Here is a 72089-nt window from a genome sequence, read left to right as displayed (position 1 = left end):
CAGGCAATACGCTTGACCTCATCTTTACTAGATGCTGTTCTTCTACTAGAACTCTGACCACTACTTTGTATCCTTTTCTCTCTCGCTCTCCTCCAACACTACTCACTCTGCCTCTACTCAGATGGTAATATGCCATCGCAACCTTCGCTCTCTCTCTCTCTCGCTACCCTCTCCTCTTCCATCCTATCATCTCTTCCCTCTGCTAAATCCTTCTCCCTCCAATCTCCTGATTCTGCCCCCTCAACCCTCCTCTCCTCCCTTTCTGCATCTTTTAACTCTCTATGTCCCCTATCCTCCCGCCTATCCTCCTCATTGCGAGCTCACAGAAGAGGGCTCCGGGCAGCCGAGCAGAAATGGAGGAAAACTAGACTCCCTGCGGACCTGTCATCTTTTCACTCCCTCCTCTCTACATTCTCTTCCTCTGTTTCCACTGCTAAAGCCACTTTCTACCACTCAAAATGTCAAGCCTCTGCGTCTAACCCTAGGAAGTTCTTTGCCACCTTCTCCTCCCTGCTGAATCCTCCTCCTCCTCCCCCTCCCTCCTCCCTCTCTGTGGATGACTTTGTCAACCATTTTGAAAAGAAGGTTGACGACATCCGATCCTCATTTATTAAGTCAAATGACACCGATGGTCCTGCTCACACTGCCCTACCCTATGCTTTGACTTCTTCCTCCCCTCTCTCTCCAGATGAAATCTTGCGACTTGTGACGGCCGGCCTCCCAACAACCTGCCCACTTGACCCTATCCCCTCCTCTCTTCTCCAGCCCATTTCCAGAGACCTTGTCCCTTACCTCACCTCGCTCATCAACTCATCCTTGACCGCTGGCCATGTCCCTTCCATCTTCAAGAGAGCGAGAGTTGCACCCCTCCTACACTCGATCCCTCTGATGTCAACAACTACAGACCAGTATCCCTTCTTTCTTTTCTCTTCAAAATTCTTGAGCGTGCCGTCTCTAGCCAACTCTCCTGCTATCTCTCTCAGAATGACCTTCTTGATCCAAACCAGTCAGGTTTCAAGACTGGTCATTCAACTGAGACTGCTCTTCTCTGTGTCACGGAGGCTCTCTGCACTGCTAAAGCTAACTCTCTCGCCTCTGCTCTTATCCTTCTAGACCTATCCGCTGCCTTTGATACTGTGAACCATCAGATCCTCCTCGCCACCCTCTCCGAGTTGGGCATCTCCGGTGCTGCTCACTCTTGGATTGCGTCCTACCTGACAGGTCGTTCCTACCAGGTGGCGTGGCGAGAATCTGTCTCCGCACCACGTGCTCTCACTAGTGGTGTCCCCCAGGGCTCAGTTCTAGGCCCTCTACTATTCTCTCTATACACGAAGTCACTTGGCTCTGTCATATCCTCACATGGTCTCTCCTATCATTGCTACGCAGACGACACATAATTAATTTTCTCCTTTCCCCCTTCTGATAACCAGGTGGCGAATCGCATCTCTGCATGTCTGGCAGACATATCAGTGTGGATGTCGGATCACCACCTCAAGCTGAACCTCGGCAAGACGGAGCTGCTCTTCCTCCCGGGGAAGGACTGCCCGCTCCATGTTCTCGCCATCACGGTTGACAACTCCATTGTGTCCTCCTCCCAGAGTGCAAAGAACCTTGGCGTGACCCTGGACAACACCCTGTCGTTCTCCGCTAACATGAAAGCGGTGATCCGATCCTGCAGGTTCATGCTATACAACATTCGCAGAGTACGACCCTACCTTACACAGAAAGCGGCACAGGTCCTAATCCAGGCTCTTGTCATCTCCCGTCTGGATTACTGCAACTCGCTGTTGGCTGGGCTCCCTGCCTGCGCCATTAAACCCCTACAACTTATCCAGAACGCTGCAGCCCGTCTGGTGTTCAACCTTTCCAAGTTCTCTCATGTCACCCCGATCCTCCGCACACTCCACTGGCTTCCAGTTGAGGCTCGCATCTACTACAAGACCATGGGGCTTGCCTACGGAGCTGTGAGGGGAACGGCACCTCCTTACCTTCAGGCTCTGAACCCAAATGAGGGCACTACGTTCATTCACCTCTGGCCTGCTAGCTCCCCTACCTCTACGGAAGCACAGTTCCCGCTCAGCCCAGTCAAAGCTATTCGCTGCTCTGGCACCCCAATGGTGGAACAAGCTCCCCCATGACGCCAGGACAGTGAAGTCACTGACCACCTTCCGGAGACACTTGAAACCCTACCTTTTTAAGGAATACCTGGAATAGTATAAAGTAATCCTTCTTCCACAACCACCCATAAAAAAAAGAAGAAAAAAAGGTGGTTGTCCCACTGGTACCAATTTGTAAGTCGCTCTGGATAAGAGCGTCTGCTAAATGATGTAAATGTAAATGTAAATGTAAATGAAGCATGAGACTAACATTTACGTTACAGTATGGACAGCCCAAAATAGTTGTAGATTATCTACAACACAGGGTCTGTTGCTAGTAGCTACCAAGTAACAAAATGGCCCACACATATAGCGTTAACATAGTATACCACGATAAGTTTATAAATCAAAAAAGGTATCAAAGATCAGAAATGAACAGGCTTCGTGAAGAAAAAGAGATACCATTGAATATGTGCCACGTTACCCAAAGGCCCTTTGCACGTGATGTCATGCTTGCAAGTGGGTATCAATCATTTTAGTCCAAGTATGATCGAAACTTAAGTCTTCATATAAAATATTCCCGATGCTGCTCGGTGGTGCAGGATGAATGAATAAGGTCCCGCTATGTTATGGCTGGCTCACTGGCTAAATAAGTGAGGTAACGTTAGCCATTTCGAGTCCGTTGACATGGAGCTAAACATCTTCGCCGGCATTTTACAGTGATTTATGTAATCCAATGGAAGAAAATTATCAACATAACAAAAATAAACTTAAACATGACGTCCAACATTCAATGGAGAGCTATCTCACCTGTCATATAGAATAAACTGAGCTAACTGATGAGCACGTACAGGCTACAAATAATATAAGGAAACTTTGAGCGGGCTAGCTCGCCATGTTATTCACTTAACTGTTATGCTAGCGACAGTACTACAGTAGCAGCTAATAAATTAGCTAATGTTAGTTAGCTTGCCTACAGTCACATAATCCAAGGTGGTTTAATTCTCCGTAGTCCAGAGTGGTGGTAAACTTCACAGTGGCAACATGACAAGGAAGAAGATTCACGTTGTATGCCACGGATGAATGCCTTGTTTTGAGAGGGAGATTCAAACTTGTGTTCCTGTCCATTGTAAGTCAGACGTAGTTTAGCAGGGAAGGCTATTCCATAGGCAATGTTGAGGGACCTGAGCTGGCGTTTGACCCTGTCATAGCCTTTTATTTTTCGGTCCCCGTACATCACCTTGCCCTTGGCCCTGGCTTTCCGCATGACTCTGACTTTGTCTTGAAAGTTGAGAAACTTCAGGATAAGGACTCGAGGAGAGGGGTGCTTTCTCGGGCCTGTGGGCTCTTTCAATGTGCAGGGGGTCCGGAATGTTTTCCGGCCCCAATGACTCCGGAAGCCATCTCTCGAGAAATGCAACTGAGTCACCATTTTCCACTTTTTCGGGTAAATTAACGTGTCTCAAATTAGACCTCCTGTGGTGGTTCTCGAGCGAGCTTAGTTTAGAAGTATGGTCCGCCACCTGTTTTTCCAACTATGACGACAGTACCTTCCACCATGCTAATGCAGTCCTCTGTTTCGTCCAAGCGCGTGGAGTAGGCTGAAGGTCACGTTTAACCTCACTAATCCCTGTTAGAACGTCTTCGAGTTTGGTGGAAAAGTCAGCCCTCATGGCAGAGATTGCTTCCAAAACACCTTGGTTCTGGTTCTGATTTAGGTCATCGACATCGTTGGTTGCTATGTTGGACACGTGGTGTGAGGAGTTAGTAGAACTGGATGAATTAGAAAATATCCTTTCTATATTATTCAGCTATATTCAATTGTTTTTGTCATATTATAAAATAATATAAAATAATGCCACGGAATTCTAAACAAATCTTGTCTGCTAAATGAACTAGTGTAGCCCACAGCCATATGGCATAGCCAGATCAGGGCCTAACAAAAGAACAACTCAGAGTATGCTGTTCTGTTCTTCTGAAATAGACTACATTTTCTGACCTGTCTAAAATAAATAATGGATTTAATGTGATTGTGTAGGCTATATTACATGGATTTATTATACTTTTTAAATGTAGATGTTCCAAAGGTCTGCATCAGTGGCTTGTAGGCTATGCGTGGAGGCCAGGAGATGCTAAATGTGTTTATGTTAATTTCGGTCAATTACCGTGAAACCCACAGTTATTTGCTGGACAATCACCGGCTGACAACATTTCATGACCGCCATAGCCCTAGGTAAGGCCCAGCGATAATTACCGTCCTGTCCAGGGGTCTACTTGTACATCAAGCTGCCTCATGCTACAGAAACAGGAGATAGGCTATTGCTTGTATGAGCTATTCCAGCTCGCCCAAGGCTGCTTACTTACTTTTTAAGCATTGTCTTTGGGAGGGAACTGTCTCTTTAGAACACACTCTCTCTATCTTTCTCTCTCTCTCTGCATGGCCAGAACACACCGCCTACATGATAATAAATCCATTTGACAAAAATAAATAATTGCTACAAGTATCCAGACAACAGCATGTTTCGACTATGTGATATACAGCTGCTGCAGAAAAAGTGTACCTTTTCGGCTGCAGGGTTCCAGTGCAAACACAGCCAAGCCTTGGTGTGTGAAGAGTGCATAATGACACCCAACTCCTGTCACACTTTGTGCAATGATACAAACATCTTGAAGGGCAGGACAATAAATTCTCATCGCTAATTTTCACATTTTCTTTCGAGGTGTATACAGAGGATGGTTAAACCACGGTAAATTGGGCCAAAATTGGGCAATGAGTTTTGACGCACTTGTAACGTGGCTTAAATTGCATGCCCTTTAAGCAAAGGGGGACGAACCTCCTCAATGTCAGTGCACTCCCCTACATGTTGAGTGCTTACTTTGCCTTTACATTTACATTTTAGTCATTTAGCAGACGCGCTTATCCAGAGCGACTTACAGTTAGTGAGTGCATACATTTTTCAAGATCAGTTCAAGATCTCCCCATCTGCTTAGTATTCATCCACTTCAGTTTCCTAAAGGTTACCAAACCAAATTAGACATTTATGCAGGATCTTCAAAGGTCCCTCTGTTATTAATCATGTGCTAATTCTGAGGACTACATGACGGCTTGCTTCTGCCTTTGAGAGTACCCCCCCCCCCCCCCCCCCCACACACACAATATTGTGCATATACACTACATGACCAAAAGTATGTGGACACTTGCTCGTCGAACATCTCATTCCAAAATCACCGGCATTAATATGGAGTTGGTCCCTCCTTTGCTGCTATTACAGCCTCCACTCTTCGGGGGAAGGCTTTCCACTAGATGTTGGTAAATTGCTGCAGGGGCTTGCTTCCATTCAGCCACAAGAGCATTAGTGAGGTCGGGCACTGATGTGGACGATTAGGCTTGGCTCGCAGTCAGCGTTCCAATTCATCCCAAAGGTGTTTGATCGGGTTGAGGTCAGGGCTCTGTGCTGGCCAGTCAAGTTCTTCCACACCAATCTCGACAAACCATTTCTGTATGGACCTCGCTTTGTGCGAGGGGGCATTGTCATACAGGAAAGGGCCTTCCCCAAACTATTGCCACAAAGTTGGAAGCACAAAATCGTGTAGAATGTCATTGTATGCCGTAGCGTTCAGATTTCCATTCACTGGAACTAAGGGGCCTAGCCCGAACCATGAAAAACTGCCCCAGACCATTATTCCTCCTCCACCAAACTTTACAGTTGGCACTATGCATTGGGGCAGGTAGCATTCTCCTGGCATCTGCCAAACCCAGATTCGTTCGTAGGACTTCCAGATGGTGAAGCGTGATTCATCACTCCAGAGAACGCGTTTCCACTGCTCCAGAGTCCAATGGCGGTGAGCTTTACACCTCTCCAGCCGGCGCTCAGCATTGAGCATGGTGGTTTTAGGCTTGTGTGCGGCTGCTTGGCCATTTAAACCCATTTCTTGAAGATCCCAACAAACATTTATTGTGCTGACGTTACTTCCAGAGGCAGTTTGGAACTCAGTAGTGAGTGTTGCAATCGAGGACAGACAGTTTTTACACGCTTCAGCACTCGGCGGTCCTGTTCTGTGAGCTTGTGTGGCCTACCACTTCGCGGCTGAGCCATTGTTGCTCCTAGATGTTTCCAATTCACAATTACAGCACTTACAGTTGACCGGGGCAGCTCTAGCAGGGCAGAAATTTGACGAACTGACTTGTTGGAATGGTGGCATCCTATGACGGTGCCATGTTGAAAGTCACTGAGCTATTCAGTAAGGCCATTCTACTGCCAATGTTTGTCTTTTACTTCTAAGTGTGGGTCCTGCTGTTGTGAAAGGAAAATTCACTTGCTTTGAAAGCAGACTAGTGGAGAGTTAGAAAAGGGGAGGACTGAAGTTAGAGAAGGGAGCAATAACTCTTGTTAACACATTCACTTTGGCTCTCATGCCCTTTGCCGTGATTAACTAAATGTGATTAGCAAATTACTCTGCAATTACAGAGGCATGTTTGCATCAAGCCGGACAAATGACAAAACATCCTAAATAAAATAAGATTCCATGTATTATTTATATTCCGACTTTGATAAATTATGAATGGCAGCTAATTAGTGGTATGACAGAATTATTTTTCCTCTCAATGTCAAAGCTGGAATTGCAGCTGTTTATAATGTCTAACACATTATGACAAAATCCCTTTAACCACTTTACAAAGATGTAGGTGTCTTTTTAGTTCTGGGACTGATCAAATGTGATCTAGTTTGTAAACAAAGACACTGCATAAACATTGCAATTGCAGGTTTGATTGAATTCCAATGCGTCTGTACGACCCATACATGCATGCATGCGTGTGTGTGTGTGTGTGTGTGTGTGTTAATAATAAGGCAAGTGAAAATAAAGAGGAGCTAAAATGTGTGAGAGTAATTTCTCATTTCCCTGCTTCACTGCACATCAGTGGAAAGCTCTGCATTTTGAGTGATGGCCAAACAAGAAAAAGTGAACAACAAACCCTGTGGCTCTCTGAAAGAAAGAGAGAGAGGGGAGGGTGATACAGAAGGAGACGGAGAGAGAAACAATGTGTGAAAGATGGAGGGAGAAACTAGAGTGAAAGGAGAAAATGAGAGAGAGAGAGAGAGAGAGAGAGAGAGAGAGAGAGAGAGAGAGAGAGAGAGAGGAGAGAGAGAGAGAGTCCAACATGTCCAACATCAATACCTTTGTATGGCCATGGCATACCATACCCAGAAAGTAGAAGAAAAAAAACAAGACTGAAAAGTAACAGGTAGTTCTGTAAGGATCTTTCTGGCTTTGATTGAATAAGAAATTATCAATCTTTAGCAGATAGAGAATGTCCTGACAGCAACCTATTAATGGGACTTTTCACATTGGACTCTGTAGAGCCTGTAGTATTCCATAATGGTATTCTCATAAGAAAAGGAAAAGGAGCTGTGGTATGAATTATGAGTGGACTGTATTTCTTTCTTAATTCAAGGGCTTAATGAATGAATCTCTGATCATGGTTGAAAATAAGCTTGTGTGTGTCACTGATTCGAATCCATCTCAAAGGACCATGAAATATAGAGGGCAAGGCGAGAGCTGAAGGTGCCTGTGGCGACTCAACTGTCCATTAGCACAGTATAGCTCTCGCTAGTGTATGCCCAGTGTTTTAGTAATTTGTGAAAAGCCAATGTTTTATTAGAAAACATTTCTAAACAGTCAAATATTAAACTCTGGGACCTAAGTATGTAACTGGCTAGTGGTAAGACTCTACCAAATGTGTTGCAGAATGCAGTTATGAGCCAAAAAAGGGAAACAGAGATCTGCCTTTCAATTATTAATTATTCATCAAATCTTATGGAAATTGACTAGTACAAACAAACCAGATTTTAAACAATAAACAGATAATTACACATTATGCCACTCTTCTTGGTTTTCAATTATGTGACAGTGAGAACCCAAACCAAAAAGGGATAAACTCATTACGGGCATTGTGAATGCTATGACCATAAAGAACTACCTCCAAGGTATTAGCTCTTGCATAGACTAAAATATTAATGTTTGCATAATGTTGTACTGCATTTTCTGTCATATATTACTCCATCTCACATATAGCTGGGATCGCAGTAGTGGTACAGTAAAAGGGTTCTCTGATAGGAACATATTGCTCTGGGTGCCAGTTTAGCTAAGTGTATGACAAGTCTAGTTAAATATTGATTTAGGAATACATATATACAGTCATGGCCAAAATTGTTGGCACCCCTGAAATTTTTCCAGAAAATGAAGTATTTCTCACAGAAAAGTATTGAAATTACACATGTTTTGCTATGCACATGTTTATTTCCTTTGTGTGTATTGGAATAACACAAAAAAAACAGGAAAAAAGCAAATTTGACATAATTTCACACAAAACTAAAAAAATGGGCCGGACAAAATGATTGGCACCCTTAACTTAATATTTAGTTGCACACCCTTTGGAAAAAATAACTGAAATCAGTCGCTTCCTATAACCATCAATAAGCTTCTTACACCTCTCACCCGGAATTTTGGACCACTCTTCTTTTGCAAACTGCTCCAGGTCTCTCATATTGGATGGGTGCCTTTTCCCAACAGCAATTTTAAGATCTCTCCACAGGTGTTCAATGGGATTAAGATCTGGACTCATTGCTGGCCACTTCAGAACTCTCCAGCGCTTTGTTGCCATCCATTTCTGGGTGCTTTTTGAAGTATGTTTGGGGTCATTGTCCTGCTGGAAGACCCATGATCTCGGACGCAAACCCAGCTTTCTGACACTGGGCCCTACATTGCGACCCAAAATCCTTTGGTAATCCTCAGATTTCATGATGCCTTGCACACAGTCAAGGCACCCAGTGCCAGAGGCAGCAAAACAACCCCAAAACATCTTTGAACCTCCACCATATTTGACTGTAGGTACTGTGTTCTTTTCTTTGAAGGCTTCATTACATTTTCGGTAAACAGTAGAACGATGTGCTTTACCAAAAAGCTCTATCTTGGTCTCATCTGTCCATAAGACATTCTCCCAGAAGGAATTTGGCTTACTCATGTACATTTTGGCAAACTGTAGTCTTGCTTTTTTATGTCTCTGTGTCAGCAGTGGGGTCCTCCTGGGTCTCCTGCCATAGCGTTTCATTTCATTCAAATTTCGACGTATAGTTCGCGCTGACACTGATGCACCCTGAGCCTGCAGGACAGCTTGAATTTCTTTGGAACTTGTTTGGGGCTGCTTATCCACCATCCGGACTATCCTGCGTTGCAACCTTTCATCAATTTTTCTCTTCCGTCCACGTCCAGGGAGATTAGCTACAGTGCCATGGGTTGCAAACTTCTTGATCATGTTGCGCACTGTGGACAAAGGAACATCTAGATCTCTGGAGATGGACTTGTAACCTTGAGATTGTTGATATTTTTCCACAATTTTGGTTCTCAAGTCCTCAGACAGTTCTCTTTTCCTCTTTCTGTTCTCCATGCTTAGTGTGGCACACACAGAAACACAATGCAAAGACTGAGTCAACTTCTCTCCTTTTTATCTGCTTTCAGGTGTGATTTTTAGATTGCCCACACCTGTTACTTGCCCCAGGTGAGTTTAAAGGAGCATCACATGCTTGGAACAAACTTATTTATCCACAATTTTGAAAGGGTGCCAATAACTTTGTCCGGCCCATTTTTTTAGTTTTGTGTGAAATTATGTCAAATTTGCTTTTTTCCTGTTTTTTTTTGTGTTATTCCAATACACACAAAGGAAATAAACATGTGCATAGCAAAACATGTGTAATTTCAATACTTTTCTGTGAGAAATACTTCATTTTCTGGAAAAATTTCAGGGGTGCCAACAATTTTGGCCATGACTGTATGCTTCTGCTGAATATTGAAGAGTTGCCATTGACATTTAGCTTCAGAACTTTTTAAGTCTCTGATCAAGGCCATTCAATTGAATGATCAACTGGAATCTTCTGATACCAAAAGCAGGAGTATACTTTTTCTTACTGTCACGCCCTGGCCTTGAGTGGCCGGTTGTCTTTAGTTGGTTTCCTCAGGGCGTGAGGATCTATGTTAGAATTTGTATGTTTAGATTCTAGATGTGTTTTTCTAGGTTTGGCCGGGTGTGATTCCCAATCAGAGGCAGCTGTCGCTCGTTGTCTCTGATTGGGGATCATACTTAAGTAGCCTGTTTGCCTACCTTAGTTGTGGGATCTTGTTCCGTGTTTAGGCTTGTATGTGTATAGCCTGAGGACTTCACGTTACGTTGTTTATTGTTTTGTTTATTGATTTTAATAAACATGTTCGCATACCACGCTGCACCTTGGTCTGACCCGTCTCTCAACGACCGTGACACTTACACTTATGTATCATTATTCAATGCAGAAATTCTCTTAATTAGTTAACATGGCGGACAACGAGTTGTGTCAAACATTCACTAGAATCAATCAAATCCAAAGCAGTCAGACACATTTATTCTCACCTTGGTTCCTTTTAGAAGATGAATTCCAACTCCATACACTGTGCTTCATGGTGTTAAATTGTTCACATCTAAAATCGAATTGATAAAGGCTCACTTTTTTCATTTCCATCCATCTTCAATCTCATCCATATGTAGATGGTATCTCTGGTCATTACAACTCATTTCATGCTACATGTCTGAGAACTGCATTTCACCTTTATGTCTCAGAGAGAAATTTGAGTAATGGGGCTAATAGCTCTTCATCCAGATCTCATTACACCTATGAACATACAGAAGTGGATATACCACGTTATTATGAGCAGGTGATGATGAATCTCAAACCATGATTGAGAAAATCCTACATGAAAGTTTTCCCATTTGAAGACCTTTAATATTTTTCCTCTAAAGAGAAAACCATGGACTGGCACTGCTTTTTCTCAATCAAACAGCTGTCTCTGGACTCTCCTACGAAAGCTATAAAATAAAAAGCCTTTCGACTTTGGCACAGTGCTAATATGATAAGATTGGCAGTTCCTTTTGAAAGAAGAGCTGAATTGATATTCTGGATGAATGGCAGCAACAGACCTATACCGTTAACAGTGTGAAACCTTTCACATGGTTGTTAAGTGGACAGAATTACATAAAGAAAGGGAGCGTTGGGTTAAATTAGCCGTGATATGCAGCATGGGTAATGACAAAACACAACTGGAAGGTTAAATGTCCTCATGGGCTGAAAGACTTTAGAGGCTAAGGCCAATATGTGCCACATATTGAATGGTAGTGAGGTGTTTGACTTGAAAAGATGAAAATGACATATTGCGTCACCTGCCCGGTCTGCTGAATACCATTGTGAGACATGACTTTAATTTAATTGGATTTTTCTGAGAGATTGTCCAACAGTGTTCATAGGCTCCTGTGAAAGGTGTATTTCCAGGCTCCATATGAACAGTAAGACAGTCAAATGAGCCTACTAATCAGTTTGAGGCCCTCTTCTGTACCAAAACTATTCTGAGATGAAAATAAACAATCTAAACTTTTACAGAGGGCCCTTCTCTCCGCATCATAAGCTGTCTTTCTTGGACTTATCCCTACCACTTGCTACAACAAAGGTTTGATTGCAGCTCAGCTGAGTCCACATTGACCTTCTTATACAGCAAACAGTCCAATTAGTCGATGATGAGGAAGAGGTAGGTACCCTTATCACCTGGATATTGCCTAGAACCAACCAAAACTGCAGCATTCAGCACCCACACAACAGTTCCAAGCAGCCATTTCCTACTCCGAACTAAAGAGAGGAGAAACTGTCTCAGTATTTCATGCGATTTCTCCTTGAGACATTTTGTCCATCTTTTCATTTCTGTTTTGCTCCCACTACTCTACCACTTATGGTATATACATGTTGTCTGAAGGGTGAAGTGAGGAGTGCTGTCTGTCTGCCCCAACCCTGTCCTCTGGGCTGATGACAGGCCAGTGATGAGGTGTTGGATGACTCATCAGAAAGCACAGAGCACTATGACACGCAGTATGTGCATGTCTCACATTTCTGATGGGGACTGCCTTGACCTCACGCTTCTCAGAGGAGGAATTTAGATCTGAGGCCTCTAAATAGAAGTGAATACACCTATTTCTGAAAAGATAGTTCAGAAAGATACACATTTAAAGGCTGTATTGAAGTTTGTAAAGTAAAACTACCACTTATTTGACAAGGCTGTTTTATAGTTATAAATTCCTAAAAGACTACAAATAAACAGCTTGCATTTTGTATATATACAAAGCAATATTTAAAGGTCATTACAGGTACTGTTTACCTGTACACTATAATACTACAGGTCCTATTTAATTATTCTGCAAAGAATGCAAAGTTCTGGCATGTGTAAAGGCACTTATGATCTTCTTATGACACTGTCATGAATATTCAAATACTGTCATGAGAATGTGAAACCCATACAGTGGCTTCCGTAAAGCCCAGCTCTGTGGAGTGTACGGCTTAAAGTGGTCCTATGGACAGATACTCCAATCTCCACTGTGGAGCTCTGCAGCTCCTTCAGGGTTATCTTTGGTCTCTTTGTTGCCTCTCTGATTAATGCCCTCCTTGCCTGGTCTGTGAGTTTTGGTGGGCGGCCCTCTCTTGGCAGGTTTGTTGTGGTGCCATATTCTTTCCATTTTTTTTATAATGGATTTAATGGTGCTCCGTGGGATGTTCAAAGTTTCTGATATTTCTTTATAACCCAACCCTGATCTGTACTTCTCCACAACTTTGTCCCTGGCCGGTTTGGAGAGCTCCTTGGTCTTCATGGTTCCGCTTGCTTGGTGGTGCCCCTTGCTTAGTGGTGTTGCAGACTCTGGGGCCTTTCAGAACAGGTGTATATATACTGAGATCATGTGACAGATGATGTGGCACTTAGGTTGCACACAGGTGGACTTTATTTAACTAATTATGTGACTTCTGAAGGTAATTGGTTGCACCAGATCTTATTTAGGGGCTTCATAGCAAAGGGGGTGAATACATATGCACGCACCACTTTTCCATTATTTATTTTTCAGAATTCTTTGAAACAAGTTATTTTGTTGCGGTCCCTACGGGTGAACAACCTCCGCCGTGCCAGGATGCTAGCACTGTTGTCTGTGGTGGATAGGGAGATGCTAGTTGAGGAGCAAACCTGATTTGATAGCTTAAAGATTTGTATAGTATCCATATTAGGACAGCATCACACGTCTATGAAAGTTGATTCAGGCGTTTCATGCTGTCTTTTTTTTTTAGGGGGTAGATCAGCTTTAATATTGCAGATAGATTGTAATTTCCATCAATGTAATTGTCTGCATCACTTCCAATGTTTTTTTTCTCACCAATATATATATATATATATATATATATATATATATATAAGCAGTTGAAGTCGTAAGTTTACATACACTTAGGTTGGAGTCATTAAAACTCGTTTTTCAACCACTTTGTGCATGACACAAGTAATTTTTCCAACAATTGTTTACAGACAGATTATTTCACTTATAATTCACTGTATCACAATTCCATTCGGTGAGATGTTGACATACTCTAAGTTGACTGTGCCTTTAAACAGCTTGAAAAATTCCAGAAAATGATGTCATGGCTTTAGAAGCTTCTGATAGGACAATTGACATAATTTGAGTCAATTGGAGGTGTACCCGTGGATGTATTTCAAGGCCTACTTTCAAACTCAGTGCCTCTTTGCTTGACATCAAGGGAAAATCCAAAGAAATCAGCCAAGACCTCAGAAAAAAAATTGTAGAGCAATTTCCAAATGCCTGAAGGTACCACGTTCATCTGTACAAACAATAGTACGCAAGTATAAACACCATGGGACCACGCAGCCATCAGGAAGGAGACGCGTTCTGTCTCCTAGAGATGAACGTACTTTGGTGCAAAAAGTGCAAATCAATCCCAGAACAACAGCAAAGGACCTTGTGAAGATGCTGGAGGAAACATGTACAAAAGTATCTATATCCACAGTAAAACGAGTCCTATATCGACATAACCTGAAAGGCCGCTCAGCAAGGTAGAAGCCACTGCTCCAAAATCGCCATAAAAAAGCCAGACTACGGTTTGCAACTGCACATGGGGACAAAGATCGTACTTTTTGGAGAAATGTCCTCTGGTCTGATGAAACAAAAATAGAACTGTTTGGCCATTATGACCATCGTTATGTTTGGCGGAACAAGGGGGTGGCATGCAAGCAGAAGAACACCATCCCAACCGTGAAGGATGGGGGAGGCAGCATCATGCTGTGGGGGTGCTTTGCTGCAGGAGGGACTGGTGCACTTCACAAAATAGATGGCATCATGAGGAAGGAAAATTATGTGGATATATTGAAGCAACAACTCAAGATATCAGTCAGGAAGTTAAAGCTTGGCAAATGGGTCTTCCAAATGGACAATGACCCAAAGCATACTTCCAAAGTCATAGCAAAATGGCTTAAGGACAACAAAGTCAAGGTATTGGAGTGGCCATCACAAAGCCCTGACCTCAATCCTATAGAACATTTGTGGGCAGAACTGAAAAAGCGTGTGCGAGCAAGGAGGCCTACAAACCTGACTCAGTTACACCAGCTCTGTCAGGAGGAATGGGCCAAAATTCACCCAACTTATTGTGGGAAGCTTGTGGGAGGCTACCCGAAATGTTTGACCCAAGTTAAACAATTTAAAGGCAATGTTACCAAATACTAATTGAGTGTATGTAAACTTCTGACCCGCTGGGAATGTGATGAAAGAAATAAAAGCTGAAATAAATCATTCTCTCTATAATTATTCTGACATTTCACATTCTTAAAATAAAGACAGGGAATTTTTACTAGTATTGAATGTCAGGAATTGTGAAAAACTGAGTTTAAATGTATTTGGCTAAGGTGTATGTAAACTTCCGACTTCAACTGTATATATACATATACATACATACACATACATATACACATACAGTGGCTTGCGAAAGTATTCACCCCCATTGGCATTTTTCCTATTTTGTTGCCTTACAACCTGGAATTAAAATGGATTTTTTTGGGGTTTGTATCATTTGATTTACACAACATGCCTACCACTTCGAAGATGCAAAATATTATTTATTGTGAAACAAACAAGAAATAACACAAAAAAAGAGAAAACTTGAGCATAACTATTCACCCCCCCCCCAAAGTCAATACTTTGTAGAGACACCTTTTTCAGCAATTACAGCTGCAAGTCTCTTGGGGTATGTCTCTATAAGCTTGGCACATCTAGCCACTTTGATTTTTGCCCATTCTTCAAGGCAAAACTGCTCCAGCTCCTTCAAGTTGGATGGGTTCCGCTGGTGTACAGCAATCTTTAAGTCATACCACAGATTCTCAATTGGATTGAGGTCTGGGCTTTGACTAGGCCATTCCAAGACATTTAAATGTTTCCCCTTAATCCACTGCAGTGTTGCTTTAGCAGTATGCTTAGGGTCAATGTCCTGCTGGAAGATGAACCTCCGTCACAGTCTCAAATCTCTGAAGGACTGAAACAGGTATCATTCAAGAATTTCCCTGTATTTAGCGCCATCCATCATTCTTTCAATTTTGACCAGTTTGCCAGTCCCTGCCGATGGAAAAACATCCCCATAGCATGATGCTGCCACCACCATGCTTCACTGTGGGGTGATGAGAGGTGTTGGGTTTTCCTTGATAGCCAAAAAGCTCAATTTTGGTCTCATCTGACCAGAGTACCTTCTTTCCATTTTTTTATCATGGATTTAATGGTGCTCCGTGGGATGTTAAAATGTTCTGATATTTTTTTTATAACCTAATCCTAATCTGTACTTCTCCACAACTTTGTCCCTGACTTGTTTGGAGAGCTCCTTGGTCTTCATGGTGCCGCTTATTTGGTGGTGCCCCTTGCTTAGTGGTGTTGCAGACTCTGGGGCCTTTCAGAACAAGTATGTATATACACTGACAGCATGTGACATATTGTGTGACACTTAGATTGCACACAGGTGGACTTTCTTTAACAAATTATGTGACTTCTGAAGGTAATTGGTTGCACCATATCTTATTTAGGGGCTTCATAGCAAAGGGGGTGAATACATATGCACGCACCACTTTTCCGTTATTTATTTTTCAGAATTCTTTGAAACAAGTTATTTTTTTTCATTTCACTTCACCAATTTGGACTATTTTGTGTATGTCCATTACATGAAATCCAAATAAAAATCAATTTCAATTACAGGTTGTAATGCAACAAAATAGGAAAAACGCCAAGGGGGAATGAATACTTTTGCAAGGCACTGTACCTACATATAAATACATATACATACACATATACACATATATTTCCCTTTTTTTACTTTCCAACCCCACCACCCCTTCCCTAGTTGGAGTAAAGTAGTGAACAACAATGCCTCTACTTCCATTTTATACATACTATATACATTTTATTGACACATCAATTTTACAATAATTATATTTTGTTTTTACTCCTGAACCTTCTCTACCCTCAACCTCTCCGATCATTTTCATGATGTCCATCCGGTTTGCTTCTATATGCCATATCTTTCTAACTGTGCTCTTTCAAAATCTCTCAACCTATAACCCATATACTTATTATGGACACAGTATGCTTTACATAAGTTATCCTGTTGTTATTAGTTGTTGTTAATTGTTATTAGTCCCATCCTTCAGCTCCATTCAACACCTCCCATCTATCTCTTAACACCATCCATATTGGATTTCACAAAAGTTCTGAACCCTTCTATTCTCATTGTTTCTACAGATTGCTAAAAGTATTATTATATTATTGATCGATTGACTATGACTTTTCAGATCACCCAGTAGTGCTATCTGCACGGTTAGCTCCAGGTAAATATTGCAATCCTTCAGGCATTCCTGGACCTGTGACCAAAACAAGCTACAAATGGACTGTACCAAAACAAATGATCTAATGATTCTGTCTCTTCACAGCAAAATCTGCAGAGCTGGGAAGATTGTATCCCTCATGTAAATAACAAGTTTTGAATCTGGCGTCGTTTTGCGTATAAGTTCATAAACACTATGCCATGAAATCGGTACGTCAAAAATCTCTTCCCAACGATTTTGCAATCTATATGGGATGACTGTGAATCCTTTGGTCCTTAAATGAACCTGGTATACTTTTTTATTCATCACAATTTTCTTTAACCAATTATGTTCTTTAATGCAGGGCCGACAGACAAGTTCCTTACTTTTTCCCCATTCCACTTTCCTCTTCCATTTTTGCGGTAATGAAGAAATTATTTGGTTATAATTTTGGGTAGAGCAGACATTTCCATGTTTTTGTTAGCTGCATGTGCGACATAACTCCACCAGTCCTACCTATGATATCATTTACGAAGATTATACTTTTTTTTTTCTTTTCTTTTATAATGTTTTTTTATCAATTAGTATATTTGAGTTCAACCACAATATTTGTTGCATTTTTTGTTCTGTCGTTTCTGGAGGATTACATTGAAATTGCAACCAACTTTCTATGGCTTGTTTTAGAAATAGTGATATTTGGGAGATGATTTTCTTTTCAAATAATTTTTCTATCTTTTGTTTCTGTGCATTGCTACACAGATGCCTGAATCATCTTAGATTTTATTCATGAATACATAGGCCAGTTTGAATGACAGTCAGATGATCTACAGTGGGGAGAACAAGTATTTGATACACTGCCGATTTTGCAGGTTTTCCTACTTACAAAGCATGTAGAGGTCTGTAATTTTATCATAGGTACACTTCAACTGTGAGAGACGGAATCTAAAACAAAAATCCAGAAAATCACATTGTATTGCATAATGTATTGCATTTTATTGCATGACATAAGTATTTGATACATCAGAAAAGCAGAACTTAATATTTGGTACAGAAACCTTTGTTTGCAATTACAGAGATCATACGTTTCCTGTAGGTCTTTACCAGTTTTGCACACACTGCAGCAGGGATTTTGGCCCACTCCTCCATACAGACCTTCTCCAGATCCTTCAGGTTTCGGGGCTGTCGCTGGGCAATACGGACTTTCAGCTCCCTCCAAAGATTTTCTATTGGGTTCAGGTCTGGAGACTGGCTAGGCCACTCCAGGACCTTGAGATGCTTCTTACTGTGTGTTTCGGGTCGTTGTCATGCTGGAAGACCCAGCCACGACCCATCTTCAATGCTCTTACCGAGGGAAGGAGGTTGTTGGCCAAGATCTCGTGATACATGTCCCCATCCATCCTCCCCTCAATACGGTGCAGTCGTCCTGTCCCCTTTGCAGAAAAGAATCCCCAAATAATGATGTTTCCACCTCCATGCTTCACGGTTGGGATGGTTTTCTTGGGGTTGTACTCATCCTTCTTCTTCCTCCAAACACGGCGAGTGGAGTTTAGACCAAAAAGCTCTATTTTTGTCTCATCAGACCACATGACCTTCTCCCATTCCTCCTCTGGATCATCCAGATGGTCATTGGCAAACTTCAGACGGGCCTGGACATGCTCTGGCTTGATTAGGGGGACCTTGCGTGCGCTGCAGGATTTTAATCCATGACGGCGTAGTGTGTTACTAATGGTTTTCTTTGAGACTGTGGTCCCAGCTCTCTTCAGGTCATTGACCAGGTCATGCTGTGTAGTTCTGGGCTGATCCCTCACCTTCCTAATGATAATTGATGCCCCACGAGGTGAGATCTTGCATGGAGCCCCAGACCGAGGGTGATTGACCGTCATCTTGAACTTCTTCCATTTTCTAATAATTGCGCCAACAGTTGTTGCCTTCTCACCAAGCTGCTTGCCTATTGTCCTGTAGCCCATCCCAGCCTTGTGCAGGTCTACAATTTTATCCCTGATGTCCTTACACAGCTCTCTGGTCTTGGCCATTGATGTGCTTCTCAGAGACCATGGAGAAATAGAAGTGGTGTCCCTCCACAGGGTCGTCCAGATCCACAGCATTGATTAGCTGGATGAGCTACAAGACACATAGATATACTGTAGCTGTCAGACGATGGTTCTCACTGACAATGATTGTCACTGAGCATCGGAAAAGAAAAAAAGCATAGAAAGTCCTCACTAGGACATATCCCCACATTTACAGTGCCTTCAGAAAGTATTCACACCCTTTAACTTTTTCCAAATGTTGTTGTGTTATAAAGCAGGATACAATGCATTTAATTGTAATTTCTTGTGAACGTTCTACACAAAATACACTGTAATGTCAAAGTGGAAGAAAATTCGAACATTTGTAATAAATTAATGAAAAATAAAACACTAATATATCTTGACTGGATAAGTATTCAACCCCCTGAGTCACCTTTGACAGTGATTACAGCTGTGAGTCCTTCTGGGTAAGTCTCAAAGAGCTTTCTACACCTGGATTGTGCAACATTTAACCATTATTATTTTCAAAATTCTTCAAGCTCTGTCAAATTGGTTGTTGATCATTGCTAGACAACCATTTTCAGGTCTTGCCATACATTTTCAAGCAGATTTATGTCAAAACTGTAACGCGGCCATTCAGGAACATTCACTGTCTTGTTGGTAAGCAATTCCAGTGTATATTTGGCTCTGTGTTTTAGGTTATTCTCCTGCTGAAAGGTGAATTCATCTCCCAGTGTCTGTTGGAAAGCAGACTGAACCAGGTTTTCCTCTAGGATTTTGGATTCTGCTTAACTCTATTCCGTTTCTTTTTTATCCTGAAAAACTCCCCAGTCCTTAACAATTACCAGCATACCCATAACACGGTGCAGCCACCACTAAGCTTGAAAATAAGGAGAGTGGTACTCAGTAATGTGTTGTATTGGATTTGCCCCAAACATAACACTTTGTATTCAGGACAAAAGTTAATTGCTTTGCCACATTTTTTGCAGTATTACTTTAGTGCCTTGTTGTAAATAGGATGCATCTTTTAGAATATTTGTGGATCAACAACATTACTAACTCTGTCAATTAGGTTAGTAATGTTGTTGATCCATTCTCAGTTTCCTCCTTTCACAGCCATTAAACTATTTAACTGTTTTATAGTCACCATTGGCCTCATGGTGAAATCCCTGAGCGGTTTCCTTCCTCCTTCCTTAGGAAGGATGCCTGTATCTTTGTAGTGACTGGGTGTATTGATACACCATCCAAAGTGTAAATAATAACTTCACCATGCTCAAAGGGATATTCAATGTCTGCTTTTTTTATTGTTACCAATCTACCAATAGGTGCCCTTCTTTGCGAGGCATTGGAAAACCTCCCTGGTCTTGTGGTAGAATATGTGTTTGAAATTCACTGCTTGACTGAGGGACCTTACAGATAATTGTATGTGTGGGGTACAGAGATGAGGTAGTCATTCCAAAATCATGTTAAACATTATTATTGGGGCCTCCCGAGTGCCGCAGCGGTCTAAGGCACTGCATCGCAGTGCTTGAGGTGTCACTACAGACCCGGGTTCGATCCCAGGCTGTGTCATAACCGGCCGTGATTGGGAGTCCCATAGGGCGGCGCACAATTGGCCCAGCATCGTCTGGGTTAGGGGAGGGTTTTGCTGGGGGCGCTTTACTAGGCTTATCGCGCTCTAGCAACTCCTTGTGGCGGGCCTGGCGCCTGCAGGCTGACTTTGTTCATCAATTGAACAGTGTTTCCTCCGACACATTGGTGCGGCAGGCTTCCGGGTTAAGCAGGCGGGTGTTAAGAAGCGTGGTTTGGCGGGTCATGTTTCGGATGACTCGACCTTCGCCTCTCCTGAGCCCGTTGGGGAGTTGCAGCAATGAGACAAGATTGTAATTGGATCGCAATTGGATATCACGAAATTCGGGTAAAATACAAAATAATAATAATATTATTATTATTATTATTATTATTGCACACAAAGAGAGTCAATGCAACTTATTATGTGACCTTTTAAGCAAATGTTTACTCCTGAATTTATTTAGGCTTGCCATAACAGAGGGGTTGAATACTTATTGACTCAAGACATTTCAGCTTTTCATTTTTTATTAATTTGTTAAAAAAAATAAAAAGATATATACATACGTCAACTTTGACATTATGGGGTATTGTGTGTAGGCCAGTGACAAAAAAATCTCAACTTAATTCATTTTAAATTCAGGCTTTTCATTTTTTATTATTTTGTAAAAAATAAAAATGAAAAACATAATCCAAATTTGACATTATGGGTTATTGTGTGTAGACCAGTGACAAAACATCTGAATTTAAATCATTTAAAATTCAGGCTGTAACACAACAAAATGTGGAACTAAACAAACAACAAAATTGTTCAAGGGGTGTGAATACTTTCTGAAGGCACTGTAGTTGAGACAAGACAAGGTAACTGACAAGGTACAGTAACAGTGATTGTGACATAACATCTGCATTGTCCCCTCAGGGATACGAAGCTCAAACCTTGTGACTCAGCCCATAGCCCACATACCTGTACAGAAGGCCAATGTTACATTATTCTCAGTGAAAATAGTGAGGGATGCATCGTACCTCTCCTGACTGTGTGCCTTCACAGATATATGGCTGGTAGTCTCTGGCAGGCCTTGGCGCATTGTCGTTTATGTCCAGCACTTTGATGAACAACACCACAGACGAGGATAGATGGTTCTGCTCTGCAGTTGTGAAGATAGACATTTGTTGTCCATTGGATACATGCATCATAAATGCTTTGGAAAAGCTCTGTCACAAAGGCAGTTTAACGTGATGAATGTTACTGTAACAGTCACATCTCTTTGAATTACAACGGTGGCACAAATGGGTGTTTCATTGCTCAATCCCAAAGCAAACATGATATTGGACAAAATGAAAGCCAAAAAACAGTTTAGACCCTTTCAGTAGAGTTGAACATTGTGCTTTGTTTGAGGCTAGATGAAGATGGTTCAGTATATCAGTAAGTTATTGCCAGTCATAGCGCATTCACAGCAAATTGGCCAGTGTTGATTTTTCAGTGTAACATTTATAGTGTTGATTAAGGAGTTAAATTCACTCTGTAAGAGTGAAATTCAAACTCAGTAGTGTAAAAGAACGCCCAGTGTTGGTCTTAATAAACAGTGTTATTGTTTTACACTGTTTACAGTAAAACAGTCCTATCAAAACCACACCCATCATTATCATATTTACCAGCATGCTCTACTGCAGGTTGATTTTTTAGGATTGTTTTTAATATCTGTGTTTTTGCATGTACATTGATTGATTGATTAATCTTATTCTACACAAAAATAAATAACATACATTTTTCTAAACTAATCCAATTAGTTACTTACATCTGTTGAATTGGTTGTTCCGATTTAAATGGTTTAGGTAGTGTTTAAATATTGTCATATTTCCTAACCTTGACAGTCACTCTGAATGCAGGTTGCGGATGAATAAAAATTCAAACTGTTGAATATCATAACTCTGGCTGGATTACAATAGGAATTACACATCACTTTGCAAGCCAGCATAATGTGACTTGCAGGCCTGATGTGGCCTCTAAACTGGAAGTTTCCTAACACCACTGTGTTACGGTAAAACTAGGCCATCAACCAGGCTATCAAAGTAAGGCCTTATGATATATGTAATGTATTGTCATAGAGTTTAATTTTAATGATAACATTTGCCCAGGAACTCACTTAGTGAAAGCCACAGGCCTTTAAAAGGAAATAATTCAACAACCATGTCTCTGTCACTAACACATACAGTCATGGGTGTTCACTCTACAATTTACTCAAACAGAAAAGGCACCCTGGGAAATCTGCAAATTAGGTTTTACAACATACAGTGTTAAAACAACACTTTTTTTTACTGTAACAGTACAGGTGCTAATGTCTTATAGTGAGGAAGTGTAACAGTGTCAGCACTAAGCAAAGGGAGTCCAGTTGGCTCTAAATCATGTGTTATGTTTTACACTGTAGGTGTTGCGTATTACTCTACAGTAGAGCTATGCAAACACCAAAATTGAGTTCAACGAGTGCAATGAGGCCCTTTATCACTTCCCCAAAATCAGATGAACTCGTGGATACCATCTTTATGTTTCTGTGTCTATTATGAAGGAAGTTAGAGGTAGTTTCACGAGCCAATGCTAACTAGCATTAGCACAATCATCAGTCATTGCGCTAACGCTAGTTAGGAATTGCGCTAGAGCTCGTTAGCAACTTCCTTTATGAAGAGTCATAAAAATGTATCAACGAGTTCTTCTGACTCTGGGGAAGTAGATAAAGGGCCTCATTGCCAAAATCCCAAAGTATCCCTTTAGGATTACAATGGGGAACACTGCAACGTAGTTAAATCTTTAACAAAAGTGTTATTTTAACACCAGTACAGTGGGACTCATATGTTCTCTGAAAATAGTGTACATTTTATCCTTTCAGAGTTAAATGTACATGATTGATTTTACTGTGTTTGCCATCATAGTTGATATTGATGTGCTTTTCTCTGTATTATCAATACTTTGTTGTATTGTATATGTATGAGATAGATACTCCTTACTTGTTTCTTTGGCTGTTATGGTTAGATTGTGCCAGGCTGCTTCCTCACGGTCCAAAGGTTTCGCAAAAAATACGGTCCCATTGTTTGGGTCTATTTTGAAAGCTTTTCTGATATCGCTGCTTTCGTGAATGGAATATCTGGAAGAGAAATCACCAGGACACACAGTTAGCGAGCAATGCAAAGCGCTGGTTTCTCATAGTTGACCAAACGCTTCAGTTTGGTTTTAGACCCCATCATAGCACTGATACTGCACTCGTGAAGGTGGTAAATGACCTTTTAATGGCGTCAGACCAAGGCTCTGCATCTGTCCTCGTGCTCCTAGACCTTAGTGCTGATTTTGACACCATTGATCACCACATTCTTTTGGAGAGATTGGAAACCCTAATTGGTCTACACGGACAAGTTCTTGCCTGGTTTAGATCTTATCTGTTGGAAAGATATCAGTTCGTCTCTGTGGATGGTTTGTCCTCTGACAAATCAATTGTACGTTTTGGTGTTCCTCAAGGTTCCGTTTTAGGACCACTATTGTTTTCACTATATATTCTACCTCTTGGTGATGCCATTCGGAAACACACTATCAACTTTCACTGCTATGCGGACGACACAGCAGTACATTTCGATGAAACATGGTGAAGCCCCAAAATTGCCTACCCTGGAAGCCTGTGTTTCAGACATAAGGAAGTGGATGGCAGCAAATTGTTTACTTTTAAACTCAGACAAAACAGAGATGCTAGTTCTAGGTCCCAAGAAACAAAGAGATCTGCTGTTGGATCTGACAATTAATCTTGATGGTTGTACAGTCGTCTCAAATAAAACTGTGAAGGACCTCTGCGTTACTCTGGACCCTGATCTCTCTTTTGATGAACATATGAAGAATATTTCAAGGCTTGTTTCCATCTTCGTAACATTGCAAAAATCAGAAACGTTTTGTCCAAATATGATGCAGAAAAGCTAATCCATGCTTTTGTCACTTCTAGATTAGACTACTGCAATGCTCTACTCTCTGGCTACCCGGATAAAGCACTAAATAAAGTTCAGTTAGTGCTAAACACGGCTGCTAGAATCTTGACTAGAACCAAAAAAATTGATAATATTACTCCAGTGCTAGCCTCTTTCAACACTTGCTTCCTGTTAAGGCTAGGGCTGAGTTCAAGGTTTTACTGCTAACCTACAAAGCATTACATGGGCTTGCTCCTACCAATCTCTCCAATTTGGTCCTGCCATACCTACATACACATACGCTATGATCACAAGACGCAGGCCTCTTTATTATCCCTAGAAGTTCTAAGCCAACAGCTGGTGGCAGCTCTTTCTCCTATACAGCTCCATTTTTATGTAATGGTTTGCCTACCCATGTGAGAGACGCAGACTCGGTCTCAACCTTTAAGGCTGAAGACTCATCTCTTCAGTAGGTCCTATGATTGAGTGTAGTCTGGTGGTGCGAAGGTGAACGGCAAGGCACTGGAGCGACGAACCGCCCTTGCTGTCTTTGCCTGGCCGGCTCCCCTCTCTCCACTGGGATTCTCTGCCTCTGACCCTATTACGGGGGCTGAGTTACTGGCTTACTAGTGCTCTTCCATGCCTGGTTGGCCCTGTAAGGGGTATCGTCGGACAGTGCCACAGTGTCCCTCGACTCCCCCTATCTATGTGCCGGGGGGCTAGGGTCAGTCTGTTATATCTGGTGTAATTCTCCTGTCTTATCTGGTGTCCTGTGTAAATTTAAGTATGCTCCCTCTAATTCTCTCTCTCTCCCTTTCTCCCTCCCCTCTCGGACGACCTGAGCCCTAGGACCATGCATCAGGACTACCTGGCCTGATGACTCTTGGCTGTCCCCAGTCCACCTGGTTGTGCTGCTGGTCCAGTTTCAACTAATGGAACCCTGACCTGATCACCGGGTATGCTACCTTGTCCCAGACCTGCTGTTTTCGACTCTCTCTCTCTCTCTCTCTCTCTCTCTCTCTCTCTCTCTCTCTCTCTCTCTCTCTCTCTCTACCGCACCTACTGTCTCGACCTCTGAATGCTCGGCTATGAAAAGCCAACTGACATTTACTCCTGAGGTACTGACCTGTTGCACCCTCTACAACCACTGTGATTATTATTTGACCCTGCTGGTCATCTATGAACATTTGAACATCTTGAAGTACAATCTGGCCTTAATGGCCATGTACTCTTATAATCTACACCCGTCACAGCCAGAAGCCAGAAGAGGACTGGCCACCCCTCAGAGCCTGGTTCCTCTCTAGGTTTCTTCCTAAGTTCCTGCCTTTCTAGGGAGTTTTTTGTAGCCACTGTGCTTCTACATCTGCATTGCTTGCTGTTTGGGGTTTTAGGCTTGGTTTCTGTATAGTACTTTGTGACATCTGCTGATGTAAAAAGGGCTTTATAAATCAATTTGACTTGATTTGATGACAAAGTACAGAAAAGTTATAGACAAGAACAACATAAGATATTACATTCAATTCAAAATAAATCAAAAATAGTTATGTATTGGAAAGAAAACAAGAGACAACAAAAATACTATTTACACATTATTCATATATACATATTCATATTCTTACATACAGTGAAGTTAAATTAGATCTTTATAAAGAGGAGAGGTGCTGTGATACGATATGTTTTTTATGTATTTAAACTAGATTTTTGCCTTAGTAACCTCTGGTGGCAGAGCATTCCACGATCACATTGCTCTATACATAATTAAGCAACACATTAAATCTGTTTTTGGTTTGGGTACCGTGAAGAAACCCATAGTGGCATATATGGTGGGGTATGTACAGTATGTACTGTATTTACAGTACCAGTGAAACGTTTGGATACACCTACTCATTCCAGGGTTTTTCTATAATTTGACTAATTTCTACGTTGTAGAATAATAGTGAAGACATCAAAACAATGAAATAACACATATGGAATCATGTAGTAACCAAAAAAGTGTTAAGAAAATCAAATCAAACAAATCAAAATATATATTTATAGCCACCCTTTGCCTTGATGACAGCTTTGTACCCTCTTGGCATTCTCTCAACCAGCTTCATGAGGTAGTCACCTGGAATGCTTTTCAATTAACAGGTGTGCCTTCTTAAAAGTTAATTTCTGGAATTTCTTTCCTTCTTAATGCGTTTGAGCCAATCAGTTGTGTTGTGACAAGGTAGGGGGGGTATACAGAAGATACCCCTATTTGGTAAAAGACCAAGTCCATATTATGGCAAGAACTGCTCAATTAAGCAAAGAGAAACGACAGTCCATTATTACTTTAAACATGAAGGTCAGTCAATACGGATATTTCAAGAACTTTGAAAGTTTCTTCAAGTGCAGTTGCAAAAACCATATTTTTATTTTATTTTATTTTATTTCACCTTTATTTAACCAGGTAAACCAGTTGAGAACAAGTTCTCATTTACAACTGCGACCTGGCCAAGATAAAGCAAAGCAGTGCGATAAAAACAACAACACAGAGTTACATATGGGGTAAAACAAAACAAAGTCAAAAATACAACAGAATAAATATGTATACAGTGTGTGCAAATGTAGCAAGTTATGGAGGTAAGGCAATAAATAGGCTATAGTGCAAAATAATTACAATTAGTATTAACACTGGAATGATAGATGTGCAAGAGATGATGTGCAAATAGGGGTACAAATGAGCAAAATAAATAACAATATAGGGATGAGGTAGTTGGGCGGGCTAATTTCAGATGGGCTGTGTACAGGTGCAGTGATCGGTAAGGTGCTCTGACAACTGATGCTTAAAGTTAGTGAGGGAGATAAGTGTCTCCAGCTTCAGAGATTTTTGCAATTTGTTCCAGTCATTGGCAGCAGAGAACTGGAAGGAATGGCGGCCAAAGGAGGTGTTGGCTTTGGGGATGACCAGTGAGATATACCTGCTGGTGTTGCTATGGTGACCAATGAGCTAAGATAAGGCGGGGATTTGCCTAGCAGTGATTTATAGATGGCCTGGAGCCAGTGGGTTTGGCGACGAATATGTAGTGAGGACCAGCCAACAAGAGCGTACAGGTCACAGTGGTGGGTAGTATATGGGGCTTTGGAGACAAAACGGATGGCACTGTGATAGACTACATCCAATTTGCTGAGTAGAGTGTTGGAGGCTATTTTGTAAATGACATCACCGAAGTCAAGGATCGGTAGGATAGTCAGTTTTACGAGGGCATGTTTGGCAGCATGAGTGAAGGAGGCTTTGTTGCGAAATAGGAAACCGATTCTAGATTTAACTTTGGATTGGAGATTCTTAATGTGAGTCTGGAAGGTGAGTTTACAGTCTAACCAGACACCTAGATATTTGTAGTTGTCCACATACTCTAGGTCAGACCCGTCGAGAGTAGTGATTCTAGTCGGGTGGGCGGGTGCAAGCAGCGTTCGGTTGAAGAGCATGCATTTTGTTTTACTAGTGTTTAAGAGCAGTTGGAGGTTACTGAAGGAGTGTTGTATGGCATTGAAGCTCGTTTGGAGGTTTGTTAACACAGTGTCCAATGAAGGGCCAGATGTATACAAAATGGTGTCGTCTGCGTAGAGGTGGATCTGAGAGTCACCAGCAGCAAGAGCGACGTCATTGATATACACAGAGAAAAGAGTCGGCCCAAGAATTGAACCCTGTGGCACCCCCATAGAGACTGCCAGAGGTCCAGACAACAGGCCCTCCGATTTGACACATTGAACTCTATCTGAGAAGTAGTTGGTGAACCAGGCGAGGCAGTCATTTGAGAAACCAAGGCTATTTAGTCTGCCAATAAGAATGCGGTGGTTGACAGAGTCGAAAGCCTTGGCCAGGTCAATGAAAACGGCTGCACAGTACTGTCTATTATCGATCGCGGTTATAATATCGTTTAGGACCTTGAGCGTGGCTGAAGTGCACCCATGACCAGCTCGGAAACCGGATTGCATAGCGGAGAAGGTACGGTGGGATTCGAAGTGGTCGGTGATCTGTTTGTTAACTTGGCTTTCAAAAACTTTTGAAAGGCAGGGCAGGATGGATATGGGTCTGTAACAGTTTGGATCTAGAGTGTCACCCCCTTTGAAGAGGGGGATGACCGCGGCAGCGTTCCAATCTCTGGGGATCTCAGACGTTACGAAAGAGAGGTTGAACAGGCTAGTAATAGGGGTTGAGACAATTTCAGCGGCTAGTTTTAGAAAGAAAGGGTCCAGATTGTCTAGCCCAGATGATTTGTAGGGGTCCAGATTTTGCAGCTCTTTCAGAACATCAGCTGTCTGGATTTGTGTGAAGGAGAAGCGGGGGGGGCATGGGCAAGTTGCAGCGGCGTGTGCAGAGCTGGTGGCCGGGGTAGTGGTAGCCAGGTGGAAAGCATGGCCAGCCGTAGCAAAATGCTTGTTGAAATTCTCGATTATTGTAGATTTATCGGTGGTGATAGTGTTTCCTAGCCTCAGTGCAGTGGGCAGCTGGGAGGAAGTGCTCTTATTTTCCATGGACTTTACAGTGTCCCAAAACTTTTTGGAGTTAGTGCTACAGGATGCAAATTTCTGTTTGAAAAAGTTAGCCTTTGCTTTCCTAACTGCTTGTGTATATTGGTTCCTAACTTCCCTGAAAAGTTGCATATCGCGGGGGCTATTTGATGCTAATGCAGTACGCCACAGGATGTTTTTGTGCTGGTCAAGGGCAGTCAAGTCTGAGGAGAACCAGGGGCTATATCTGTTCTTAGTTCTGTATTTTTTGAATGGGGCATGTTTATTTAAGATTGAGAGGAAATTACTTTTAAAGAACAACCAGGCATCCTCTACTGACGGAATGAGATCTATATCCATCCAGGATACCTGGGCCAGGTCAATTAGGAAGGCCTGCTCGCTGAAGTGTTTTTGGGAGCGTTTGACAGTGATGAGGGGTGGTCGTTTGACCGCGGACCCGTTACGGACGCAGGCAATAAGGCAGTGATCGCTGAGATCCTGGTTGAAGACAGCGGAGGTGTATTTAGAGGGTAAGTTAGTCAGGATGATATCTATGAGGGTACCCATGTTTACAGATTTAGGGTTGTACCTGGTAGGTTCGTTGATAATTTGTGTGAGATTGAGGGCATCTAGTTTAGATTGTAGGATGGCCGGGGTGTTAAGCATATCCCAATTTAGGTCACCAAGCAGTACGAACTCTGAGGATAGATGGGGGGCAATCAATTCACATATGGTGTCCAGAGCACAGCTGGGGGCTGAGGGGGGTCTGTAGCAAGCGGCAACATTGAGAGATTTATTTCTGGAAAGGTGGATTTTTAGAAGTAGAAGCTCAAACTGTTTGGGCACAGACCTGGATAGTATGATAGAGCTCTGCAGGCTATCTCTACAGTAGATTGCAACTCCACCCCCTTTGGCAGTTCTATCTAGACGGAAAATGTTATAGTTGGGGATGGAAATTTCAGAATTTTTGGTGGCCTTCCTAAGCCAGGATTCAGACACTGCTAGAACATCAGGGTTGGCGGAGTGTGCTAACGCAGTGAATAACTCAAACTTAGGAAGGAGGCTTCTGATATTTACGTGCAGAAAACCAAGACTTTTACGGTTACAGAAGTCAACAAATGATAGCTCCTGGGGAGTAGGAGTGATACTGGGGGCTGCAGGGCCTGGGTTAGCCTCTACATCACCAGAGGAACAGAGGAGGACTAGAATAAGGATACGACTAAAGGCTTTAAGAACTGGTCTTCTAGTGCGTTGGGTACATAGAATAAAGGGGGCAGTTCTCCGGGCGTTGTAGAAAAGATTCAGGGCATTATGTACAGAAAAGGATATGGAAGGATATGAGTACAGTTCAGGTAACCCTAAGCGTTGGGTAACAATGAAAGAGATAGCATCACTGGAGGCACCGATTGTATGGGGGGTGGAACAAAGGAACTATTTGAGGCAGTTTGAGAGGGACTAGGGGTTCTACAGTGAAATTGTATAATAAGAACTAACCCAAACAGCAATAGGCAAGGCATAATTGACATGGGAGAGAGGCATAAAGCAATCACAGGTGTTATTAGAGAGAGCTAAGACAACAACTGGTAATAGCGATAACGTTTGGGCTGAGGCTAAACAGAATAAACAGGACAGCATGGCTACCACAGCATTCTTCAGCGATACGCCATACCATCTGGTTTGGGCTTAGTGGGACTATCATTTGTTTTTCAACAAGATAATGACCCAATCTCTCATGAGGACAGCCACAGACATGGAAGACCCAGAGTTACCTCTGCTGCAGAGGATACGTTCATTAGAGTTACCTGCCTCAGAAATTGCAGCCCAAATAAATGCTTCACAGAGTTCAAGTAAAGACACATCTCAAAATCAACTGTTCAGAGGGGACTGTGTGAATCAGGCCTTCATGGTCGAATTGCTGCAAAGAAACCACTACTAAAGGACACCAATAAGAAGAAGAGACCTGCTTGGGCCAAGAAACACGAGCAATGAATATTAGACTTGTGGAAATGTGTCCTTTGGTATGGAGTCCAAATTGGAGATTTTTGATTCCAACCGCCGTGTCTTTGTGAGACGCGATGTCAGTGAATGGCTGATCTCCGCATGTGTAGTTCCCACCGTAAAGCATGGAGGAAGAGGTGTTATGGTGTGGGGGTGCTTTGCTGGTGACACTATCTGTGATTAATTTAGAATTCCAGGCATGCTTAACCAGCATGGCTACCACAGCATTCTTCAGCGATACGCCATACCATCTGGTTTGGGCTTAGTGGGACTATCATTTGTTTTTCAACAAGATAATGACCCAACACACCTCCAGGCTGTGTAAGGGCTATTTTACCAAGAAGGAGAGTGATGGAGTGTTGCATCAGATGACCTGGCCTCCACAATCCCCCAACCTCAACCCAATTGAGATGGTTTGGTATGAGTAGGATGGCAGAGTGAAGGATAAGCAGCCAACAAGTGCTCAGCATATGTGGGAACTCCTTCAAGACTGTTGGAAAAGCATTCCAGGTGAAGCTGGTTGAGAGAATGCCAAGAGTTTGCAAAGCTGTCATCAAGGCAAAGGGTGGCTATTTGAAGAATCTCAAATATAAAATATATTTAGATTTGTTTAACACTTTTTCGGTTACTACATGATTCCATATGTGTTATTTCATAGATTTGATGTCTTTACTATTATTCTACAATGTAAAAAATAGTACAAATTAAGATAAACCCTTGAATGAGTAGGTGTGTCCAAACTTTTGACTGGTAGTGTATGTCTGTTTGAAGTCTACACAAATAGATTATACAAGTGGTTAACCATTTTCAACACACATACGTTTCTAAAAAAGGCTAGAAGTAGTCAATTTCTGGTGAAATTAGGTGGTTAGGAGGCAGGACATCTGTTCAGGTTGTCTCCTATTGGACAGTTATGGAGGGTCATTTTACCTGATTGGGTTGTCCACTGCATCAGTGTCCCTGGCACTAACGGTGCCAACCACGGCCCCTACCACCGCATTTTCCGGAAACTTCAACTCATAATCATGCGCCAGGAAGATAGGGGCCTCATCCACGTCCTCCACGACGATCTTTAGGGTCGTCCTGTCCCAAAACAATTTGTAGCTCAGTAAGCGTGCGTCTACGTGTTCGTTGACAGCCTCCGCAGCCATGACGAACCGCCGCTTGCTCTCATAGTCTAGAGGCTAAAAAAGTTAAGCAATCAATAACAACTCTTCGTAGCTAACCTCTTACTTGAAGACAATTTTTGACATGGAACAACAAAAAACCTATTTCTATTGATTTTCCAACGTAATACAGTCTGCCACTTTAGATTAATTGGCCTAAATGCTTATTATGAAGACATAACAGTTGCACAGAACCAGCACACAGCTTCCTCCATTCAAGTCCCCTTTCCTTACCTCAGCAGGGCGGTAGGTAGCCTAGTGGTTAAGAGCATTGGGCCAATGACCAAAAGGTTGCTGGCTCCAATCCCTGAGCCATTAAGTGAAAAATCTGCCGATGTGCCCTTGAGCAAGGCACTTAACCCTAATTGCTCCTGTAAGTCGCTCTGGATGACTAAAATGTCAATGTAATTCTATCAAATAAGATGAGAAAAAATGCTTTATTCAAAGTAAACTTTACTAGTAAAAAACAGCATCCAAACCATCAATTCCTTCCCAGCGTATCGGGAAGCATAAAGCCAAGTCTGTGAAGGGCATTGTCAAGTCTACTATAAATGAATAATGCAAGAGAGGATAGGCCCATAGCCGCTGGAAGTATGGGTGCTGCAGCAACCCCTGAAAAATCATTTATTATAAAAATTATATAGACAGTATCAGTCAAAAGTTTAGACACACCTACTCATTCAAGGGTTTTTCTTAATATTTTACAATTTTTTATATTGTAGAATAATAGTGAAGACATCAAAACTATAAAATAACACATCATGTAGTAACCAAAAAAGTGTTAAACAAATCAACATATATTTTATATTTGAGGATCTTCAAATAGCCATCCTTTGCCTTGATGAAAGCTTTGCAGACCCTTGGCATCCTCTCAACCAGCTTCACCTGGAATGCTTTTCCAACAGTGTTATGAGGTTTTCATAATGTTGTGTGAACCAGGTTAAAGTTAGTAGATAAGTGACTGGGCGCCGCACAGTCTGAATACCAAGGAGTCCATTATGTCAAGGGAGCTTATTGGTGGTTTATCTTAGAATGATTGATGGACATGATATACTGACTTGGGTACAGAGTACGAACATCAGAGAAGGGTGTGCCCACTGATGGTTAACAGATGTGGTTGAAGAAACGTGTTATCGAAGCTATATAAGCTGAGATATGTTCTTTGTTCAGTAGTTCGAAATGGCAAGAGGCAAAGCACTGTCTGTTTGTTATAACAAACCATGATACCTATTAAATATTTATATGAACTCCCCAGCTAAGTGTTAAATATCTTCATGCATCATGAATTACTTGATACCCGAGAAACTCATCATAACAAACAGTCTTGAAGGAGTTCCCACATATGCTGAGCACGTGTTGGCTGCTTTTCCTTCACTCTGCGGTCCGACTCATCCCAAACCGTCTCAATTTGGTTGAGGTCGGGGGATTGTGGAGGCCAGGTCATCTGATGCAGCACTCCATCACTCTCCTTCTTGGTCAAATAGCCCTTACACAGCCTGGAGGTGTGTTGGGTCATTGTCCTGTTGAAAAACAAATGATAAGCCCACTAAGCCCAAACCAGATGGGATGGCATATCGCTGCAGAATGCTGTGGTAGCCATGCTGGTTAAGTGTGCCTTGAATTCTAAATAAATCACAGACAGTGTCACCAGCAAAGCACCCCCACACCATAACACCTCCTCCTCCATGCTTTACGGTGGGAAATACACATGCAGAGATCATCCATTCACCCACACCGCGTCTCACAAAGACACTGCGGTTGGAACAAAAAATCTCCAATTTGGACTGTAGACCAAAGGACACATTTCCACCGGTCTAATGTCCATTGCTCATGTTTCTTTGCCCAAGCAAGTCTCTTCTTATTATTATTGGTCTCCTTTAGTAGTGGTTTCTTTGCAGCAATTCGACCATGAAGGCCTGATTCACGCAGTCCCCTCTGAACAGTTGATATTAAGATGTGTCTGTTACTTGAACTCTGTGAAGCATTTATTTGGTATGCAATTTCTGAGGCTGGTAACTCTAATGAACTTATCCTCTGCAGCAGAGGTAACTCTGGGTCTTCCATTCCTGTGGCCGTCCTCATGAGAGCCAGTTTCATCATCGCACTTGATGGTTTTTGCAACTGCACTTGAGGTGTCTGTATACCACCCCTACCTTGTCACAACACAACTGATTAGCTCAAAAGCATTGAGAAGGAAAGAAATTCCACAAATTAACTTTTAAGGCGGCACACCTGTTAATTGAAATGTATTCCTGGTGACTACCTCATGAAGCTGGTTGAGAGAATGCCAAGAGTGTGCAAAGCTGTCGTCAAGGCAAAGGGTGTGTTATGACTTACCCTCATGGGCTGAGGATCAAAGATGCCGGCTAGGCAAATGTTTGAACACCCCCTCTCCTGGGGGACAGTTTTATAACCGGTTGAAAATTCCTTGCAGAAACTTTCTGTTCCGTGCCATACAGTAATGGGAGAGGGAAATTCCCTGTGAGACAAAGGAAGTCTTCCCGCCAAGACTCCAACATCCAAAAGTGGATAATGAAACGTTATTCCTACTTAAAATAATGTGGGAAATGGTCGGTGGGGAACAATCATGACAAATGTGTTACTATGTTGTGATGTCATTAAAGACGGTGGAACAACATAACTGTATCTCTGGGGGTGTACACTTCCCAGTTATGAGGTTTGCATCTAATTGTTGTATAAAATGAATGATTAAGTATAATACTACTTTTTTGAAGATAACAATGTGATTTTAGTATTCTAGATGAGATGATTGTTTTCCATATTGATTTGTTCTCAGTCAGTGGCCGCGCCCAGATGAGCACAAACATGATGGAATGCCCCTTTTATGCAGAGTGCATAAAAAGCCTTGAAAAACATTAACATTAGACCAGCAGACGTGAAGTATGAGCTAAACGTTACAAAATGGTTTAAAACTACAACTCCATTACCAAAGGAAGACCAAGCAGATTACGGAATAAGCCGGATGTTGCAAATGGTTGAATTTCTACCAGACCAGGAAGCGTGAAGCTGAAGCTACACGTTACAAAATTGTTAGACCAGAAAGACCAGAAACTCTGAAACTCTCAACCTCTACACGAGGTGGAGAAGAAGACAATGCACTATACCTTATCATCTCAGTCTGCAGCTGGTATGTATATTAGTCTAGAGAACTTTCACTAAAGACACGAGTTGGGAAGGACAATCCCTCTCCGACAACCGCTGGTACATCTGAAGTATCCATTCTAACCACCACTATGACCAGAAACTCTACCAAGGACATTGGGATCTCTGTTGGGCAAACCAGAGTCTTACTTCATCAACTCAACTATCGAGGACAGCTACACGTAAATACATGTTGCATTTCTAATACGAATTAGCGTTTAGTGGGGTTTTAAGCATTTGTATTTCCGTGAGTGTAGTTTCCAAAGTAACCACGATAGTTTGAATCTCTGTCTCTCCATTCCACTCTGACCCTCCTTCTACCCAATCATTTATGCTATTGTTAGTCCAGTCCTCTAGGGACCTGTTTTCATTGTATTACGTTAGTAATCAATAACCTATGTGTGTGTGTGTGTGTGTGTTTGAATTGTGTTATTATTTAGTTGTGTATTGCTGATTCATCAATAAGGTAAGGGTTCTTGCAGGTTCAAGGATTATGTGACGTTTAGAATGAGACTGATAAGAGGTAATTATTTAATAAGTGACTGTTATCGATATATAGAACATATATATATTCTAAGAGTTTAATTCGGGAGATGGTAACTCGTTAAACAACTTCTTCCGTGGTGCCCCAAATTCCTAATGAGTTAATTGTAACATGAGTAATTTAATTGAGTGACAATTAAACATAGTTAGGTGATTCGATAAATAACAGTCATATATTAAAGTAAGTCACGTCATACAGGTGGCTACTTTGAAGAATCTCAAATATAAAATATATTTTGATTTGTTTAACACTTTTTCGGTTATTACATGATTCCATATGTGTTATTTCATAGTTTTGATGTCTTCACTATTATTCTACAATGTAGAAAATAGTAAAAATAAAGAAAAACCCTTGAATGAGTAGGTGTGTCCATACCTTTGACTGGTACTGTATATATATATATATATATATATATATATATAAAATAATAATAATAATAATAATAATAATAATAATTTCGTAAAAGTAGTGCTCCGGGCTCTTTAACTGTCCTGTATTAGCAGACCGATATATCCGTCTGCAGGGCCAGCGGTGCCCCCCCCCCACCACCAGACTACTACTTCCTGCAGCTATGAAAGGGCCCTTCAAAGAAAGGACTAACTATTGATAAAAATATATGAAAACACATGAAAAACATAAAGCATAAAGAAGTCAATAGATGTACGGATGTACAGTGTACATATTAGGACAGCCTCAGCCTCACAGGAATGTAACACATTGTATTGATGGCTAAAGTACAGTACAGTGTTTTATATGTGTTCACCTTGGCCAACAGGACCACCCCTTCCTGTGTGACTGGATCCGTTTGGACCTTGAAGGTTGCGCTCTCCTCCAGGTCCTTTAGACTGTAGTTCATCCTGGCGTTGATGCCCACGTCGCCATCGTCTGCCATGATCCTGCCCACCGTGTTGCCCACCGCAGCAGACTCAAGAACAGCAAAGGTATACATGTCTTGGGGGAAAAGAGTCCAAGGAGAGACCAATGAAATAGGTTTATAGATACATCTGTTAAATGTATTCTGCTTCACAGATACAGTGTTTTGGATAAGGAACCTTTGTGAAGACATATTCTATGTAATGTGACTTTTCAAATTTTCACATGCCTGAAAGAAATGAACAAGGACTATCCTTGTACTTGACTGTACTTGTACTTATTGTATACTAAGTTTATAGTAGTTTCCTGTGTGGCTGAAAAAGTGTGGCGATTGAGTTGTGAATAGCCAGTCAAGGGTGTCTGCAGTAGTGTGGAAGAATAACAACAGAAATAATTTGTGGTCCATGGGAATCATTTGTGGTAAAGCAATGATAAGTCATGGCAGGTCTATTTAATCCTGGCGCAACTCCAATAAGAAGATGAGAACATGTGAACGTGTCTTCAAGTGAGTCCATCTGGATCACTGGTGGACGCTCAACAGAAAGCAGACTGCCCAAAACATAAAGAACAGACTCTGATAATAACTTTAACATTTTTAAAACCATCTCACACATAACAGGGTATTGGTCAGTGGGTGAGATATTAGTGATGGGGGGAAAAATCGATACAGTAACATATCGCAATATTATTTTTAGACAATATTACATCGATATTTGACTCAAAGTATTGATAAAAAAATTAAGATTTTGAAAGTATGAAAGGCATACTTTGTTAAAACTGCTGTCCCTGTTTTCCCATTTGAGAGGAATTTATTTATTCATTTAGAGAGGTTTATCTCAGAGAAGGCCAGATTTGTTTCTAAAGGTCATGACAAATGTCCTTTCATATGTGAAAGATTAAATTCATCTCACAAACAGATATACACACACTCGTGCACAAACACACGCACACACACACACAGACACACACGCGTGCGCACACACACACACACACACACACACACACACACACACACACACACACATACACAGAAACATTCTTTGTCTCTCTCTCTCTCTCTCTCTCTCTCTCTCTCTCTCTCTCTCTCTCTCTCTCTCTCTCTCTCTCTCTCTCTCTCTCTCTCTCTCTCTCTCTCTCTCTCTCTCTCTGTCTCTCACTCTCTCTCTCTCAGAATGTACATCTACTTGTGTGTTTAAACTGCAGTCTACAACAAGGAGTAAGAGCAGAATACAAAGGTGTCATACAGACCGAAGAGGCTCTAAATACTCATGCCATGTATAACAAGTCACCATTGCACACTCCGATTTTCATCCTTTGTGATGTGAATCAGCATGTGTGAGAGGTTTGGCAGTAGCACAGAGTGTGCGGCAGTGACTGATGTGACTCACTGTGCTGGAAAGTGGGTCCGTTATCATTGACATCCGTCAGGCTGATGGTGACAGTGGTGGAGGCAGAGTAACCACTGCTGAGTCCCAGCATATCCTTCACCTGCACCACCACTAGATACTGCTCCCTAGCCTCCCTGTCCATGTTGGCCATTGAGGTCATGATGACGCCTGGGGGGGTTAAAGATCGTTGACACTAAACATGACTTATTTTGATGCATTCATGGACCCATGTGAATGTCTCTACAGTATATCTCTCAACTATACCTGTCTTGGGTTCCACAGAGAAGTAGGCTCCCCCAGTAGAATAGAGTAGATGAGCTTGGCGTTGTTTCCGAACAGGGGATCGTCAGCATCTGCGGCTGTCACCTGGGCCACAGTTGTCCCTGTGGGGGAGGAGAGGATCACACAGGCAGGCTTGGCTAAGGTTGCAGCCACTCAGCCCCCCTCCAGCAGCCGACAGGGAAATAAAGTGATTATGCCACGGTCCCACTGGGTATGTCTGTCTGGATCAGTGGGGCAGACAATGGGGGGGGGGGGGGGGGGGCTGGGTGCCCGATGCTCACTGTGGCCTCTCACTAGGCACCGAGGCTGAGCAGGTGTGCTTGACAACCTCTCCATCCCCCGGCATGACATCACTCCCTATCATTCTCTCTTCTTGTTTCTCTCTCTCCACCACTCTATCACTATCTTTCCATGTCCCTCTCTTTCAGTCTACATGTCTATCTCTGTTACTTCTAGCGACCTCTCTCTCTCTCTCTCTCTCTCTCTCTCTCTCTCTCTCTCTCTCTCTCTCTCTCTCTCTCTCTCTCTCTCTCTCTCTCTCTCTCTCTCTCTCTCTCTCTCTCATTACTTTCTGTATCTCTCATTCTCTGTGTCTCCACATCTTCTCTTTTCCTCTCTTTCTCACTCTTTTCCTCAAAGTCAAATGCATTATGATTTATTACAAGAAATATATTATTCTGCAGGGCAGATTACATATAAATTGAAATGGTAATGCTTGCGCTATGAAATGGCACTGGTAATGATAACATTATTTAAGTGAAAATAAATCATATGAGGGATTTATAGGTATGATACCTAAACCAATACTTTCATCTTCCTGAAATGGTGACGGAGGACAGCCATCCCTTTACAGCCTTTCAGAATGTTGAATGAGATGTGATGAAACAATTTCAAATGCTCTTCAAGGTACATTTCAAACCTGTATGAAATCCCCTGTACCATGTGAGGGACTTCAACAACTCACAAACTTCAGGTGCTCAGTAAAATACAATACATTTGATTCCTCAACTAAGATTTCACATGATCCAAATGCATAATTTAAATGTATTCATTTCAAATGCTCTTCAAGGTACAGGTGCAGGTGACTTCAAATTGTAACTTCAGGTGCTCAGGAAAATACATCAGATCCCTTAACTAAGATTTCTTATCATCCATATATGTAATTTAAATGTAACTACTGGCGTCCATATTAGTACAGCCTCAGTCTCAGCAGGAGTTGTTTCAAACTTCTGCTGAGACTGAGGCTGTCCTATTATGGACACTGTATTATTTGCGTATTGATGCTGTCGAACATACCCATGGGACACATCTCTTGGATGCTGGAGACATAGGGCTCATTCTGGAACTGGGGTATGTTGTCATTGATGTCCTGGACCTTAATGATAAACTCTGACTGAGGCTCCACAGGTTCATTGGACCTCCTAGCGAGGGCCTGAGCCTGGAGAACATAGAAGGCCTTCTCCTCGCGGTCCAGCTTCTGCAACGCACGTATCTCTCCTGAATACTCATCGATTTCAAACATCTCCCCAGCACCTTCCCCCGACAGAATATACTTGATAGCGAAATCCCCTCTGTCGTAGTCTGATTTCAGCTGAGGGAAAGGAGAAAAGGAAACAAAGAGCCATTAACGTATTTGCTTCGTAATGTATTTGATTCATAATGCATTTGCTTCATAATATATTTGCTTTGTGTTTTCTTGTTCCATTTTTTTGTCCTGTCTACTAACCATCTAGGAAAAGGCATTACTAAAATGTAGGAAATGTTTATTCTGTGGAGAACTGGTACCTGGCCAATCACACGTGGAGTGGGGTCCTCCTCTGGGAGAAACAGCTGTTTCCAGATCCAGCCTCGTCTGAGTCTGCGGTGTAGAGCGGTAGTGGGAGACCCCTGGCCCAGCTGGTGGTTGGGCTCCAGGCTGTGTGGAGCTCCCTCCTCACACAATACACAGTATGGTGTCATGGACAGGATAATAACTAACGCCAGTAGACCAGGACACTGCATTGTGTTAGTCCCCTGATCCGTTTTCCAACCCGTCTCTTCCCGTGGTTAGCGCACAGAGGTGCATGTGTTACTGGTCCATTAAAAAGGTTAATCTGAGCGTCAGAGAGACACAGTGATACGGTGATGACCTCAGAGAGGTGCTTAGCCACCCTGCCAATGGCCTGTTGCTGGGAACTGCCATTCCGCTGTTGAAGGGACAAAGGTGGTTGGAATGGATGACTTGTTACACTTGTTTCACAGGATGAATATTCAAAAAAATCCAACATATATATTTTGTAACATTAATAAAAGTGGAGATGATGGGTGAATTAATTCTGGTCAATTCAACCACAATGAGAGATGTAATTCCTCATCTGGACATTACAAAACCGAGATCAATATACTTAAGAGGCACTGGCGTAGCACACACTCCCGCAGCCCCCGCAAGGCGTGGGGCCCAAACCCCCTTGCTCGGACTTTGCAGGTGTCCCCGCGAAACCACGCTACGCCACTGATAAGAGGAGAGGCAAGTCATCTTTCATATTTGATTGTTGTTTTATCTAGCTGACAAGATGAGAGAGTATTTTTACCAGACTTTGACACCAATCTAAATACCAGCCATGCCCTCTAACAACCCCTGGTCAAACACTGTATTTCGAGACATGAAAATACATTTGAATTAAACAGCTATTACTGACAAACGCAGCTTCCACTGAGATATCCAAGAAAATATATGAACTAGAAGCAATTTTGCTTGGGAAAAGATCATTACGATTTTGTGTTTCTGTTTCTTGTAAGTATGCTCTAATGCTGGGGTCTTGACTTTAAATCCTGTGAGGATGAAAAGCCTTCTCTGTTTTGTAAGGAAACAAGGCAATGTATTGTATTCCATGGACGAGCAGTAGGACCCAAACATCATTCCTTCAGTATGATACAGCACTCTGCAGCTGACTAATCAAGACGTGTAATTAAATCAATGCCTGGTTAGATATGGATAATAGAGACACATGCGCCTGAAAAAAATAAATTAGAATGGATGTTGCAATGACCAAGTCCAAGACTATTGAATGTGTCTTCCTCTGAAATGTCGACCTTCGGTCATGTCTAGGACATTGTAGGATGACTTCATATCTAATGGTAGTTCCGAAAGGGGGAGTTTAGGGAATGTGGAAACCCAGCTACAGGAGTGGTCAATATTAACAATGCAAACAAAGAGATATGATTTGTAGAACATATTTTACTAATCTTATATTAATAAAATCTAAAAAAGGTTGTGTTGTCCGCATTTTTTAAAATGAAAGTGAAATGGCAATTCTAGTGCATTTTAGTTGTTTAAAGACAATGTTTGAAAGTGCCACCATGACAACTGTGCAATGTATCATCTTGTCGCTTCTGCCATTGACAGAGAAACCAATATGAAACCATAGTCATTGCATTGGAATGGAATGGTAACCAATAGCGATACACCTCCAACAGCTGGTGTCTCTGTCAGTGGCTTGTTTCTATTTTAGCATTTTGCTAATCTACCATTTCCCTCAGATTGTCTTCATGCTACTTCCATTTTAATTGTGTCTCATAGAGAGCATTTGTGTAATTGAGTCAAATAGTTGCTGTCTGACTGTTCTCTCCAGATTGTCCCACAATTGACCCACGATTCCTTTTGAGTCTCCTGTTCAGAGAAACTCTCCAAATTACTTTGGGGTGAGAATGACTTAAGATGTGAAATAGTAGTTTCATCAAAATACCATCACAACAAGCATTTTCTATCGGTGAAATGTTTCTAGTAGTTTAACGTTTTGTATGTTTCTGAACGTCACCAGAGACAATGCTATGTGCAATAATATTAAATAATACAATAATATTGCGTGCATTGAGCAGTTAGTATAGTTGTCATTGTAGTAGCCATGGAGGTCTGACTGCCTAATGGTCATATTTAATCTTGTGAAAGTATATTTACTGTCAAGCCCCATAAAAATAAACTACCAATGCCCAATTTTATTTTAGAAATTCAATTTGGTCACACAATGTGAGTGAAAGTGTGTATGTTTGTGTGTATTTGTGTCTTAACTGGGCATATTCATATCAGCGTGAGACTCATGGAGTGGCATTCCAATTAGTGGCCAGTGAATCGTAAGGTAATGATGGGCCTTCATCTGGCTGCCAAGCAGCCTAACTGAACGCTGCGGGCCAAAACTAGACAACAGCCCCTGACGCTACTGAAAGGCATCTCCCAGTGTTTAACATTTCCCAATTTAGTACGCCGATACAGATCAGTGCCAGATAAGTCACACAACAGTGGCTGGCTGACACACTGCCCAACAGATCTGGAGATGGTTGGTTGGCTAACAAGATGCACTACAGGCAGCCAAAATGGCGGAGCATAAACTACGTGGAAAAAGAGCACATCTGCTCTTATACAAATGCTCATTAGGCTTATTAGGCAGGCCTTTTCACTGAAATCTGTCCTGACCATGGAATAAGTGCTGTGGTGTTTATCTAATCCGAGATATTAGAAATACCTAATGCAAAAACAATAGACTATATGAATACGACAGCTTTAGCTGCCAAACCATCTTCTATATTTCTATGCATGTCCATTAGAAATTCATTTTTGCAATAGCTTATTTACATGACAATAAGACTGAAATGGCATCTGGCTCAATGGTATCAAGTAACACAATGAAAAATGGTGTGGATGGTGTTTGGACTACTTATTCTGGAATCTATCAAAAATGCTGGGGTGTTGATCTGAGCAACCCCAGAAAGAGGTATATTTTCCATTAGCTAAACCATTTGAATGTATTTTTGATGACTAGGATCAGTGCGTGTAGAGCCCTGTGGTTGGCAGCCATTTTTTTATGTAGTAATAGGCCTTCTTCCTCCCATTCCAGCAGACCTCCTGGAGCACCAACATGTACACTTCTCCACTACTCCACCACATGACAGAGTGAGAATGAGCTGGGGTCTTGCAATGTTAAGCACTAGATGCAGTGAGACCATCACATTACTTTCCTATATGTGCTCTCATGGAGATATTTACATTCTCCACATCTCACTTCACATACTGTTAAACTACTTACCTAACATTTCTTAGACCAGGCTGTGTTAGGCATGTGTGCAAGTGTAACACAAGGTAGTCTATGTAGACAATCAAATATGTTATAACAGAGTAACTACAGTATAATACCACATGTAATACCATTATAACATTATGTCCATCATAGACTACCATTTTTTTGTGTGTACCTCCCCCTTTCTTCTTATTTTCTCCGCTTTTTCTCTCTTTCTCAAACACTGGCACTATTGTCTGGGAGCACATCTGAACAGTGCTGAACACTCACAGCCTCCATTGCCATGCAAATAGCCCCAGCAATGAGATACAAATGGATTACTATCTTTCTACCCAGCTCTCTCTTTCTTTTGCTCTCCCTCTCTCTATCTCTTTGCGAACAATCCGGCACTTATTGCTGATGTGGCAATTCATCTAAGGTGACTATTTCTGCGAGTGACAAAGAGGGGTTCAGTCTGTTTTTGACATTTAAACCCGATGAAAAAGACGGAGAAAGCCCTCGATATAGGCTTCGTCTTGATATTGACACGTTTTTCTAAACGACGGGCCTGTCGTGACCTCAAGTTGTGAATTCATGTATGTTTGGTGGTGAATCATCTGTGGACACTGTCGGACTATTGTGGAGAGTTCTCGCTACTTCAGCTGTTGTAGAGGAACAATTATCCCTAATGATAATGCTTCTCACTCCAATAACTAAAAGCTACTTTTCCCTTTAGGGCCACCGTAAATAATACTTAAAAAAAAAAAAAATACACAATAAATGTTTTGCTCCTGACCAATAAATTAGCACACAGGACTAGGTTTAACATCAGCTGGTTGAAAACTAGACACACAGCAGATATCTGTAGACTTGCTTTGAGGCAGGACTTTCTTTCTTGGCATGTACACTATTTTGACATGCTAACCTTGCAGATTAATAACATTCCAAAATGTTAATGGATGCGTCATTAGCCAGCAGCGTTTACTGCATTCTCCCCTCTGAGGCAGTAACATGAGGATTTTGTTATTTTGTAACCACAGATTGGTTCAGTTGCTGTGAACTCCATGACTCACATTTTGTTTCCATGTCAAATGCAGAAATATCAGGACTTGTACTGTGACATTTCAAACCTCCATCCATTATAGACTGAGTCTAATGGAGCCTTCTTTATTAGAATCACCAACAACTGGGAAAGAACAGCACCATTGAATGCTACTCCAATATCTCTGTTTCTACTCTTGCTCTTTAATATAGAAATACAAGTGTAGGCTCAGAACTGAGGTTTTGTCGACCCTAAGCTTTCCTTGACTATTAACTAGAATCAACAGGTTTAATATTGGTATTACATTTTGCAATATAAAAATAAAACATTTAATGAAAAGACATGCTGTATTGAGAGTAGCAACGGGGTAGATTTGGACCCAGAGCTGTTCTTTGTGTAGGACGAAATCAGCTTGCCAAGGCTGGATCTTGGGACAAACACTCCAAAGCAGAAGTCAATCATCACAAAATAAAACAGTTTTTCTTAAATCATTAAATCATGAACTATTGACCAATAGTTCATGATTTAATGATTTAAGAAAAAAATGTTTTATTTTGTGATGATTGACTTCTGCTTTGGGCTCACACAATGAATGCTCTAAATAACTCTTGTAACCCAGATAATCTGTTTACATTATCTTCACATGTCGGCCATAACCATAAAATACATAAGGGAGTCATTTATATTGTGAATTAACAACTGAGCGCACAAGTTCTGCATGTTCGGATCTGTGGAAAAAGGCCCTTTTGTCACGACTGTCGGTGAGATGCGGTTGAAGAAGTCAGGCGCAGGACACAGAACTCTCGGACACGTACTTTAATCCGATACTGAACATATGAACACAGAAATAACTCCATGCAGGGAGGAAATAACCCGCTCACTAATGACATACGTGAAGGGAAAACAATCACACACAATATCCCGATGAGAGACAGGGGTAATATAAGGGCAACAATCAAACATAATGACGAACAGGTGTAAACAATACAGACAAAACTAAACAGACACCGATGACATCGAACGGCAGCAGCTAGTACTCCGGGGACGACGAACGCCGAAGCCTGCCCGAGCAAGGAGGGGGAGCAGCCTCGGCAGAATCCGTGACAGTACCCCCCCCTTGACGCGCGGCTCCAGCCATGCGCCGGCCTCGGGGACGGCCAGGAGGACGCGGAGCAGGGCGAGTCGGATGACTCCGGTGGAACTCTGTCAACAGGGAGGGATCTAGGATGTCCCTCCAAGGGACCCAGCACCGTTCCTCCGGACCGTACCCCTCCCACTCCACGAGATACTGCAGACCCCCCATCCGACGCCTCGAATCCACGATGGAACGGACTGAGTACGCCGGAGCCCCTTCGATGTCTAGTGGGGGCGGAGGGGCCTCTCGTACCTCATTCTCCTGGAGTGGACCAGCTACCACCGGCCTGAGGAGAGACACATGGAACGAGGGGTTAATGCGATAATTAATAGGCAGCTTTAACCTATAACATACCTCGTTCAATCTCCTCAGGACTTTAAATGGCCCCACAAACCGCCGGCCCAGCTTCCGGCAGGGCAGGTGAAGGGGCAGGTTTCTGGTCGAGAGCTAGACCCGATCTCCCGATGCATAAACCGGACCCTCACTGCGGTGGCGATCGGCGCTCGCCTTTTGCCGTCTGATGGCCCGCTGCAGATGGACATGCGCAGCGTTCCATGTCTCCTCCGAGCGCCGAAACCATTCATCCACCACAGGAGCCTCGATCTGGCTCTGATGCCAGGGTGCCAGAACCGGCTGATAGCCCAACACACACTGGAAAGGAGTAAGATTAGTGGAGGAGTGGCGGAGTGAGTTTTGGGCTATCTCTGCCCAGGGAATATACCCCGACCACTCCTCCTGCCGGTCCTGGCAGTAGGACCTCAGAAACCTACCCACATCTTGGTTTACTCTCTCCACCTGCCCATTACTCTCAGGGTGAAACCCCGAGGTAAGGCTGATCGAGACCCCCAAACGTTCCATAAACGCCCTCCACACTCTAGAGGTGAACTGGGGACCCCGATCAGACACTATATCCTCAGGCACCCCGTAGTGCCGGAAAACGTGAGTAAACAGGGCTTCGGCCGTTTGTAGGGCTGTAGGAAGACCTGGCATAGGGATGAGACGGCAGGCCTTAGAAAACCAATCCACAACGACCAAGATCGTGGTATTCCCCTGGGAGGGGGGAAGGTCCGTGACAAAATCCACCGACAGGTGAGACCACGGCCGTTGTGGAATGGGGAGAGGTTGTAACTTCCCTCTGGGCAGGTGTCTAGGCGCCTTACACTGGGCGCACACCGAGCAGGAAGAAACATAAACCCTCACGTCCCTGGCTAATGTGGGCCACCAGTACTTCCCGCTAAGACAGTGCACCGTCCGACCAATACCAGGATGACCAGAGGAGGGTGACGTGTGAGCCCAATGAATCAGTTGGTCATGGACCTCGAGCGGCACGTACCTCCGTCCCTCTGGACACTCTGGGGGAGTAGGGTCGGTATGTAACGCCCGCTCGATTTCCGTGTCGACCTCCCACACCACCGGTGCCACTAGACAAGACTCTGGTAGTATGGGAGTGGGCTCAATGGACCTCTCCTCTGTGTCATATCGTCGGGACAGGGCGTCTGCCTTAACGTTCTGTGACCCTGGGACATACGTGATCTTAAATACAAACCGGGCAAGAAACATGGCCCACCTAGCCTGACGTGGGTTCAGTCTATTCGCTGCCCGGATGTACTCCAGGTTACGATGGTCAGTCAGAATGAGAAAAGGGTGGTTAGCCCCCTCAAGCCAATGTCTCCACACCTTCAGGGCTTGGACCACAGCTAGCAGCTCCCTGTCCCCCACGTCATAATTGCGTTCCGCCTGACTGAGCTTCTTGGAATAGAAAGCACAGGGGCGGAGTTTTGGAGGCGTGCCCGAGCGCTGTGACAGTATAGCACCGATCCCCGCCTCGGACGCATCCACCTCGACTTGGAACGCCAAAGAGGGATCTGGATGTGCCAGCACCGGAGCCGAGGTGAACAGGTCCTTCAAATGACTAAACGCCCTGTCCGCCTCAGCCGACCACTGCAAACGCACCGGGCCCCCCTTTAGCAGGGAGGTAATGGGAGCTGCTACCTGTCCAAAACCCCGGATAAACCTCCGGTAGTAATTGGCAAAACCCAAAAAACGCTGCACCTCCTTTACTGTAGTTGGAGTCTGCCAATTACGCACGGCTGAAACGCGGTCAATCTCCATCTCCACCCCTGACGCAGACAACCGGTGTCCCAGGAAGGAGATGGACTCCTGGAAAAACAGACATTTCTATGCCTTCACATACAGATCATGCTCCAACAGTCTACCCAGCACCCGACGTACCAGGGACACATGCTCGGTACTTGTAGCAGAGTATATCAGAATGTCATCAATATACACCACTACCCCCTGTCCATGCAAATCCCGGAAAATCTCGTCCACAAATGATTGGAAGACTGAAGGAGCATTCATTAGACCGTATGGCATGACGAGGTACTCATAGTGACCCGAGGTGGTACTGAATGCTGTCTTCCACTCATCTCCTTCCCGAATGCGCACCAGGTTGTAAGCGCTCCTGAGATCCAATTTTGTGAAGAAGCGCGCCCCGTGTAATGACTCCGTCATACTAGCAATCAGAGGGAGAGGATAGCTGTATTTAATAGTGATCTGATTGAGACCACGGTAATCAATACACGGGCGTAAACCCCCATCCTTCTTCTTCACAAAAAAGAAACTTGAGGACGCAGGAGAAGTGGACGGCCGTATGTATCCCTGTCTCAAGGTTTCGGTGACGTATGTCTCCATAGCAGCCGTCTCCTCCTGAGACAGAGGATACACATGGCTGCGAGGGAGCGCAGCGCCAACCTGGAGGTCTATCGCACAATCTCCCTGTCGATGAGGTGGTAATTGAGTCGCCTTCTTCTTACAGAAGGCGCGTGCCAAATCGGCATACTCAGGAGGAAAGTGCATTGTGGGCATTTGGTTCGGACTCTCCACCGTCGTTGCCCCTACGGAAACACCTACACACCGCCCCACACACTGATCAGACCATCCCTTGAGAGCCCTCTGTTGCCATGAAATGTTGGGGTCATGAGATGTTAACCAGGGAAGCCCCAACACCACTGGAAATGCAGGAGAGTCAATTAAATACAACTGTATAGTCTCCTCATGACCCTTCTGCGTTTTCATCTTCAGTGGCGCTGTGACCTCCCTAATCAATCCCGACCCCAAAGGCCGGCTATCTAGGGCATGGATAGGGAAGGGCACATCGACTGGTAATATAGGGATTCCTAACTTATATGAGAAATGGCGATCGATAAAATTCCCAGCTGCGCCTGAATCGAATAGCGCCTTATGCTGGGAGTAGGAAGAAACCTCTGGAAACACAACTTGAATACACATATGAACAACAGAGAGCTCTGGGTGAGTTGGGGCCTTACTCACCGGGAATGACTTATCCGTGCGTTGCCTGCTGCCTCGAATCCGAGGAGACCCTCCCTAGCACCGAACCGCCGTGTGTCCTCGGCGGCCACAGTTGGTGCAGGGGACAGCCTCCTGCCTGGCCTCCCTACTACCAGCAACCCCGAGCTCCATAGGGCTCGGCTCGGAGGTGCTGGGGGATGCAATGGACGGCCCCAGCTCCGGACGTCCGCGGGTAGCCAACAGGGTATCCAGGCGAATCGACATGTCCACCAGCTGATCGAAGGTTGGTGTCCCTGCAGGCCAACTCTCGACGAACGTCCTCTCTTAAGCTACACCTGTAGTGGTCGATGAGGGCCCTCTCATTCCATCCCGAATTGGCAGCCAGAGTCCGGAAGTCCAGTGCGAATTCCTGCGTGCTCCTCCTCCCCTGTCTGAGGTGGAATAGACGCTCACCCGCCGCCTTCCCCTCCGGGGGATGATCGAACACTGCCCTGAAGTGGCGGGTGAACTCTGCATAGTTCACAGTAGCGGCGTCTATCCCTCCCCACTCTGCGTTGGCCCATTCCAGTGCCTTGCCGGACAGACAGGAGATGAGGGTGGACACGCTCTCGTATCCCGAGGGTGCCGGGTGAATGGTTGCCAGGTAAAGTTCCACCTGGAGCAGGAAACCCTGACACCCGGCTGCGGTGCCATCATAAGCCCTCGGGAGCGAGAGCCGAATCCCACTGGACTCCTGATGTGAGACGATAGGAGTGGCCGATGGTGGTGGTATCGTTGGAGGAGGTGTGGACAAACCTCCTCTCTCCCATCGTCCCAAAGTGTTCATCACGTTATCCATGGCGGCACCAAGATTTTGAAGCATCGCTGCCTGTTGTAGGACGCGCTCCTCGAGTGAACCCGGTCGGTGCCGTCGCTCCTGCTGACTCCATGTTGTGGTGTGTGATTCTGTCACGGCTGTCGGTGAGATGCGGTTGAAGAAGTCAGGCGCAGGACACAGAACTCTCGGACACGTACTTTAATCCGATACTGAACATATGAACACAGAAATAACTCCATGCAGGGAGGAAATAACCCGCTCACTAATGACATACGTGAAGGGAAAACAATCACACACAATATCCCGATGAGAGTCAGGGGTAATATAAGGGCAACAATCAAACATAATGACGAACAGGTGTAAACAATACAGACAAAACTAAACAGACACCGATAACATCGAACGGCAGCAGCTAGTACTCCGGGGACGACGAACGCCGAAGCCTGCCCGAGCAAGGAGGAGGAGCAGCCTCGGCAGAATCCATGACACCTTTCCCCTTTACTGGAGGGAGAAGAGATGTCCTTTATGATTTCCATTCCTATTGTCCCGCTGTTTCTGAGGGAAGAATTGAGAAAACGTCATTGGGATTCCATTCATTCCACTGCACTGGATTTGATGAGGACGTCACATAAAAAAATGCATGTTCCTTGTGTGTTCCTTGGCATTTGTATTCAGCCATGGGAAACAGCGGACACTTATGACAAATAAGGACAGAGTGCTGATGCAGCCTAGGGGTTGGTCTATTCATTCCAAAGGAACCGTTAGTGTCTTTTCCTCATGTCTGCCTACTGGAGGAGGAAGAGGAGAGACCTGTAAAGTGTTTGTCTTCACAGTTGATGACATGCCAGACCTCAAGCTGTATGGTTTCAGTCTGCTGTCATAGCATGTACAGTATCTCCAGTAAGTTATTGGCTGTTTTTACATAAACATGTACTGAGTTTATGTTTGCTGTGCGTGTTAGTAACATTTACAGTTATACAACCTTAACAGCAACCCCACGTACTAAATAACTCATAATGGCTAAAGGCATGTCTTAAATTAGCCACCTGACCCTGTTAAGGTTAAATGGGATCATGAGATGTCACTAGAGTAAGAAACATGTATGGTATAGCCAGAATATAACAAAATATATGAAATAGGCCCTATACCAATGTAAGTGTATATAGGCACGTGCACAGACAGAGCACATGCCCCTTTGTCCTTCCACTTGCCAAGTGCCGTTTTGGGTGGTGGTTATTCTATATCTAAAAAAAAATTGTATACATTTTTTGTCGTTGTGGTTCTGCACCCACTGTCCGCAAGTCGTCGTGACACGTCATCAAGCATTGAAAAAGGACAACATTTCTCAAAAGTAGATACAAGCATAAAGCAAAAGCCTCTCTCTGTTCTCAGGGGAAATATGGTTCAGAGTGGGGTGTGGTATTCATCATTGTGATGAAATACATAATGAATCCTTGTTTCCGTTATCCCTTCTCCAGACTTGACCGCCTAGATGAAAATTGCTTTGAGGCCCTGTCACTCCTGTATTGTAGCTGTGTTGTTACTCTGTGGCAATGGGTGACTGTAGATGATTAATGGACAAGGTTACAAAGTATTTACACAAATAAGTTGAAAACAATCGATCCAGCACAGAGCACTGTCATAGCCCTACGGGATGTGCTTCCCTTGAAAGAATGCACAATCCCTCTGGCCAGGGTTCAATTGAGACGCAGATTGCGTCTGATTGATCAATGAGAACCACTGCTGAGCCATCAATCTAACAGGACTGGAATAGGGAAAAGGGAGGCATTAACATGTATAAGCCGGCGTGTCCCGCCAATGTCCTCTACCCAGTGTCTGAGAAGCAGCTACAGTATACCACAGGGACAGAGCAGCTACAAAACAGCAGCTCTTCTGTAAATGTGAGAACCCTGGACAAATGTTGTGGTAGGTGTAATGTGAGAACAACATAGGGCTATGTCAACATCTTCGCTACGATTTGGATCTTGTCTGACAGTACAGTGTCACAGTACAGTGTGAGGCTGTGCTCGTGATATTGAAACTCAGGTTATGCAGGACTCCTATCATTCTTGTGTATGCATGAAAGCAAGAGGTGAAGCATGAAAACGCTCCCCATTTATTCTCTCTTGAATGGCTATTCAGTCATCATGATGAATTATATGCATTCTATTTTAATTGAGTATGATGTCCTAAGACTAAGTAGTACATTAAAATATTTCAGTTGCCTCATTAATGTATGCACTTTTATGCTCTTGGCTATAGTCAGATATAGTCCTCATGTGTATAAATTATACAAAGAATGGTTATAGATCAAATTGATATAGGAAAACTTCTGTTTGAAACTGAAGAGCATTACATGCTAAATCTGCTCTAAATAGCACTCCATTATTTAGCAATTTACACACTGAAATGCTTTGTTTTCAGATAATATGCTGTAACTTCCAGAATATTTATCCAACTGGTGGTTTTAGCAGCCTTGGACAAAATGTAACATAAATCAGGAAAGGGATAACATGGGATGTCCCTGTTTTACGCCTTGGCTGTGACTGTAGCGCCACGCCCAAGTCTGGACAATTGATAAGTTAAACCCAGTGGCGTTAGTTCAGCTAAACCATGGTATGGCAAATTCCATGGAATTTTTGGGAAGTGGAAGCTCATTTACTGCATTTCTACACAATTTAAAAACTCTAAAATGCTACTTGGAGAACAGAAAAAAAAAATGATCCAGCCATTAATTATCACAGCAACATTAGGTTTAAAGATCTGTTGAACGGTGTGTACAATGTCAACCACTACTCAACCTCATCATAAATGTACTCATTTACTTGAGGAATGGGGCATATAGTGCAACATGAATAGATGCATAATACACGGTATCAAGTCATAACAAGGCCGACTTCAAATGCCGACATCAATATAAAAGTAACCGGTGCCGAATGCAAACTATACCAGATAAATGCTACACATACATTGAAATAAAATACATACACTACCGGTCAAAGGTTTTAGAACGCCTACTCGTTCAAGGGTTTTTCTTTATTTGTACTATTTTCTACATTGTAGAATAATAGTGAAGACATCAAAACTATGAAATAACATATATGGAATCATGTAGTAACCAAAAAACAAATACAAATATATTTTATATTTGAGATTCTTCAAATAGCCATCCTTTGCCTTGAGGACAGCTTTGCACACTCTTGGCATTCTCTCAACCAGCTTCACCTGGAATGCTTTTCCAACAGTCTTGAAGGAGGTGCCACATATGCTGAGCACTTGTTGGCTGCTTTTCCTTCACTCTGCGGTCCGACTCATCCCAAACCATCTCAATTTGGTTGAGGTTGGGAGATTGTGGAGGCCAGGTCATCTGATGCATCACTCCATCACTCTCCTTCTTGGTCAAATAGCCCTTACACAGCCTGGAGGTGTGTTGGGTCATTGTCCTGTTGAAAAACAAATGATAGTCCAACTAAGCCCAAACCAGATGGGATGGCGTATCGCTGCAGAATGCTGTGGTAGCCATGCTGGTTAAGTGTGCCTTGAATTCTAAATAAATCACAGACAGTGTCACCAGCAAAGCACCCCCACACCATAACACCTCCTCCTCCATGCTTTACGGTGGGAAATACACATGCAGAGATCATCCGTTCACCCACACCACGTCTCACAATGACACGGCGGTTGGAACCAAAAATCTCAAATTTGAAATCTCAAATTTGGACTCCAGACAAAAGGACAAATTTCCACTGGTCTAATGTCCATTGCTCGTGTTTCTTGGCCCAAGCAAGTCTCTTCTTATTATTGGTGTCCTTTAGTAGTGGTTTCTTTGCAGCAATTCAACCATGAATGCCTGATTCACACAGTCTCCTCTGAACAGTTGACGTTGAGATGTGTCTGTTACTTGAACTCTGTGAAGCAGTTATTTGGGCTGCAATTTCTGAGGCTGGTAACTCTAATGAACTTATCCTCTGCAGCAGAGGTAACTGGGTATTCCATTCCTGTGGCGGTCCTCATGAGAGCCAGTTTCATCATAGCGCTTGATGGTTTTTGCGACTGCACTTGAAGAAACTTTCAGAGTTCTTGAAATGTTCCGTATTGACTGACCTTCATGTCTTAAAGTAATGATGGACTGTCGTTTCTCTTTGCTTATTTGAGCTGTTCTTACCATAATATGGACTTGGTATTTTACCAAATATGGCTATCTTCTGTATACCTTGTCACAACACAACTGATTGGCTCAAATGCATTAAGAAGGAAATAAATTCCACAAATTAACTTTTAAGAAGGCACACCCGTTAATTGAAATGCATTCCAGGTGACTAGCTCATGAAGCTGGTTGAGAGAATGCCAAGAGTGTGCAAAGCTGTCATCAAGGCAAAGGGTGGCTATTTGAAGAATCTCAAATATAAAATATATTTTGATTTGTTTAACACTTCTTTGGTTACTACATGATTCCATATGTGTTATTTCATAGTTTTGATGCCTTCACTATTATTCTACAATGTAGAAAATAGTAAAAATAAAGAAAACCCCTTGAATGAGTAGGTGTTCTAAAACTTTTGACTGGTAGCGTACATTTAAGGACTTACTGTTAGGCCTACTGCTGCTAGGTAGCTCTCTCTCTGCTCTTCCCCTCCCCTCTGTCTGTCCTTGATTGCAGGAGTGAAGTCTGGTGTGCGGGAGTCAGGGTTCCAGCTGCAGCTCATTCACCATAATCACCTCAGCCTTTAAGACCCGGTCAAACTTGCCACTCATCGTCAGATCATAGTCAAGACGACCATGTTAGTCTCGCTGCCGACTCAACCTGGTTGTTTTCGCTCTTTGTGTTTTTGGCCTGTTCTATTTACTTTTCTCCTGTGCCACAGATTATTGGAACCTGACTCCTGCCTCCGCTTCACTCCTGCCACCACCATCCTGCTTTCCACTACCGGACCTTCCTTTTGGACTCACCACGGACACTAGGACATTACGGTACCACACCTGCTCTGACCTGGATCTGTTACCCTCCCTGTAACCTGGACTTGCTCTTCCCCTATTATTGGAAACCTGGACAAATTGTACATTGTAAATAAACCTGTTAAACCTTCTCTGGCTCGGTGTAGTTGTCTGCATTTGGGTTCAAATCCAGTTTAATCATGACACTTACTTAGGCCTACAATCCACAAAGACGCACAAAGACAAACAAACTTGACTCAAAAATTATGAAAGTCACAAAATATAAAATGTGTTTTTAAAGGGAGCTAAGGCCATGTCCGTGATTCAGCACCGCTGAATGGCCAGTACTTCAGTATAGGTAGGCATAGTGGAAATCTGTGGGATAGTGCTGAATACACAGCGCCTCAGTCTAGTAGCCAGCTATTATAATTATTCTGTTTGTGGGCAGTTAGACATTTTTTGGGCACTTACTCATAATAATAATTTATTATTTAAGTGCATAAAATTAAAATTAAAATTGAGAAACAGTAATACAAATATATACTGTATATATATGTATATATATATATATATACAGTGCCTTCGGGAAGTATTCAGACCCCTTGACTTTTTCCACATTTTGTTACGTTACAGCCTTATTCGAAAATGTATAATAACAAAAAATACCTTATTTACATAAGTATTCTGACCCTTTGCTATGAGACACGAAATTGAGCTCAGGTGCATCCTGTTTCCATTGATCATCCTTGAGATGTTTCTACAACTTGATTGGAGTCCACCTGTGGTAAATTCAATTGATTGGACATGATTTGGAAAGGCACACACCTGGCTATATTAGGTCCCACTGTTGACAGTGCATGTCAGACCAAAAACCAAGCCATGAGGTCAAAGGAATTGTCAGCAGAGCTCCGAGACAGGATTGTGTCGAGGCACAGATGTGGGGAAGGGTACCCAAAAAAATTCTGCAGCATTGAAGAACACAGTGGCCTCCATCATTCTTAAATGGAAGAAGTTTGGAACCACCAAGACTCTTCCTTGAGCTGGCCGCCTAGACAAACTGAGCAATCAGGGGATAAGGGCCTTGGTCAGGGAGGTGACCAAGAACCCGATGGTCACTCTGACAGAGCTCCAGAGTTCCTCTGTAGAGATGGGAGAACCTTCCAGAAACACAACCATCTCTGCAGCACTCCACCAATCAGGCCTTTTTGGTAGAGTGGCCAGACGAAAGCCACTCCTCAGTAAAAGGCACATGACAGCCCACTTGGAGTTTTCCAAAATGCACCTAAAGGACTCTCAGACCATGAGAAATAAGATTATCTGGTCTGATGAAAGATTGAACTCTTTGGCCTGAATGCTAAGCGTCACGTCTGGAGGAAACCAGACACTGCTCATCAGCTGGACAATACCATCCCTACGGTAAAGCATGGTGGTGGCAGCATCATGCTGTGGGAATGCTCGAGAGAAAGATGAACGGAGCAAAGTACAGAGAGATCCTTGAAGAAAACTTGCTCCAGAGCGCTCAGGACCTCAGACTGAGTAAAGGGACTGATTGATAATTTTGCAAACATTTCTAAAAACCTGTTTTTGCTTTTTCATTTTGGGGTATTGTATGTAGATTGATGAGGGGGGGGAAACAATTTAATCAATTTTAGAATAAGCCTGTAACGTAACAAAATGTGGAAGGAGTCAAGGGGTCTGAATATTTTTACTAGATTTCAAATGTAGAAGTGAGGTGAGGTAGTATGGGAGTTTCTGGAGAAGTGCTTTAAATACGAATAATAGCCAATGTTGGGCCCTTCTGGTATTCAGAGACTCCCATCCAATAGAACTACTTGAGACAATGATGCTTATGGAAATTATCACCAGTGATAAAACGCAAGTTTGAGTGGTAGACTGAATGTAGTGGTTTTAACACAGAGGCTGCCACATGCTTGTAGATTGAGTCGCCATAGTCAATTGCTGGGAAGAGTGTTGAGTGTTGCTTGAACGATCTTCCTCCTATTTTCAAATGTGTGTTTTAAAGGACATCATCAATCCAAATACTTAGATATTTATAATGGGGGACTAGCTCAATTTGGGCTCCTCTCATGGTGCAGGTCTTTAGGATACATTTTATGAGACCTGGAAAACATTAACTTGGTTTTATCAACATTTAGCACTAATTTAAAGGAAATAACTTTCTCTGTGCAGTGCATTAGCAGTTCAAGTGACCCATGCCGCTCTGCCATTAGAGTTCTATTATTGTGATAAATACATCTAGAATAGTCACCGTATACAAGCATTTCGCTACACTCGCAATAACATCTGCTAAATATGTATATCTGACCAATACAATTTGATTTGATTAGATTTGTAATGTCTATTCACAAAACATGAGGCAAGGTTATGTCTGGATTCTTGAAGCCTTGCAATGCAATTTTTACATGTTCGTGAACAAAGTCCCCATCAGCTCTCAATTGGTGTTTCTCTATGATTAGTGGATAGATTTGATCTATATTCACACATGGCTTAACAAGATAGTGTCGATCAGGGAATGAGTTTAGTGGATGCTCAGTTGGCTTTGAAATCTGGACTTAGATATTACCAAAATGCCCAAATAACAAGATACTGTATTTGACTGGCCGCTTAATAAGATTTCCGGAGTTGAAAAGACTACTTTGCTAGAGCATAGCGGGTTGTTTGAGTAATCGATTGTGAAATCAATTCAGTTAATCACTGTGATATTTTATTCATGCACCTTGTGTAACCGTTGCATCAGATGCCAGATAACAGAAGGACAAAATTATAAAACATCACAATCATCAGAATAATTTTAATAATTGCAATAGCTGTGTTGTCGGTGTAGATAGCTGTTACCAAAATTAACATAATGCCATGTAGAAGAACACTGTGATATCAACCCCATGATGACAAGGACTGATAACAAAGACAGTCAGTGCCTGTCCACTACAAGGGGAGCACAACCCAAAGGGGAACTTCTCTGTGAAGATAATATAAAGTATGATCTCTGTTCTCTTTCCACTCCCACAGGAGTCAAATCAAAGTCAATAAGGCGGCACAGTGTCAGGATGCACATCGGAACGGGAGCCCACATTGGGTTGAATCAAAGTGTGGTAGCACATGTTCAACTGTTTATCTGCATGCAAAGACTGGTAGCACACACGCAACTGTTTATCCGCTATTCCCCATCAATAGACATTTGTGTCAAATTGTGGCACTGAAGGTCTACAGTAGCCTCAACAGCACTCTGTAGGGTAGCACCATGGTGTAGCTGGAAGACAGCTAGTTCCCGTCCTCCTCTGGGTACATTGACTTCAATACAGAACCTAGGAGCCTCGTGGTTCTCACCCCCTTCCATAGACTTACACAGTAATCATGACAACTTCTGGAGGACATCCTCCAACCTTTCAGAGCTCTTGCAGCATGAACTAACATGTTGTCAACCCAATCAAAGGATCAGTACTGAAAGCATAAGCTACAGCTAGCTAGCACTGCAGTGCATAAAATGTACTGCATGATTGTAGCGGGTTTACTAACGGGTTAGTTCTAGTAGCTATGTTGACTATGACGTTAGCTAATATGGTGACAATGATATAGGCTGTGTGTAGCGGTTAGCGGTTATGATATGAAGGTTTGGCTTGGAAATGTTTTTTCAACTTGTCACCGACAGCTGATGTGTTGTGCACTGAAGTCCACAAGCGAAGGGAAAAAGTGAGACGAGGAGAGCTCGTAGATACGAGAAGGAACTATACAATGATCAAAGGGATCATACTGTGAATGAACTGTGTTTACGTGTGATCAGGGGTGTATTCATTCCGCCAATTCTGTTGAAAAACATTTCTTAAACGGAAGCAAATGGAACGAAACGGGGATAAACATACCTGAAATTGTCCAATAGAAACTCTCGTTTGCAACTGTTGGACTAATGATTACACCCTAGATCAGCTAGATGCAGGCAAGCGTGTGCAAGGCAGTACTGAATGTGTCAATGTCTGTCACCTTGATTACTCAACTTTCTCTCAACCTGTTGTAGCAACCTCATGATGTGTGTAGAAAAAAATGTTAGTATCATGTAGTAGCCTAAACCTATCGATGTTAAATTGAGCTGGGTGAATGGAATATGAATGAAAGTCATCCAATATGCTGTAATAGAAATAAGGCCATGCGCATAAATATGATCTAATCTTAAACAGTGTAGAGAGTGCATGGATATGGTTCCTTCATGAACCTTTAACATCCATCTTGTATTTTCCACTGTTTACTGGCTAAACACATTACAAGCCATCTCCTTACATCATATCCCAGAATTCCTTTACTTATTATGTTTCTAATCATTAGTATCCATAATTTCAAATTATATGTATGTTGATAAAAATGCTTTTCATTCCAGTAATTTTCTATCAAAGACATAAAGGTTTGAATATAAAGGATATTTAAAAAGCTGCAAAGCCTTGACATCTAACTACAGTGGCTTGCGAAAGTATTCACCCCCTTTGTCACGAATTCCGCCGAGGCTGCTCCTCCTCCTTGTTCGGGCAGGCTTCGGCGTTCGTCGTCCCCGGAGTACTAGCTGCCACCGTTTGATGTTATCTATGTTTGTTTGGTTTTGTCTGTTTAGTGCACCTGTTCCTTATCACGTCTTGATTATGTCACCTATAAGTTTCCTTTGGTTTTGTTTGTAGTTGTGTGTCGTTGTACGCCTGTCGTTTGGTGTAGGTTGTTTGTTTGCTTATTGTTAGTGCTGTTCGCACTTTACGCACTGTTTTGCGTATTCGCTCGCCTCCTGTTTATGAGGCCTGTTTGGATTGTTCTTTGCTCCTGTGACTATTAAAAGTCGGATCAACTAAGCTTCTGTGTCCTGCGCCTGACTCCAACACCACATCCACATCAGCCCTTGACAGAACGACACACCATCATGGAGTCAGCAGGAGCAGCGGCGGCGACCGAGTCGCTGGAGGATCGGGTCAGCTGCCAGGACGCCAGGATCCAGCAACTCGGCTCCGCCATGCAGGAAGTCATGAACACCCTGCGCCGATGGGAAGGGGGATGCGTGCCCACACCTCCTCCTACCTTACCACCACCATCGGCCAGTCCCACCAGACCGGTTCCGGAATCCAGTGGGATTCGGCTCTCACTCCCGAGGGCGTATGATGGCACAGCAGCCGGGTGTCAGGGGTTCCTCCTTCAGGTGGAACTCTACCTGGCCACCATACACCCGGCGCCCTCGGGATACGAGAGCGTGTCCGCCCTCATCTCCTGTCTCTCCGGCAAGGCGTTGGAGTGGGCCAACGGCGAATGGAGGGGAATAGACGCCGCCACCATCAGCTACGCGGAGTTCTCCCGCCGCTTCAGGGCTGTTTTCGATCACCCTCCTGAGGGTAAAGCGGCGGGGGAGCGTCTGTTCCACCTCCGACAGGGGAAGAGGAGCGCCCAGGATTTCGCCCTGGATTTCCGGACTCTAGCGGCGGATGCGGGGTGGAATGAGAGGGCCCTCATCGACCACTATAGGTGTAGCCTGCGAGAGGACGTTCGTCGAGAGCTGGCCTGCAGGGACACCAATCTGTCCTTTGACCAGCTAGTGGACATGTCCATCCGTCTGGATACCCTGCTGGCCACCCACGGACGTCCCGAGATGGGGCCGTCCATTCCATTCCCCAGCACCTCCGAGCCGAGCCCAATGGAGCTCGGGGGTGCTGGCGCTAGAGGGAGAAGGAGAGAGAATCCGAGGGGGGCCGTCCCCTGCACCAGCTGTGGCCGTGGAGGACACACTACGGCTAGGTGCTGGGGAGGGTCTCCAGGGAATCGGGACAACAGGTCGCGCACTGGAGAGTCATTTCAGGTGAGTAGGCGCCCCACTCACCCAGAGCTCTCTGTTGTTCACTTTTGTATACCTGTGGTATTTCCTCAGGTTGCATCTCATTCCCAGCATAAGGCACTAGTTGATTCAGGCACAGCTGGGAATTTTATTGATCGGAAATTTTGTTCTAGGTTAGGGATTCCCCTCCTGCCCGTTGATACACCCTTTCCTGTCCATACCCTAGATAGCCGCCCGTTGGGGTCTGGGTTGATTAGGGAAGTCACAGCGCCACTAAAGATGAAGACGCAGGGGGGTCATGAGGAGATTATTCAGTTGTACCTAATTGACTCTCCTGCGTATCCCGTGGTGCTGGGGCTTCCTTGGTTAGTCACCCATGACCCCACCATTTCGTGGCAACAGAGGGCTCTCAAGGAATGGTCTGGCCAGTGTGTTGGGCGATGTCTAGGTGTTTCCGTGGGGGTGACCACGGTGGAGAGTCCGAACCAAGTGCCCGCAATGCAAATTCCCCCTGAGTATGAGGATTTGGCACTCGTGTTCAGCAAGACGAGGGCGACACGATTGCCACCTCATAGGCAGGGAGATTGTGCGATAAACCTCCAGACAGGTGCGGCACTTCCGCGGAGACATGTGTATCCTCTGTCTCAAGAGTCCCTGAAACAGGAATACATACGGCCCTCCACTTCCCCTGCGTCCTCGAGTTTCTTTTTTGTGAAGAATAAAGATGGAGGTTTGCGCCCGTGTATTGATTATCGTAGTCTCAATCAGATCACTGTGAAATACAGTTACCCTCTTCCTCTGATTGCGAGTATGACTGAATCATTACGCGGGGCGCGGTTCTTCACAAAACTGGATCTCAGGAGAGCTTATAACTTGGTGCGCATTAGGGAGGGGGATGAATGGAAGACAGCATTTAGTACCACCTCAGGTCATTATGAGTATCTTGTCATGCCATACGGGTTAATGAATGCTCCTTCAGTCTTCCAATCATTTGTGGACGAGATCTTCCGGGACCTGCATGGGCAGGGAGTGGTAGTGTACATTGACGACATCTTAGTGTACTCTGCTACACGTGCCGAGCATGTAGCCCTGGTACGCGGAGTGTTGGGTAGGCTGTTGGAGCATGACTTGTATGTCAAGGCAGAGAAATGTCTGTTTTTCCAGGAGTCCATCTCCTTCTTGGGTCATCGGTTGTCTGCATCAGGGGTGAAGATGGAGATTGACCGTGTGCCAGCCGTGCGTAACTGGCAAACCCCAACCACTGTTAATGGGGTGCAGCAGTTTTTGGGTTTTGCCAATTACTACCGGAGGTTTATCCGGGGTTTTGGACAGGTAGCAGCTCCCATTACGTCCCTGCTGAAGGGGGGCCCGGTGCGTTTGCAGTGGTCGGCTGAAGCGGACAGGGCGTTTCGTAAACTGAAGGACCTGTTCACTTCTGCTCCGGTGCTGGCGCACCCGGACCCCACTTTAGCGTTCCAGGTAGAGGTGGAGGCGTCAGAGGCCGGTATTGGGGCAGTACTATCGCAACGCTCCGGCACGCCTCCTAAGCTCCGTCCTTGCGCCTTTTATTCCAAGAAGCTCAGCCCGGCGGAGCGTAATTATGACGTAGGGGACAGGGAGCTGTTAGCCGTGGTTCAAGCCCTAAAGGTGTGGAGGCATTGGCTTGAGGGGGCTCAACACCCTTTTCTCATTCTGACCGACCATCGTAACCTGGAGTACATCCGGGCAGCTAGGAGATTAAACCCTCGTCAGGCTAGGTGGAACATGTTCCTGACCCGGTTTGTGTTTAAGATCACGTACATCCCAGGGTCCCAGAATGGTAAGGCAGACGCCCTGTCCTGGCGGTATGACACAGAGGAGAGGTCCATTGAGCCCACGTCCATACTGCCTGAGTCTTGTCTGGTGGCACCGGTGGTATGGGAGGTCGATGCGGAGATTGAGCGGGCGTTACGCACCGACCCTACTCCCCCAGAGTGTCCAGTGGGTCGGACGTACGTGCCGCTCGAGGTCCGTGATCGGCTCATTTATTGGGCTCATACGTCACCCTCCTCTGGACATCCAGGTATTGGCCGGACAGTGCACTGCCTTAGTGTTAAATACTGGTGGCCAACTTTGGCTAAGGACGTGAGGGTTTATGTCTCCTCCTGCTCGGTGTGCGCTCAGTGTAAGGCGCCTAGACACCTGCCCAGGCGGAAGTTACAACCCCTGCCCGTTCCACAACGGCCGTGGTCTCACCTCTCGGTGGACTTTGTCACGGACCTTCCCCCCTCCCAGGGGAATACCACTATTCTGGTCGTTGTGGATCGGTTCTCTAAGGCCTGTCATCTCATTCCCATGCCGGGTCTCCCTACTGCCCTACAGACCGCTGAGGCTTTGTTCACCCACGTCTTCCGGCACTACGGGGTTCCCGAGGATATAGTGTCTGATCGGGGTCCCCAGTTCACCTCTAGAGTCTGGAGGGCATTCATGGAACGCTTGGGGTTCTCGGTTAGCCTTACCTCGGGTTACCACCCGGAGAGTAATGGGCAGGTGGAAAGAGTAAACCAGGATGTGGGTAGGTTTCTGAGATCCTATTGCCAGGGCCGGCCGGAGGAGTGGTCGGGGTATGTCCCCTGGGCAGAGATGGCTCAGAACTCTCTCCGTCACTCCTCTACTAACCTAACCCCTTTTCAGTGTGTGTTAGGTTATCAGCCGGTTCTGGCACCATGGCATCAGAGCCAGATCGAGGCTCCTGCGGTGGATGAGTGGTTTCGGCGCTCGGAGGAGACGTGGAACGCTGCCCACGTCCATCTGCAGCGGGCCATCCGCAGGCAGAAGGCGAGCGCCGACCTCCACCGCAGTGAGGGGCCAGTCTACGCCCCTGGAGATCGAGTCTGGCTCTCGACTCGAAACCTGCCCCTTCGCCTGCCCTGCCGGAAGCTTGGCCGGCGGTTTGTGGGGCCATTTAAAGTCCTGAGGAGATTGAATGAGGTGTGTTACAGGTTGCAATTGCCCAATGACTATCATATTAACCCCTCATTCCATGTGTCTCTCCTCAGGCCGGTGGTAGCTGGTCCACTCCAGGAGAATGAGATAAGAGAGACCCCTCCGCCCCCACTGGACATCGAGGGGGCTCCGGCGTACTCAGTCCGGTCCATCGTGGATTCGAGACATCGGATGGGGGGTCTACAATATCTCGTGGAGTCGGAGGGGTACGGTGCTGGGTGCCTAGGAGGGACATTCTAGATCCATCCCTCCTGACTGAGTTCCATCGTAGTCGTCCTACGCGCCCTGCTCCACGTCCTCCTGGTCGTCCCCGAGGCCGGGGTCGGCGCACGGCTGGAGCCGCGCGTCAAGGGGGGGGTACTGTCACGAATTCCGCCGAGGCTGCTTCTCCTCCTTGTTCGGGCAGGCTTCGGCGTTCGTCGTCCCCGGAGTACTAGCTGCCACCGTTTGATGTTATCTATGTTTGTTTGGTTTTGTCTGTTTAGTGCACCTGTTCCTTATCATGTCTTGATTATGTCACCTATAAGTTTCCTTTGGTTTTGTTTGTAGTTGTGTGTCGTTGTACGCCTGTCGTTTGGTGTAGGTTGTTTGTTTGCTTATTGTTAGTGCTGTTCACACTTTACGCACTGTTTTGTGTATTCGCTCGCCTCCTGTTTATGAGGCCTGTTCGGATTGTTCTTTGCTCCTGTGACTATTAAAAGTCGGATCAACTAAGCTTCTGTGTCCTGCGCCTGACTCCAACACCGCATCCACATCAGCCCTTGACACCCTTGGCATTTTTCCTATTTTGTTGCCTTACAACCTGGAATTAAAATGGATTTTGGGGGGGGGGGGGGGGTTTATCATTTGATTTACACAACATGTCTACCACTTTGAAGATGCAAAATATTTTTTGGGTTGAAACAAACAAGAACTAAGACACCCAAAAAATGAAAACTTCAGCATGCATAACTATTCAGCAATTACAGCTGCAAGTCTCTTGGGGTATGTCTCTATAAGCTTGGCACATCGAGCCACTGGGATTTTTAACCATTCTTCAAGGAAAAACTGCTCCAGCTCCTTCAAGTTGGATGGGTTCCGCTGGTGTACAGCAATATTTAAGTCATACCACAGATTCTCAATTCGATTGAGGTCTAGGCCATTCCAAGACATTTAAATGTTTCCCCTTAAACCACTCAAGTGTTGCTTTAGCAGTATGCTTAGGGTCAATGTCCTGCTGGAAGGTGAACCTCCGTCCCAGTCTCAAATCTCTGGAAGACTGAAACAGGTTTGCCTCAAGAATTTTCCTGTATTTAGCACCATCCATCATTCCTTCAATTCTGACCAGTTTCCCAGTCCCTGCCGATGAAAAACATCCCCACCACCATGCTTCACTGTGGGGTGATGGTGTTCTCGGGGTGATGAGAGGTGTTGGGTTTGCGCCAGACATAGCGTTTTCCTTGATGGCCAAAAAGCCATACCTTCTTCCATATGTTTGGGGAGTTTCCCACATGCCTTTTGGTGAACACCAAACGTGTTTGCTGATTCTTTTCTTTAAGCAATGGCTTTTTTTCTGGCCACTCTTCCGTAAAGCCCAGCTCTGTGGAGTGTACGGCTTAACGTGGTCCTATGGACAGATACTCCAATCTCCACTGTGGAGATTTGCAGCTCCTTCAGGGTTATCTTTGATCTCTTTGTTGCCTATCTGATTAATGCCCTCCTTGCCTTGTCCATGTGTTTTGGTGGGCGGCCCTCTCTTGGCAGGTTTGTTGTGGTGCCAAATTCTTTCCATTTTTTAATAATCGATTTAATGGTGCTCCGTGGGATGTTCAAAGTTTCGGATATTTTTTTATAACCCAACCCTGATCTTTACTTCTCCACAACTCTGTCCTTGACCTGTTTGGAGAGCTCCTTCGTCTTCATGGTGCCACTTGCTTGGTGGTGCCCCTTGCTTAGTTGTGTTGCAGACTCTGGGGCCTTTCAGAACAGGTGTATATATGCACTGAGATATCATGTGACAGATCATGTGACACTTAGATATCACACATGTGGACTTTATTTAACTAATTATGTGACTTCTGGAGGTAATTGGTTGCACCAGATCTTATTTAGGGGCTTCATAGCAAAGGAGGTGAATACATATGCACACACCACTTTTCCGTTATTTATTTTTGAGAATGTTTTGAAACAAGTTATTTTTTTCATTTCACTTCACCAATTTTGACTATTTTGTTTATGTCCATTACATGAAATCCAAATAAAAATCAATTTAAATTACAGGTTGTAATGCAACAAAATAGGAAAAATGCCAAGGGGGATGAATACTTTTGCAAGGCACCGTATTGGAACTGAGGATAGAAAATAAAACAGCAAACATTGTGACACTGTGGAATCCAGCGTGTGAGAGGGTGCCAGTGAAAAGCCAAAGCTTTCCTCAAGGTCAGCGGTCTTAAGAGAAGAGAGACCTTGGCCTTTTAAAGCAGATTTTAGCCCATGGATGGACACACTCACAAAAGTGTGTCATCAACTTCTGCAGTAGCAAAGTCAGCAAAGAGTTGAGCGTTCAGCAAAAAATCCATCAACACTTCTTATCCGGCGGCTTGCTGTGAGACAACCTAACCTGGGGGATAATCTCAGAGAAGGCAGTTAGTCTTTGAGACAAAATGAGTCTTGCAGGAATCTAGAATCAAAGCTGTGTTTTTCCTTGTGTCATGCAGGCATTCAACATATCCGTTCAGAATTATAGCCACCACATACAGTATGTGTGTGGTATGTGCTCTGTGTATAACTGTGTCCCCATGACAGGTAAACCATTCATCCTGAGTTGAACCTCTGCTTGCTGTAAACCTGGTAGTACTACAAAGGAAAAGTAGTGGTACTGCTATTTACCTCTACACCACAAAGCACCGCTCCCCCATGACGGATCGTGAGCTTGGTTCATTGACCCCATGGGGTCAATTAGGTTTGCTGCGATGAGATGCAGACCGCCTCAGGTCCGCAAGAGCGTAACGTCGGCACGGTAATCGATAGCATGGATGCTTATCAGCCGCAGAGTGTTTCAGACACCTAATTGCAATTGATCCCCTTTGCTGTGCCATTCATTGTAAATCCTCTCTCAATCAGTGCGTCTGTACTGCATAGATTGTACTCCAAAACTTAATTCATCAGTGAGTTCCACATTGGTTTCCGATAAGACGGCGGTAGACAGCGGTGGACACCACAAGACCTTAATGACACAGTTTTAGCGAGGGTTGTTTAGATGCTCGACGGCTGGTTGAAAGGCCAGTTTAAAGGTTAAGGTTGAAGCCAAAGTGGATCTTCTACGTCATGGTAGTCAATATACTTAGGGCCGTCAAGACCTGCATGCTAAGGAGAGAACTACACGTGAACATTGATTTAATATGAAAATTAAGAATCAATTACTTGATTCCACTGCTGCTTTGTCATGTGCGAGGGTCTAGGCACATTCCTACACATAATATGTAAGAAATGTGTGGCCCTGTAATTCTTTTCAATAGGACAATGTTTCTATTGAGGCACAGTATTCACAGTATAAAGGTGAATGGTGCACAATGTTGATAGAGAGAGAGGGCACTTCATTTTCTATTAGCCACCCCTGCCTTTGCTCTCTCGCTCTAATATATTTTATGCAATGTCAATTTAACTATGCACCAAGTAACCTCCTTTGGAAAGCCCTCTCTGCTTCCCTAAGCCTTTTTTCTTCCTCTGTTGCCTGTGTGTGCTTTTCCCTGGAACATTGAAAAACATGCCCTGAGTTATATAGGTATATTCATAATCACATTACAGTGGCAGTGAAAAGTGCAACAATAACACTCTGAGCCAAAACGTAGTTCCCCTCCTTTAGAGACAGAGCATACATATCTAAACAGTAGAGAGTCTTAGCAGCCCAGAGAGGTGCGCCCAAAGGATCAACTCTGCTAAGAATCCCTTGAAAGAAATTGGATATGAAAATAAGCTAGGCAGGGGATAAAGATGTCAGCAGTAATAATGTTTTTTTTTTTTTTTGACCGTGATCTTATTTGTTCGGAACGGAGAGTGAGGGAGCCAGAGCAGTCACCTAGTTGACATAAGGGTTTCTCCCAGGGAGAAGGAGGGAGAGAAGGAGAGAGGGAGGGAAAGCTGTGTGATTGATCCATCAGAAGATGCGTGGGAATGCTAACTTTGTCAAACTAATATAGTGGAACTGCAATGGTGGTGCTTTCTATAGGACGGACACACTCACACTAACCACACATACACACTTTCTCACACATACAAACACACCTACAGTACACTCACACATTGCTTAGGACATGATGAGAGAGAGGTTAATCTGTACAGAGGCCAGGAGCAATATGGGGCACAGATGTTACTATGTCCTGTGGTGAAGAGAGGTCATGCACATTGGAGACTCAGGAGGCTTCAGTCCAAACACAGTCAGAACCAAAATGTCAGTTTTAGTCACCTTTGACACAACATTATCTTATCCAGCCTCCTACTTTCTCTCTGTTCCTCTCAGTTGGAGCTCTAATAGTATGAAAATGTATGCACTCACTAACTGTAAGTCGCTCTGGATAAGAGCGTTTGCTAAATGACTTAAATGTAAATGTAATTGTATTATTTTCAGCCCAGATATAACCAGTATCCACCTCCTCAACCTTTTGGTTTTCTGTTTTTCCTTTGTGTGTAAGTGTAATACAGACATTGTGTGTGTGTGTGTGTGTGTGTGTGTGTGTGTGTGTGTGTGTGTGTGTGTGTGCCAGGGATTGGGTCAATTCAAATTGAAGTCACTCTTTTCAGGACGGAAAACGTTAGACTCAAATCGACCCCAACTCTGGCGTGTGTGGGTATGAGCGAAAAAGATGGGGGAAAAGAGAAAACCGTAAGCCTCATGGAGTGACGTGAATGAGAGAGAAGTGAGCATGATACTCAGAGAGAATGAGCTGGAGAGAGCCTCATCTCGAAGGTGTACTCAACCTTTGTCCAGACCAACATGTACAGTGGGGAGAACAAGTATTTGATACACTGCCGATTTTGCAGGTTTTCCTACTTACAAAGCATGTAGAGGTCTGTAATTTTTATCATAGGTATACTTCAACTGTGAGAGACGGAATCTAAAACAAAAATCCAGAATATCACATTGTATGATTTTTAAGTAATTAATTTGCATTTTATTGCATGACATAAGTATTTGATACATCAGAAAAGCAGAATTTAATATTTGGTACAGAAACCTTTGTTTGCATTTACAGAGATCATACGTTTCCTGTAAGTCTTGACCAGGTTTGCACACACTGCAGCAGGGATTTTGGCCCACTCCTCCATACAGACCTTCTCCAGATCCTTCAGGTTTCGGGGCTGTCGCTGGGCAATATGGACTTTCAGCTCCCTCCAAAGATATTCTATTGGGTTCAGGTCTGGAGACTGGCTAGGCCACTCCAGGACCTTGAGATGCTTCTTACGGAGCCACTCCTTAGTTGCCCTGGCTGTGTGTTTCGGGTCGTTGTCATGCTGGAAGACCCAGCCACGACCCATCTTCAATGCTCTTACTGAGGGAAGGAGGTTGTTGGCCAAGATCTCGCGATACATGGCCCCATCCATCCTCCCCTCAATACGGTGCAGTCGTCCTGTCCCTTTTGCAGAAAAGCAACCCCAAAGAATGATGTTTCCACCTCCATGCTTCACGGTTGGGATGGTTTTCTTGGGGTTGTACTCATCCTTCTTCTTCCTCCAAACACGGCGAGTGGAGTTTAGACCAAAAAGCTATTTTTTTGTCTCATCAGACCACATGACCTTCTCCCATTCCTCCTCTGGATCATCCAGATGGTCATTGGCAAACTTCAGACGGGCCTGGACATGTGCTGGCTTGAGCAGGGGGACCTTGCGTGCGCTGCAGGATTTTAATCCATGACGGCGTAGTGTGTTACTAATGGTTTTCTTTGAGACTGTGGTCCCAGCTCTCTTCACGTCATTGACCAGGTCCTGCCGTGTAGTTCTGGGCTGATCCCTCACCTTCCTCATGATCATTGATGTCCCACGAGGTTAGATTTTGCATGGAGTCCCAGACCGAGGGTGATTGACTGTCATCTTGAACTTCTTCCATTTTCTAATAATTGCGCCAACAGTTGTTGCCTTCTCACCACGCTGCTTGCCTATTGTCCTGTAGCCCATCCCAGCCTTGTGCAGGTCTACAATTTTATCCCTGATGTCCTTACACAGCTCTCTGGTCTTGGCCATTGTGGAGAGGTGGGAGTCTGTTTGATTGAGTGTGTGGACAGGTGTATTTTATACAGGTAACGAGTTCAAACAGGTGCAGTTAATATAGGTAATGAGTGGAGAACAGGAGGGCTTCTTAAAGAAAAACTAACAGATCTGTGAGAGCCGGAATTGTTACTGGTTGATAGGTGATCAAATACTTATGTCATGCAATAAAATGCAAATTAATTACTTAAAAATCATACAATGTGATTTTCTGGATTTTTGTTTTAGATTCCGTCTCTCACAGTTGAAGTGTACCTATGATAAAAATTACAGACCTCTACATGCTTTGTAAGTAGGAAAACCTGCAAAATCGGCAGTGTATCAAATACTTGTTCTCCCCACTGTACATGTACTGTATATGCTATTCAGTGGCATATAGTTTCAATTTTTTTTGTTTTATGTTTTAATGTCACATGCACAAGTACAGTGAAATGCCTTTCTTGCAAACTCAAAAGAGGCTGAGATTGCGATCCTTGACAAACGTTCTCTAAACATTGTCATTTTTCTTTGGCTACTCTTCCTTCCTGTATATTGTTGTCCTAAAAAACATATAATTTAGTAGACCACAATTGTGTTCCTCATGTTCAAGGACATACTTCTCCTTGAGAATGCCTCTCAACTGTGGGCCTTTCCATGTCATTCAAGCTCACCCTAAATTCACTATTGTACTGGATTGCTTAATTGTTTATTGGAATTGGATCGTCTTCTCAATACAGTGCAATGCTATATAATTGTCCTTGTGGAACATATATTGTAAGCAGTTATTTTCTTAATGAGGTTAATGCGAGCAGTTATATGTGTAGCTATTTGAGATTAACACTGAGGATACAATACTGTTTTAGTGGACAGGGTTGTTGGAGTCTAAATGCAATGTAGTAGATAACCACAATATCTTGAAATGTTACGAGTTGAGTGGCATTGGTTTTTGCACACAATTAAATCACACAGTAGATACGGGTTACAGACTCTTAATTGTTGCAAAATAAATATAGTTAACATGTGACTGACACCCGGTGTCTTTCTGCCTTTTTGAACACACTAAGGGGCGACGTGTTTTCGACAAAGGGCCTAGGCCATCACAGGCAATTTGCAATCCCTTTCCATTTCTCTTTCCATTGGCTCAAAATATATTTACAGGTTGTCGAAGACAAACAATGGAACTTAATTAAAAAGAACACAGTTATCAACCTCATTAAAGCTGGGAAGTCAGGCATGTCAACTCAGGCATCTCATTTAATTAACTATCTTTTAATTAAAAGCAATTAAGCACTGACGAAAAGTGAGTCTCTCTACTCTTCTCTCTCTCCCATTCTTGCTCTCCTATCACAAGGACATAACAATGTTTTAATTGTTATTATTGTACAAGACATTCCTTGCGTTTTATTCACAATTTATCCCCCTACAATAAATACACAAAGAACATATGGCATGTGTAGGATAGTTTTGTAAAGAATGGCGGAAATGGTCTTCTCCGGAAATCCATTGAGATTAGAAATCAAGTCATCCTTCAATGAAAATGCTGTCTACTTCCTCAATTTTAACTTCCTGTTACAACGCTAACGCCTGTACACAACATGCTTGCGTGTCTTTTTGTCAATCAAAACTTTTTGTGGAAGGTACTACGCAGCGCACAGACTCCCTCGAGGAATCAACTTCTTTAAGATACGTTGAGTTTCCTTGTAGACCTATTTGGCAAGGAAAATTTGAAGCCAGCTGTATAGCATATTGCCTGTTTCTTTTATTAAAGAATGTGAAACAATGTTGTGTCTGTTTGCTGCTTTTCATTAAATCATGCGTAGCTGTTCTTCATATGGCCTAAAATACATTTGTTGATATGGGCAGAATATTATCTATATGCTATAGCATATCGAATTCTGACCAGTTATGAAAATAAAACATTTCATGTGGATAGAATTGATCTGATTAGAGTTTCAGTTAAAACTGACTCTTTGTCACATGACTATAGAAATGGAAACATTGTAATTTTAGAGACACAAAGTAACAATAGGCTATGATTAAAGGTTTAGGCTATTGAGTCCCACAGTATGAGTCATAATACCCCAAAACGTAGCGGTAAAACGCAGAAATGGTTCCAATCGTTTTCTCACCATTCATTTTTGTGTCAGGGATTTTAGAACTACTTCATATAAGGTTTGTGTTTCGTGTAGGCTTACCCTGGCTTTAAGTTTTGATAACTTTTATCAATATATTTGCCTGTAAATAGCCCCCCAAAAAGAAATGCTAATTATCCGCTAATGTGGCTATCATACAGAACTACACATCTTGTCGCAAACTTTGATGTCATCCCTCAAGCACATTTGTCAATGCAAACTCATCGACAAGTAGCAAGTAGATATTATAGCCTTTTTAGTTTCTTTGGTAAATAATTGATATTGTGTTTCTCGTGTGTCTTCTTGTTTAGCATTTTTCAAATTAGAGTGGCTTGCGAAAGTATTCACCCCCCTTGGCATTTTTCCTATTTTGTTGCCTTACAACCTGGAATTAAAATGGATTTTTGG

At 43.5% G+C, this 72089-nt stretch overlaps 1 pseudogene across 1 annotated transcript; it reads right to left on the bottom strand.

The window, feature by feature from the left end:
* Positions 1–18839: 18839 nt before the first annotated feature.
* Positions 18840–43326, bottom strand: LOC311108924 (cadherin-20-like; annotated as a pseudogene). Its single transcript has 10 exons — positions 43320–43326; positions 40045–40295; positions 39556–39850; positions 38242–38360; positions 37978–38145; positions 36480–36667; positions 31775–32028; positions 23432–23568; positions 21455–21576; positions 18840–18953 (listed from the first exon to the last, which is right to left on the bottom strand). The product of its transcript is annotated as a cadherin-20-like (transcript).
* Positions 43327–72089: the final 28763 nt, after the last annotated feature.

The sequence above is a fragment of the Coregonus lavaretus genome (genome assembly GCF_964263955.1).
Source record: "Coregonus lavaretus genome assembly, chromosome: 34".
NCBI lineage: Eukaryota > Metazoa > Chordata > Actinopteri > Salmoniformes > Salmonidae > Coregonus > Coregonus lavaretus.
Note: the sequence above shows the minus strand (reverse complement) of the source record. Positions and strands in the feature narration are given on the sequence as shown.